Source organism: Cynocephalus volans, chromosome 14 (assembly GCF_027409185.1).
Source record: "Cynocephalus volans isolate mCynVol1 chromosome 14, mCynVol1.pri, whole genome shotgun sequence".
NCBI classification, from domain to species: Eukaryota; Metazoa; Chordata; class Mammalia; order Dermoptera; family Cynocephalidae; genus Cynocephalus; species Cynocephalus volans.
In genome coordinates this window covers 88,302,656-88,360,109 of record NC_084473.1, presented here as the reverse complement: position 1 = coordinate 88,360,109, position 57,454 = coordinate 88,302,656, and the positions used below count along the sequence as shown (strand labels likewise).

The 57,454-nt window shown below is 39.2% G+C and overlaps 1 protein-coding gene and 1 pseudogene across 1 annotated transcript; one reads left to right on the top strand and one right to left on the bottom strand.

The window, feature by feature from the left end:
- Positions 1-1,741: 1,741 nt before the first annotated feature.
- NPHP1 (nephrocystin 1) lies at positions 1,742-52,083 on the bottom strand. Its single transcript, XM_063078171.1, has 20 exons — positions 52,003-52,083; positions 48,549-48,622; positions 44,565-44,625; positions 43,057-43,181; positions 40,697-40,910; positions 39,367-39,468; positions 35,975-36,072; positions 35,612-35,654; positions 34,124-34,211; positions 32,185-32,279; positions 30,048-30,176; positions 23,720-23,794; positions 21,813-21,923; positions 20,630-20,712; positions 18,714-18,790; positions 17,712-17,811; positions 9,564-9,676; positions 7,451-7,524; positions 3,702-3,746; positions 1,742-2,085 (listed from the first exon to the last, which is right to left on the bottom strand). The coding sequence occupies exons 1-20, from the start codon at positions 52,069-52,071 to the stop codon at positions 1,813-1,815; spliced, it is 2,049 nt and encodes a 682-aa protein (XP_062934241.1). The 5' UTR covers positions 52,072-52,083; the 3' UTR covers positions 1,742-1,812.
- Positions 52,084-55,080: 2,997 nt separating this feature from the next.
- Positions 55,081-56,646, top strand: LOC134363297 (spermine oxidase-like; annotated as a pseudogene).
- Positions 56,647-57,454: the final 808 nt, after the last annotated feature.

Below are 57,454 nucleotides of genomic sequence, written 5' to 3'. Positions count from 1 at the left end.
AAGTCCCTGCACACACCCTCACCACCTCCACTTGAAAAGGTGGAAGCCCCTCCCCGAGAGCAGGAGCTGGGGGGCCGGTCCTGGAGAAGGGGAGGCTCCACCTCAGAAGTGCGCCCAGGCAGCTGCATCTCCAAGGGCGAGAGAAAGGTGTCAGCCACACGCAGCCTGGCCCGTGCCACCGAGGGCAGAAGGGAGCACACAGGAACAGGGTCTCCCAAAACCAGCTCTCTGAGACAGAGTGAAATCTCTTTTCCAAGGCCAAGTTCTCTCTTGTCACATTAGTGGCTGGGAACCCTATCATATCATACGTTGTTAATTTTTTGAGACTGAGGCTCATGTTAAGTTTAGGTGAAGGGGTTAGGGTATGTTAACTAAGATAACCCAGAAGTTTCATGACCGATCTCGAAAAATAAATGCCTTTCTTAATGCAGCAAGCCATTTTTTTAAAAAAAGAAAACGTACCTCTAATGTGACTCTGATTATTTAGGTTCAACTCTTTCTAATTCAGTCATATTTTTCTTCAAACAGCCTTCTCACATTTTGTTTTCACATGTAATTCTTAAACATTTGCATTGATGAGGCAGAACATACTAGGCTGTAGAAAATGTACAAAAGTAGGTTGTAGAAACTCAGTATATTAGCTGTGCTACATATTATCTTTGATCTTAGGCAAATTACTTACCCTGACTGGCCTGTTTCTTCAGCAGTAATATAGAAAAAATCAGTACCCACCTCCTATAGTGGTTGTGTCCATTAACTGAGTTAACTAAGAACACTGCCAGACGCATAGCAGGCACTCACCAAATGCCAGGTGCCACTACGTTGGTAGTACTTTCTGGCGGTTGGCGGTTCTAGGCTAACCGGCCAGCCCGTAGTTATTATTGACAGCAAAGGCTCTGAAACACTGTACCAGCAGACACAAAGTTAGTTAAAAATGCAACGAAACCCGATTAGCTCATCTTTGTTCTCTGAAAGGGTGAGTCAAGTCCACTCTTCAATACCTGAAAATGCCTTTTTGTTTTTTGTTTTTGACAGGGCACTTATTGATTTGAAAAGGCAAAAGTGGTTCTGCTTTTGTACCTAATTAGGGGTAAATCACATTCAAATATCAGACTGAATTAAGTGATTAGCAATACAGCTTCCTCAAGTGGATCACTCTGACTCCTCCTTCGTTTCACAAGATACATTTATTAGCAACACTCATAAGTTTATATATTCTGGATACTATATCTTTATCGGCTATATGATTTGTAAATATCTTCTCCCATTCTGTGGGTTGTCTTTTCACTTTCTTGAATATTCATACATTTAGCTTTTGATAAAAATCTTGCTTTTATAGAAATCTATACCATCAACTTAAAACTTCAGTTGGTTTTTGAAAAAATTTTTCTTTAAACCTAAATATAACAGTTTTCCTTATAAAATTTATTTTATTGTTTTAAAACATTTTAAAATTATTGTGTAAATAATTCTTTAAAATTATGGTCCAGGGCCGGCCCGTGGCTCACTCGGGAGAGTACGGTGCTGATAACACCAAGGCCCCGGGTTCGGATCCCATATACGGATGGCCGGTTTGCTCACTGGCTGAGCGTGGTGCTCACAACACCAAGTCAAGGGTTAAGATCCCCTTACCGGTCATCTTTTAAAAAATAAAAATTAAAATTAAAAATAAATAAAATTATGGTCTGTACAAAAAAAGAATAAAACAAAGAGAGCGATATGACAGTTACTTCTGGTTCTGTCATTTTATTCAAGTCATCATGGAGGGTCTACCAGGTTCAGCGGGAAGCTGAGGACCAAGGACTGCCACTGTCAGGCCACATTCTTTCTGATTTCACCCAAGAAGTCATAGGTCTGCTCTGAAAGGTCGAAAGGTTCATGAACTCCGTCTGGCGACAGCAGGGCCTGCAGGGCGCCCTCGCTGTCTTGGCTCTGCTTAAGGAAGTCGGTGATAATTCTCCATCGCGCAGCCTCTGTCTCCTCTTCTGCCCACCTGAACGGGGGCAGGAGCGTGGAGTGGAGAAGAGGGAACACGCAGTCATGGTAGACCAGGAGAAACGCGGCCTTCAGGAGCTCTCTGTCTCTCTGGGAAAACACCACCACCGCAAATAACTGTCAGTGGACATGCATCATGATCTTTAAGGAATTAAATGTTATGAACTCTGCTAACTAAGAGCCACCTAAGGAGTGGGATAGAAGGTGCCATCGGTGCCTGGCAGGCAAGGAGCTCTGACCAGGCTGCTCGGTCAGGACACGGCACCCTCTGAAGGGGAAGCTGCAAGGTCAACCGGAGGAGAGCTCAGCGGCGCTCCCTGAGAGAGCCTCTAAGTGGCTCCTTTGGACCAGGGTATGACCTGAGCTCACAGAGGGTCCCACGCTCTGTTGGGGACAGCAGGGTGCTGCACTCCACGGCAGTCACAAGGGTGCGCTTCTGGTAACTATGACTGAAACACAGTGCGAAGTCACTGTATCTACCCGATGCCATCCCAGCACAGCGGGAGAATTATCCTGTGACCCTGAGAAGAGTAGCAAGTGTTCCATGTGGGATCCAGAGAAATGAGACCCAAGGACGAACAAACTGTAGGCTCTTCTCCAGCAATGTCTGCCTCAGGGGTGGGGGGTCCTTTGGTCCTGAAGCTGTCAGACCCTCCTCAGATAAGCAGAGTGGTGCAATCTCAAAAGAATCCACCCAGCCCTGATGCCAACAGGCTGAAGTGTGGACCTCAGGGCATGCAGCAGGCTGAGGGCAGACACACCTACCCACAGCAGAGGCTGCACATAGATAGGGCTCCTCCAGCCACACCATGTGCATAGGGGCAATGTCTACAGGCCTGAGGCCCACCACCTTGCCCACTGTTGCACCGGGATAGCACTAAACCTGCCAATTTTGGCAAAGGTCACATATAGATGGTACTGGTTAAAAGAAAGCTCAAATAAAGATATAATACAATGGTTTTTAGGGTTTTTAGTTTGTTCTTCTCCCATGTTCTTTGTTGATAATCAAAAGTTCAGGTCAGGAATTGGCAAACTAGAAACCGTGGGCTAAATGTAGCCTGCCACCCCTTTCTGTAAACAAAGTTTTATAGAAACACAGGCACACTGGTGGTTCACGTACTATCTGTGCCTGCTTTTGCCTCACAACGGCAGAGGTAAGTGGTTGTGACAGAGACCAGAAGGCCTGCAAAGCCAAAAAATATTTACTATCTGGCTCTTTACAATTTTGCCAAAGAACAGTCAAACCACTACTCACTAATTAATGCAAGTTCTGTCTGGTAATCACCATGCTTCTATGGCAATCTAAGCAGGAGCCACACCTTTTCTCAATATATTACACAGCTCCGGCCAATTTTCTTTTTCCTTCTCCTTAATGGACATGAACTTTGAGAGCAAAAGAAATTTTTTAAAAGCAAGGGAAATCTGATAGCCAACTGAGAGACTTTGGTTTAGAAACTTCCCCTTCATTTAAACAAAACTTAGTGACCTGAAATGACTGTCTTGATCAAGTTCTCCTGTTCACATTAGGAAACAATCATGCATACCCTTCGTGGAAAATGCCTTTGCAACTGTGATGACACAATCTACCTGGTTAAGAGGGATTACAACTAGGGCTGTTTTAGCTAAAAAAAAGAAGCAATATTAGAATTTGCAAGTGAAAACTGGGCTCTGCAAATGTTAAGTTCAGCATAGAAAAATCGCTTTACCTTCTCTGATCTTTTTAATGTGCTTTCTTTTTCAGCCCATGAACTCTAAAAAGCAAACAGAAATATTATATTAGTCTAAGTATTCACAAGTCCTTGCAACACTTCTGCAACTCTCCACAGTAATTAAACTTATGCAGAGGGTTTAAAATGCTGTACAGAATTTACACATGCCAGAAATCAATCTGTAATTAGGTACATATTGCTAATGACCCAAACCAGACTGGTGAAAGATACCTTAGAAGCTCATGATAATAAATCAAAACTAATCTGAGAGCAGAATCAATGAAACACTATCACATCCATGAAAACTATACAAACATAGTACCCAAATAATAAAATAGTATTAAGCTTTTAAGGTAAGACAGTTAATAGAAATAGAAAACACTGCCAAATAGCATACTTCTCTATAATACTTCTGCCATGATGATAACCATGGTCAGAAGGAGTTAGACTGAAGCACAGTTCTGCAAGTAAATATTTCCAATCTGTCCACAAGGCTTCACAAAACCTTCTTTAAAGAAATAAAAAAACCAGAGCTCAACTAATCCCACAGAAGTCTGAATTGAAGACCTTCACAGTGCCAGTTCCCAGAAAACTGTAAGCCTGGGTGGGATATGAACAGTCTCAGGGCTGCCTGTTCCAGGGCCTGGGTTTGGTGTACGTTTGTAGGTATCCTCCTGCCTGATTTCACGTGTAACCTGAAAGCATTAGTCCTTCCCAGGAGGAAAGCCCTGGAGTGAATATGACATGGAGCCAAGGAAGAGATTCTCCATGAAATAAAGGATGCACTGAAGGAGTTTCACCAGGACATCACAGACTGTGCCGCTCACAGGGACGTTTTGGAGTGTTCACAGTTCTTACTACCTCAGGGGACTGTGGTCCTCCTCCTTACTAACTACTATGCCTGTGGGTCCTCAGAGCTTGAAGAGACTCTTAGAGAGTCAGTGTTTTACTAAACAGGCCAGATGCAATTAATTATTATTAAAACAACAACCACAAACCAAACTTTGCTAAGTAAACAGTAGGAGACTCACACACTCCATACCGTACATTTTAAAAAGATATATGGTTTGATGTGAATATCACTTAGCAGCTTTAGGCTTATTGCCTGGTAAAATTTGCCTATTGTCTGTTAGTTAAGTGTCAAGGTCCCACCTTATTTTTCAGGGAGTCCTCAGCAAGCAGTAGGGTGTTTCACTTAGAGTAACTCAGCAGGGAATAGCAAATCTGTGGATGTGTATGGGGAGAGGTCACTGCTACTGCACCAAGATCCACTTCTTTCCTTCTGGAGCAAACAAAAGACTATACCTCGAAGCTCCCTTTAAGTTATGTGGACCAGGTGACTGGTTCTGACCAATGAAATGTGGGCCGAAGTGGCCCCGACCCCTTCAGGCCAAAGGCAGTGGAAGCCCAAGGACAATTCTCTTTCTTCCTGCGGGGGCAAATGGCAACAGAAACCACTTGTTCCAGATGATGCTATAAAACAGAGGAGGCTCCAGCAGCCTGCACCCTTGGGTGACTATGGAGCAAGGTCTTCTTCCACTGAGCTGCACTGGAGAGGGACCACGAGTGAGAGATAAACCCACATTCGTTACCCAGCACAGCCCAGCTTATCCTAGGTAATGCAGCATGCCACGAAGAGAAGGCTCAGGAATGTAGGACAGCACTCTTTTTTATCTGTATTATACAAATAATTCACTGTGGAAAAATTAAGAAAATACAGATAAAATAACTCATGATCCAGAGGTAATCACTGATACCTTTGTAGAGTATATTCTTCCAGATCTTTTCACAGGCAGATATATAAATATAAATGAATATATTTAAGTATACTTACTATGCTTCAAATGGGGTTTTTTGACCCTATGTGCTGTTTCTAAGGCTGTGGCATATCTGAGCACACCCAGAGCTGACCTGCAGTGACAGCCCTGGCTTTGTCACTGCTGAGCTCCACAGCCGGCCAGGTCACTGCACGTCTCTGAGACCGTCTGCTCATCAGGGAAATGCAGATTTTAGACTAGATTAGCCTTAAGGTTCCTCCTAAGACCAACATTCAAATTCTGTGACTGTTACACACTTAGAGAAATACTCCTGTGGCCAGCACAGAACCTTATCCATTGTGGGCTCTTGTGAAATCCCTGTTGAATGAATCAGTACACGTGTATTCTATGCAACGAATACATATGATGATACTGATGAATTTATAAGGGAAGAATGAGAAATTCTACATTATCTGGCTACGGTGTCAAAAGAACTTATCTAAAATTACAGGTGATCATATACCATGAACATTTTCTTAACCCTCTTTGCTGAAAATGTTATTGTTGACACCCCCGACCCAGCCAAGCCAGCATATGAATCAGTTTGAAAGTCTAATAAAAGTCTTTGCAGGGCCAACCCCATGGCTCACTCGGGAGAGTGCAGTGCTGGGAGTGCAGTGGCGCTCCCGTCGCAGGTTCGGATCCTATACAGGGATGGCCTGTGCGCTCACTGGCTGAGCGCGGTGCAGGCGACACCAAGCCAAGGGTTGCGATCCCCTTACCGGTCACAAAAAAAAAGTCTTTGCAGATGATGAGTCCATCTCTGCTGTCAGGCCTGTGACCTCCCACTTACCAACAGAAGTCACCCTCACATGCTCCCCTCCCTCCTGCACGAGTGTGGTTCTACCTCTCTGCACTGTCAGAGGACTCTGCCTAAAGCAAACACCTTCCCAGGTTACCTAACACCTACCACGTTCCTCACCCTCCCCACTGAGCCTCAGCCTGACCCTGCCCATCCAACAAACACAACCTGACTCGCCTCCAACATGCCAAACTGGAATGTTTGCTCTTCTCAAGAACATTCTGCTCCTTCCTGCCTCAAAAATGTTTGCTCATGCTGGTTCTTCCACCTGGAATGTCTTTACCCCATCTCAGCATGCCAATACCCTATGTGGTCCCAGACTTTTATGAAGCCCCTCTCACCTGGGACCTCTTTATGAAATGGGGTCCTGATCCTCATCTGCTGCCTTCTTTAAATCCTCAAGCTCCTGGGTTATACTTCCCTGATGGCTCCTGGCATGTTACCTGTGCACCTGCCTTACAGGCACACAGGTCTTCTAAGATTTGTTGTTGACTCTGATGTATTAGGTTGAAACATACAAAATTGCTATTTTTTTTTTTTTTTTTGCTCTAGGTTTACGTAGGTAGAAAAAGAAAAGAAGCTACTATTTTTGAAGGTCAAAATGGCTAAAAATTGGAAATTTCACATGGTTCAACCTAATATCCAGCTGCTATTTCACAGAGCACACAATATATGTGGGCACTTCAAAAAGTTCATGAAAAAACAGAATTAAAAGATAATATGAATTTTTTCACAAACTTTTTGAAAACTCCTTGTAATGTCTAGTTAAATTAAAAATGATATGCATACACTGACTCCCCCTTGATTTACTGAACAGACCAGTTTGGATTTTTGCTCTTAGGACACAATCAGAGGCCATGTTAAGTCAAGAAGCAAGCAGGCGAGAGACTGCAATAGTGTACACAGCAGGCAATCCATCTGCTTGTTGGGTCAGCAGAGGCAGCCCTTGGGAAGTGACATTCATGCTGAGATTGGGAGGATGAGTTAGCTAGACAATGGACAGAGACTGGGAGACATCATCCTACTAGGGAAAAAACGGCCTAGAGTAGGGGACAGAACTCATGGACGCAGTGTGTGTAACCGCTTTCAGAACCCAGCAGGTTTCCATCGTGCAGCGTGCTACCCACCCTGAGAGCATCCACCACGTCAGGCTGCTCCAAGAGCTTGGGGAAGGTGGCCAGCATCGGATGACTAATTAAATCTGAAATACGAAAGAACAGGAAGTATTTTATGCAAACTTCTCTCAATGTATCAGGCTGCAATAGATATAAGTACATTCATTCAAATTAAAATTACTGTGCCAATTGATTTGCTGATAACACATTCTACACACTTTAACTTCTAGGAGAGCTCGAAGCTGTCTCTTGAACCTCCATCTGTCCCTACACCCATATCCCAGGAGTTCTGAAATGAGTCTTGTACTGAATAACTGGAGCTTTTAGCTTGAGGGGTGAAGTGGCGCCGAACAGCGTAAGAATAGAAAATTATGTTCTTTCTCTGGTTTTTCCCAACCTCTCCTTCCTCCTTATGATTGTGCTGTGGTTAAAGGAATCTTCCGATTAGGAGGCACTTGGAAGGCTGAGCAGGGACCAGGAAGCACCAGGGGAAAGGAGGGAGAGAGAGGTCAGACTGCTCAGGCCTGACTCCAGCCCACAGTGCACAGAGACGAAGCCCAGACTTGTGTCTGGGGCCAGCGAACAGTGGTGGATAAATCAGAAGGAATCAGGAACTGGGGATACTGGCCACATGACTAAATACTGAGAGGAGCATATTGATATTCCACAATAAATAATGGCACGTGAAAGACTTGTGCAAAGAAGCACAACAGGAAAGACGTGTCTTAGTCCATTTGTGCTGCTATACAGAATACCTGAGACTGGATAAATTATAAACAGTAGACATTTATTTCTCACAGTTCTGGAACCTGGGAAGTCCAAGGTCAGGTGAGGGCCTTCTTACTGTGTCCTCTGGAGGAGAAGAATGCTGTGTCCTCACATTATAGAAGAAGGAAGGGGAAGCGAAACTAATTCCTTCCCTCAAGCTGTTCTATAAAATCACCTAATGCCACTCACCGAGAGGAGTCCTCATGGCTTAATCACCTCTCAAAGGCCCCACCTCTAATACCATCACATTGGTAACACTTGAATTTTGAAAGGGACACATTCAAACCAAAGCAGACAGATGCTTTTGAAATGGCAAGGGCAATACAGTCTATAATATTGTGTCCACAGCAGAGAAAAATACCTCTTCTTGATGTCTTTAGGTTTATTCTAATGATCAAATTGAAATGGAGTCAACAATTCTGAGTAACCGTCTCCTTACATAAAAACTAGTAAGCCTTTTCCTCTTTAGAAGTCATGTTGTTCTTGAAGTTTCCTAGACTTATTAAAATAAACTCAAAGGCAAGTGGTAATTAAAAGGCTAAACTGTCCTGCCCCTCGAATTATAACTCCTTGATTTAAACAGTTCTGTGCTTCTCTGCCTTTGAGCTCCATCTCTACCCACCTATGCAGGTGGTAAGCCCCTGAGAGTACTCCTGTCTAACCATGAACGCTGCCTGTCCACAAGTGCTGAGCCACTGTAGGGCTCTCCCTCTCACTCTGCTCCATCCACACTCGCCTGACTTCAATTTCAACCCCTTCAAGACATGTGCATCTTCTTGCCTTAGGTCCTCAGACATGCTGGTTCCTCTATCCAGAGAGAGCCCTCCTACCACACTGCCTCCACATACTCACTTCCTCTCTTAGGTCTCGTCTGAAATACTATTTGCTCAGAGAAGCTTTTCATCCCTCTACATATTACTTCCACCTAGGTCTGTCTAGTGCATGCTCTCATTGTGTATTTTCCTTCAGAGCACTTATTTTAAACGGCTGCAAAGGATTTCTCATGGAATGTTGTGTCTGAGGTCTGTTGCTCCATGAGGACGGGAATAACCATACCTGTCTCATTCACCACTGAGCCTAGCACAATGTCTGACACGTAGCAGGCACCCAGGACACATCTGCTTACTGATTTAACTGAATTCAAAGATGATCCAATAAAATTAAACTGGTTTTCTTTTTGGAGGCAATTCTTACAGCATCTGAAGGTGTCTCATAAGTAATGTATTGACATTGATGCTATTCTAAATATTTTATTCCAAATATCATGTTCAGAGCAGAAGATACAGGTTGGTCTAGGTTACGTTTACAGAAAGCATGAAGTGTTACTGCACATAAGGAAATGGCGAAGACTCCTTACCAGCACTTTGCAAGCTCATCCTGTCTTTCAGGAGCACATCTCCAAGAACTTGTCGATAAAATATCAACAAGTGAATGGTGCACATACTTCCAATTAATGTTTCTGGCAGTAGACTATTAAAGAAGAAAAACTGTATTCATTAAACAGCCCCCTAAAATACAACCTGCAGTGTTTTTTTAATGTATATTACTTTAATAAACAGTTCCAAATTTTGATTCATTATTAGAAAAACTTTAAACAATTCAAAGGAAAATTTCCACCACAAGCTGGCCACAGTAACCTTCAGATAATTTATATTTTTATGTGTGCACTTTCAGGTCTCAACTCTCTTGCCATTCCTGTGTTTCCATTTGAGCACATACACCCACGTTAAATGTCAAATAAAAAACCAGTCATCAATTATGCGTTTTGGACAGAAAGGAACTAGTCAGCTACATGCTTCAACAAAGGCATGTGGTAGCCACGCCTGATTTGGTGAATACAGAGGAAATGCGAGTTCAGACTGTTCAGTGCTGGGTGGAACATGGGAGGGCGTGATAGACCTGGACTGACTCCTGACTTTGCTACATCTTAGCTATGTGACTTCGGATTGATTACTCTCCTTGTACTTTGGTTTCCTCATTTGTAGAATGCAAAAAGTAATACCTGCACTTCTGAAGGTTACTAAAATGATTAAAATGAGGTACATATGGAGTGTTTAATGCAGTGCCTGGTATATAGTAAGAGATCAAAAATAGGAAAATAAAATTCAATCTTGAAGTTCAATTGGTAGCAGTTTAAAATAGTTTGTTATAACTTTAGTATGTTATATGTAATCCCCATGGTAACCACAAAGAAAATGTCTATAGAATATACACAAAGGAAAATGAAAAGGGAATTGAAACATGTCAGTATAAAAAATCAATTAAACACAAGGAAAAGCAGTAATGGAAGAAATAAAGGACAAAGAAGCTATAAGAAATATAGAAAACAAGTTATAAAATGATAAAAAAAATAAGTCCTTCCCTACCAGCAATTACTTTAAATGTAACTGGATTAAACTCTCTAATTGAAAGATATAGATTGGCAGAATGGATTAAAAACAAACAAGATCCAACTAGATGCTGTCTACAAGTGACTCACATTAGACTTAGGACACTCATAGATTGAAAGTGAAAGGATAGAAAAAGATATCACCTGCAATAGTAACCAAAAGAGAACAGAGTTAGCTACACTAATATCAGACATAATAGGCTTTAAGCCAAAAAACTGTTACAAGAGACAAAGAGGGAGATTATATAATAATAAAAGAGTCACTTCACCCAGAAGATATAGCAATTATAAACATATATACACCAAACATCAGAGCTCCTAATTATATGAAGCAAACATTGATAGAAGTGAAGGGAGAAACAGATAGATCTACAATAATAGTAGGAGACTTCAATACCTGACCTTCAGTAAGGGATAGAACAACCACACGAAAGATTGATAAGGAAAGCGAGGACTGTAACAACACTATAGACTGGCTGGACATAACAGACATGTACAGAACACTCTACCCAACAATATCAGAATACACATTTTTCTCAAGGATGCATGGAACATTCTCCAGGATAGGCCATAGGTTAGGCCACACAAAAAAGTCTTAATAAATTAAAAAAGACAAATCATACAAAGTATCTTTTCCAAACATAATGGAATAAAACTAGAACTTGAAAGCAGAAAGAACATTGGAAATTAAACAACACACTCAAATAAACAATGACTCAAAGAAGAAATCTTAAGGGAAATTAGAAAATATCTCAAGACAAATGAAAATGAAAACACAATGTACCAAAACATATAGGATACAGTTAAAGCAGTACTAAGAGGGAAACTGATAGCTTATAAGGGCTTACATTAAAAAAGGAGAAAGATCTCAAATCAACAACCCAACTTTACACCTTAAGTAACTAGAAAAGAACATACAAACTCAAAGCTAGCAGAAAGAAGGAATTAATAAATATTAGAACAGAGAGACAAAACGGAGAATAGAAAAAAACAGAAAAGCAATGAAAGCAATTGGTTTCACTGGCTTTTGAAAAGATGAACAAATATGACAAACCTTTAGCTAGACTGACTAAGTAAAAAAGAGAGAAGACTCAGATCTAACTAAAATCAGAAATGAAATAGGTGACAATACTACTGATTTTACCAGAAATAAAAACATTTATAAGAGAGTACTATAAATAATTGTATGCCAACAAATCCAGTAACCTAGAGGAAATGAACAAATTCCTAGAAAAACAAAACCCACCATGACTGAATCACGAAGAAACAGAAAATCTGAACAGAGTAATAAGTAAGGAGATTTAATTGTTAATCAAAAACCTCCCCCCCCTCCAAAGACCAGCACCATATGCCTTCACTGGAGAATTCTACCAAACACTGAGTGAAGAATTAATACCAATCTTCTTCAAACTCTTCCAAAAAATTAAAGAAAAGGGAATGCTTCCACACTTATTCTATGAGGTCAGTATTACTCTCATACCAAAGCCAGACAAAGACACTACAAGAAAAGAAAACTACAGGCCAATATCCCTGATGAATATTGATGCAAAAATACTAATAAACTGAATTCAAAAGCATATTAAAAGGCTTATACATCATGAACAAGTGGGAATTATTAATAGAACACAGGGATGATTCAACATACAAAAATCAATGTGACAATTGATTCAATAAAAAAAAAAAATGTAATATACTACATCAACAGAATGAAGGAAAAAACCCAAATGATTTTCTCAGTCGATGCTAAAAAAGCACAAAATTCAACACTCTTTCATGATAAAAAACACTCAACAAACTAGGAATAGAAAGAAAGTACTGCAGCATAATAAAGAATATACAAGCGTACTTCAAAAAGTTCAAGGAAAGATTGTATGACCTTTCAATTCTATTTTTCCACGAACTTTGTAAAGTATTCTCGTATGTGAGAAGCCCACAGCTATCACACTCAATGGCGAAAGACTGAAAGCTTTTTCTCTAAGATAACAAATAAGACAAGGATTCTGCTCTTGCCACTTTATTCAACACAGCACTGGAAGTGTTGCAAAGGAAGAAGTAAAATGATCTCTGTAGACAATCTGATCTTGCATGTAGAAAACCCTAAAGATTCCATAAAAACAAACAAAACTATTAGAACTAAAAAATGGCTTCGGCTAAGTGACAGAGTACAAAATCAACCTGTGAAAATCAGTTGTCTCTCTATGCACTAACAACAAACAATTTGAAAAGAAAATTAAGAAAACAATTCCATTTACAATAGCATCAAAAAGAATAAAATACTTAGGAATAAAAAAATAGAAAAAAATTTAACATGAAAAATGAGTGCATTAAAACTCTGACACATGATGCATACTAAATACTTACTAGGAATATAGGGAGCACAAGAGTTAACCTTAGAAAATACTCAAGAAAATGTATTGGATCATTCTAAATATACATTTCTAAATGCTGTTTTTAGAAATACATGAACTCTATCACTAAACATGAAGAAAGACCATAAAAGAAATCTCAAAAACCTTGCAAACAATGTCCTCTATCAAAGAGGAAGATACCTTTGAGCTAAGAAAAATTACAAACATTAAAAAAGAGATCTTAATTTTTATAAATTAATCTTTTGTCTTATTCTGGAATGAGAATTTTAGAAGGAAAAATTACCACAGAGGTATAGAGTTCCGGCTTCCAGACTGTTAGAAGAAATCAGAACGAATGTGACCCCTACAGTAGTGCAAGAGCGATGGATTCCATGGGTAATAGTTTCACGGAATTTAGGTAAGTACCCTTGGCCACTCCCTAAACTCTGCATTCCTGGAAACATCCAAATATGAAAGACAGGTTCTCTAACCACATTTACATTCATATAAGGTATTTGATACACAAAGCCAGAAATTGTCTTTTTCCAGCCCCGCTATAATTCTGATCTTGTATATATCTGACTTAGATTTCAAAGACTGGCCGCAGGGGGCCATTTAAGCTGCCTCAATGACCCTGCATATCTTCTCAGGGTTTGTGCTGTCATTCCCAAGGGTTGTTATACATCCTGCCCTCTGTTTCACAGCCCACATGGGCAGTGTTTCAGCTGCTCGACTGGCTCATGCTGAAAAACAGCCACTGATTTTGCTGGGGGAAGGGGTGGAACCTTCCTTCCTTTTCCTTTTGCGAGGCTCTCTTTTTCTTGCCGGCCTGCCCACTCCATCTGTCTGGCAGGCCTCGGTCCTCCCACAGTGTGGGCACTCCTTTCCTCCTGGCACCCTCCCATGTGAGGCCATTCTGCTTGCCTGTTATTAAATTTTCTTCAGGGAAATCCTCTGGTTTTCCCAAACTCAAGATGGCCAGAAAGTTCTGGGCTACGAAAGTTTAGCTGAGCTGAAGAAGTAAAAATACACTTCTTTCTGACCCCCTGCATAGACCACCAAACTCTGGAGGCAGAAGTGCTGCAAAAGTATTGAATGGGCCTTGGGCAAGTAACACTATTGCCTTATCTACCTTTAGCAACGAGACAATGGAAGAAGAAAAGAAAAAAGATGGAATGTATCGAAAAGGCAAAAGGAAATAAATTTTCAGCAAATTTATATACACAAACACACATACGCACACACAGCCTACTTCTACAGACTGTTTCTTGGCATTTAAAACTCATGCTCTGGGAGTTTGGGAGTCTAAATCCCTCCTCAGGGGCTTATAAACATGACTTTGGCCAAATAACAGCAAGCTAAACCCCTTCGGAAAACAGCTACAAAATTAGAAAGGCAAGTCTTGGTGAAACTGAAGCATCTATTTGCTCCCTCTTTCTTTTCATGCTGACAGGGTCACCATGACCATGACCGACTCCATAAAACGAGAGCCCCATGCGCAGGACTCTAATGCTGTTTCCTGGTGGAGGAGATGGCTCTGCATTGATTCATTCACATTTTCACGAGTCTCCTGACATCTAAAATTATATACATGGGTAAGACTGTTGGCTGGTTGAGAGGGCAGCATAAAGCCCAAGGATACCAGGTAAAAATGGGACTAATGTAAACTCTAACTGTGCTTCCTGCCCTTGGCCGTGTCTCCACTGTGGTGTGTCCCTTGGCAAAATGGAAAGAGGCCCTGTCCTTTCCCCTTAGAGCAGAGAAGTTTGGCTAAACAAAGGTGGAGTTTGTAAGCAAGGGAAGGTGGGGACAGAGGTGGGTGTACCTCTGAAGGAAGAAGAGGACTGTTGGTGTCGTTCTGTGTCTTCTCCCATCCACTGGAAGTGGCAGGTCAGGGGGAGAGAGGATGCTGAGATGGATCAGTCCTGCCTCAGTCTCCACCTCCAGGATGCACAGGCTCAGAGCAGTGATGCCCTAAAGCTCACATGCTTGTGCTCAGCCTTTCACCTTGAACCCCCAGCACAGCCCTCACAACCACAGCCCATGGCCCTGCCACAAGGCCGAGCCTCTGGTTTCACTGTGCCCATGGCTTGGTTTCTGTGAGAGTCAGCCTATGTTTGGGATCGCACCAGCAGAGTGCCCCAACCCACACTTTACATTACCAGGAGTGGACATTTCAGGACTATACGAAGTGGAATGGCAATTTCAAGCTAGCACTCACGTCTCTCTGTGGGCTCTGGGAAGAAAGAAGAGCACACGCCATGACAAGGCAGGGGAGGCCAGAGACAGCAGGAGGCCCAGAAGAGCTCCCGAGAAGGACACTTTTACACTAGCGGGAAGACTTCTACTTTAAAATTATTCCACAAACGTTTTTCAGATGCCTACCATGTGCTGTAATCAAACAAATGCCTCAGTTCCTGAGGTCTGGAAGACAAGGACTCAGGACCCTTCTTTAAAAATCCAGCCTAAGGGCCGGCCCGTGACTCACTTGGGAGTGTGGTGCTGATAACACCAAGGCCATGGGTTCGGATCCCATATAGGGATGGCCGGTTCGCTCACTTGGGAGAGCGTGGTGCTGACAACACCAAGTCAAGGGTTAACATCCCCTTACTGGTCATCTTTAAAAAAAAAAAATACAGCCTATAGAAGAGCATTCACTGCATTAGAAGAACGGGCTGCCTTCCTGAACTCTGAACTATGCAGTCAAATTTGATCTTGAGATTGTAAAAGTATCTGAAGACCAGTTTTGGGAGCCAAAGAAACACTATTAGGAGTTAGATCTGAAAGACACGCTTGGGGGTGCTTTGGGGTCTCTTGGAGGCTTATCAACGAGATGAGTAGTGGGCAGCTGACGAGGTAGGAAGAATGAAGCCAAACAGGATTGGCCTTTTCTTTTACAAAGACTGCTACTGTGCTGCTTTTTTCTAATCTTGAGAAACCACAATTTTCCAAGGAAAGATTGGCCAAAAAGCAGAATTATAGGCTCTATGAACATTCAGGAAAAAAATAAAGCCAAGGTTAAATAATACCCATCAACGCATTATTAATGGTTATTGAAAGATTTAACTGTTCCCACTATTGAAATACATTTCAGTATTACAGACAAGAACAAAGGATGTTTAAACTAAGACCATGAGCTGAAATGAGAAAAGCAACCAGTCAGAGGTCGGTACACCAAGTCTTCATTTATTTCCCTACTTGTCAATGATCTTGATAATCATGGTGGGACAGTTCAACTGCATCAGTCTCCATCCCATGCTATACTCTTCCTTCCCCCGACTTGTCCCCTGTGTGCCCTTTGCAGGAAGTTCCTTTCCTCTACATCTTCTCATAGCCACATCCTTCCAATCTCTTAAAGTCTATTTTGAATCCTCCTGATCTTACCAGCTAAAGAGCACAGCTCCATTTGAACAAATTCTATGACAAAGCTCCATTAATGCTGGCATTATATTTACATTTATCTACGATAAGATAATTTTAATACTAAATAAATATAGCTAACCCTATTTTGTTTTACTGTGTGCCACACACTATAAGTACTGGCTAAGTTTTTACATGCTTTTTTTCCCACTAAACCTGACTAGAGCTTTATGGGATTGATATTATTATCATGCCCATTTTAAAGATGTACACACAGAGACCCTGAGAGAGATGGTTAAATGATTTGTCTAAGAGGGCACTGAGTGAGAAATTGATAGATCTGGGATTCTAACAGTGTAGAAGCTCCTTGAGAAAAATGCAAATTAAACCACCATGAAAAACTACTACTCACTTCTTAAAATGACCAAAACAGGAAAAACTGATAATACCAAGAGCTGTGAAGAATATGGAGTAATTGAAACTCTCGTACATTGCTAGTGGGCATGTATAATTGTACAGTCATTTTGGAAAACAGTACGACAATCTCTTACAAGTCAAACAAACAACAGATGAGCCAGAAATCCCACTGCTAGGCACTTACACCCATGAGAAATGGAGACATATGTCCACATACAAAAACTTGTATGCAAATATTTAGAGCAGTTTTATTCATAATTGCCCAAACCAAGAAACAGCCCAAATGTCCATCAACTGATGAACAGATAAACAAATTGTGGTATATCCTTCAAATGAAATACTATTTATAAAAAAAAAAAGGAACAGACCTCTAACACATGCAATGGGCATGGGTGAATCTCAAATGCATTATATTAGGTTAAAAAAGCCAGACTCAAAAGGCTGCATACTGTATCATTCCATTTATATGATATTCTGGAAAAGGTAAAACTGTTGGGAAAGAAAATAGATGAGGCTGGGGCTGGGGAGGTGACAACAAAGGGACATGAGATAGCTTTATTTAGAGTGATAGCTTTCTTTATATTCTCTGTCTTGATTGTGGTGGTAGTCACATGACCAAATACATTTGTCAAAACTCAAAGAACTCTAATCTAAAAAGGGTAAATTTTACTGCATTTAAATTATACCTCTATAAACTTGACATTAAAAATTTCCCTGAGGGTAGGGTCATGCACTGGTAAGCCCCATTTAGTCAAAAGTGTCTAATGATTTCTGACTAAATCCATCGTTTGAGTTAACTAGTAAGTAGAAGAGTAAGCTAACCTAAGCTTTACTACTATGCCATTTCCCTACTGATGTCTGACAGAAGAATTAAAGAGGAAGAAAATAACTGGCAAAAGATGACGAAGCCAGAGGAAAAGCCAAAGGCAGAGATGGTCTACAAATGCTGAATGTTCCCAAGTTCACGGGACAGGTAAAAGCGGGAACCAACCTCAGTACGTTTCTTGATCTTCTGCTCAAAGATCTCAGTTTTACTAAAAGTTGAGGCTGCCTTCTCATAGTCATCATCTGATGGAAAACACTGCCATGCGCTTTCAGAAAAAAAAAAAAAATCTCACTTTATTTAGTGCTTGGAATAATGACTATAATAAAACAAACATTTGATAAAAATATACCAACCAGCGGTGCTAAATTGTATGAAAGGCAGGAGTCACCCACACACCCTAAATGAGCTAATATAAAGTGTGATGTCATGCCTGTGGACTTCCTTAAGGGTATCCAACTGGCCACTATGTCACATGCTTCCCAGCATTTTTGCTGCCAGATTACAAAGGAAAAAAGGGGGGTTTAAAAAGCATGTCTAGCTCAGGTAGAACCAACTGCATCCCAGACCCCAGACTCCTTCCTGTTCCAAGAAGCCGGGACTAGCACTGCGGGGACAGCAGCAGCGGTGTGTGTTTTAAGTCTCTGAACTAGAAGAGGGATAACCAAGGAGCAAAAGGGGAGCTCCAGGTTTATTAGGCTCTGAACTCTATCAGGCAGTGACGTTATCCGTCTCGCTCTCCATTTCCCCATTCATCTAGCGTAGTGCTTGGTCAATGAACACACTAAAAAATGCTCAATATTTTTGGAGGGCAACTAGGCATGCGTATCACAATTTTGAATGTCTACACCATTAGCCCTAAGCAATTTGCAATCTCTGAAGTAGCCTATTCCATTATTTCTGTATCAGTCGCAAGTATCAGCCCATGTTCCATGGAAAGGAACTAATGCAGGGCGCTCATTCTTCATGATTTCCTACATTACAGTCTCATATGTGCTACCAAGAAAATAAGTATTTAGATAAAGATGATTAAGGTTAATATTAATGACATTTAGAAAATGTGAATCCAAGGGAAAAATGTTATGCTTATCAGAACACGAATACCTTCTCTGACACACCTTCTGTTTGTTTAATCTTTAATGAAAGCAAGGTGACACATAAGAGCTGTACCTCTTCTGGATACTGACGGGTCCACTTCAATACCTTTTTCATAAGGAGTACCGCCATTCAAGAACAGTTCATAAGTTCTATAAAAGAATAGCACACCATGATGGATACACGGGCATTTTGTAAACACTAGAGTCAGTAGGGACATATTTTTTAGCACAAATATATTCACAGATGTTTTATTGATTTCTCATTGGTAAATAAGAATAATAGTTGTTGATCCTCCATGAGATACCATTTTAGCAAATAAAGTCTCTCTCACCTATGAACTACAGAAAATATATTTTCCACATGAAATGAGAAAGATTAATTGATGTTATTATTAAAGTGTTTTGACTTTAATGACTTGTGTTAATGACAAGTAATAACTGTTTTTAATGTATTTTTTCAAATGTGTTGAATCATTATTTGAAATAAAGCCATTGTGAATTTATATTATTTTTGAAACACAAAAGTAAACGTAGATTGTTGTAATAGTTTGAATGTCATGGAAATTATAAGAAAAAAGTGAAAAATCCCTACTATCTTTTCCTCCCGTAGCTTAAGTCTCCTGCCCTATCTTTTTCTATGTAAATGCAAACGAATATATAAACAGTGAATTTCAAAACTAACACATGCTTTTCATTTGAAGTTACATACTATCTAAGTGTAGAAAGTACAAGGTAAAAGGCCCCTTGATCCTACTGTACCACCTCCCCAATTCTGTTGCTCAGAGGCAACCTCTGGCAACAGTTTATGTAGACCACCCACACAAGCTAACAAACAGTTTCTAATGAACAAAACTGGAGTCACAGTATTCATACTATTCTGCAACTTACATTTTTCATACAATAGTACACACTGAAAATATTAATATAATGCATGGATTTCATTAAAAAAACAATAGCTGTGACTTCACTTGAAAGATGAAGTAGATGTACTTTTCTTATATCTTCCACTAAGTACAACTAAAAACCCTAAGCATATTAAAACAAAACAAAAAGCAAAGAAAAAACAATCACAAGAAACCTGGGTTTCTACATCCACCCCACTTCCTCCCACTGGGGTGACGTTAGAGGACTAGCGGAGTCAGGACGTTTACCTCTGCCCAACAGGAAAGAGGCCACGTGGGGAGCATTATCTCAATTAATCTTCACAACAAGCCTTTGGGGTAGGAATTATTACAATTCTCCAGATTAAAGATAGCGGAAATTCAGACTTGGAGGTGTTAAGGAACCCACCTACAGTTACACAGGCAGAACTGGGACCAGAGCCTTGAATTTTATAATTTCAAACTTGTGATCTTAATCGTCATCCTACTGCCTGCCCATCTGTATCTCTTTTGTGAATTTCTTGTTTATATGCTAGACTTAGATCTTTTTTCCCCCATTTGAAAATTTGCATTATCTTTTTCTTATTAATTTTTAGAGCTCTTTTTATATTAAGAAGAATAATCTTCTGTCTCTTCTGTATATATTGCAAGTATTTGCTTCCAGTCTGCCTTTTGATCATAAGGGTTAAATTTGTTTACAGCGGTTGCCACCATGATTGCAACGTCCCACCTACTGAAGAAATGCAGAGTCACGGAGGGCCTTGGGAAGTTGGACTTAGCTGCCCCACTCTTTGAAGAGAATTAGGCTCTGTTTTCAACATGGTGAAATGTGCTAATACCATAGGAAATCATTAAAGGAATGTTCTCAGCAGACAGCCAGTGCAAACACCTTTTAAAATACCTATTCTGTGTGTGTCATTTCTTCCTCCCTAGGATGAGGCAATGCGTGCTATTTTTATATACTACCTTAAACAACACTAAAATCAACATTAAAAGCCTCTGCCCCAAAGTTACTGAAATGCTAATAAAACAGACCTGAGATATCTAGATTCTAAAATATGAATTTCTACAAAATGATTTATTTGTAAGGAACATACAGCCAACTTACTTTGCTGGAATGGGAACTCCACTGGCATCAAAAAGTTTAAGAAACACCCAGCCACAACTTAATTCTCCTCTTTCACCAGTTGGCTAGGAAATAAAACAAGTAGTTTTATTTATTCCTAAATAAAACAAGTCTGAACTAGTCAAATTTGTAAGCACATACCAAGTCCTTTTAAAGGAACAAAATTAGTATTCACCTTTAGAATTAAAAAGTTCTTCACAAGGAAACAAAATGAAACACAGCAGAGTACCATGTTATTTGCAGGTCAGATGTTAAAGGTAGTATGTCAAGTGAAAATTATATTTTGTCAAAATTGGTCTTGAAAATCCCTTAAACCTGACAATATGGCAACTATTGCTATTGTCTCTTGAGTGATATAAACATTTTGTGAACTGATCTCAAATCACATCAATACTACATGGGATTACGAAGCTTTGTTTCATTGAGAGATGGAATGCAGGAATTAATCATTCAAGTGCCCATGTGCTTGGAATCTTACTCCACTGTTAATTACCAGAGGCCTCCAGGGCTTGCTTGGGGGATCTGCTCCTGTTCTACCCACCCACGACACACATGGATGAATTTGCCTTGAAGAAATAAAAGGGTGATGTAATACCATTAATATAACCTCTCTGTAATGGCTCTCTGGGTCACCACAATGCCAAGTGTATACAATACACCTCTCAAGCTATTATTAGAATATGGAGACATTTAATTACTAGCACCGACCCATACCCATTGTTTCAATAGTTTATATGACATAAGTTAACACAAGCTTCTGGTGTCCCTTTTATAAACATTAGCACTCTGCCAGGTCCCTTAATTAAAACCCTCAGTTACAAGGCTGAGAGCACTGTGCCCCTTCAAGGACAGAGGTGGACCACTGTGCAGGAATGCCACTGAGTACCTTTTATCACTTTCTGCCAAGTCCCATCCTTTCCAAATTTTGATTCTTTAAAAGCACTGAGGTTCACTCAAGCTATAAAAGTAATTATATTTTTATTTTAAATGCTACTAAAAAAGCAGCACTATACATAAAATTATAATCACTGCTGTTCTCATTCCTCAAGGGATTAAAATTCTGTTACACATAAAAACCTCAATTATTTTACTTGTAAATGCAGACATTTTAAAAATGTCCCTTTTAACTGATACATTATAAAGCTTTATCTTTCAAGTGACATACATTGCGAATATAAGAAATTCCAAGTTCAAATAATATTCCAAGATCTGGAGAGGAAGAATTGGACCTGATAAAACAATCACCATCGAGCAAGCATGGCAAGATGCCAGTAACCTGAAATGATAAAGAAACTAAAGTTACTAATAAAAATTGAAAGTGGGAAGGGGTTTTTAGCCCTCTTTATCTGTAAATGGTTATGCCTTTGCATTATGGCATATGTCTTTTAAGCAAAACAAAAAGATAGATTTGATTGATCTGATATCAACGATTAGAAATTAAAAATGTAACTTCTCTGTTAATGGTAAATACCTTCACTTTCGTTTCTTTGCTTAGAGTAGAGGCTAATACGAAACAAGTATTGTACCTAGGTCCCCAGAAGAGGTACACAAATGGTTTGCACACATTATTAGATATTTATATCAACCGTTGTTTTCTGTAAACAGAACTAAAATTAAAGACTGAATGCACGCATTTGCTCCACTTCCCTTACTGCACCTTGTGAATTTCCTTTCTCTTCCCCTTCACTCATTCCGTTTCCTCTCCCCAGACAACCGCATCTGACTTTCTTGCCTGTAAAATCCTACCCATTCTTCAAGGTCTATTTCTCCTCTACAAAACCTTCCCTGAACATAAAGAATAGAACTAATTTCCTCCTCCTCTGTGTATCCAAAGCACTTGGAGCCTCATAACCGTTCCCAACTACCAGAGTGATAGTTACCAACCGTAGCCACCCCACAGGACTACTCTCAGGATTAAATAAGATAACGCACATAAGGGCCCAGCACATGGGTCATAAATGGAGGATATTGTTATTCTTCACATATGTGTTTCTTCCCTACAAACGTGTAGGTCCCCACACACCTAGGAAGAATGTCTTATGCTTAATTTCATTTAATAAAGTAACACATAGTTATTATTTATCCCTCCTGACAATTTATATTCTGGGAAAACATTAGAAAATTTTACCCTGTACACTTCACATACACAGAGATGCAATATCAGAATTGTGAAGTGTTGTGCCAAAAGACAAGCGAGCAGTGTTTCCCATGGGAGGCAGGGAGCTCGGAAGGTCAAGCTGGACCTTCAGGAGTTGTGCTGTGGGCAAGTGTGGACACAGGCAGCACACAAGCAAAGCAGCGGGGCTCATCTACACCTGTGCCCTCTCACTGAAGCTCCATCTCGCTTTAAGATCTTTTGAGGAAGGGTAATTAAGGATTTCTTAGGGTGTAGTAACACAAGGGAGTTAATTGTGGGAGGGAAGTAAATACTAAACTAATAAAACCTAGGAGGTAGAAAAAAATCAAGTAAAATAAACTACAGACAGTTAATATTACAAAAAGAACATGGTATCGTTTGTCTTCACCAGCTTCTATGCAATACCGACTCAGTGGTTTGAAACCACCTCACTTTATTCCAGTCCACAGTACCTGGGTGTAATGCACAGTCCCTAGGCGTCACCCTTGATTTTATCTGAAGAAAGCACAGCTCTCATTAGCAGTTGGAAGATTTCATTTTTGAAAAACAACTGCTTCCTAAATTTTATCTTTTTGTTTTCATTTTTCATCAAAGGGACATTTTCTAGAATTGAACCCTGAAATCCATCAAATTCATACGAATTATAAATTTGGTGAGTCAGAAATATGAGTAATTTTTGTCAAAGTCCTCAAAGACTAAAAAATAAACTAAAGATTTAAATCTGGCTCCATATACGAGGGTACTTTAAAAAGTTCATGTAGAGAATTGTTACCTTTTAATTTTATATTTCTACAAACTTTTTGAGGTACCCTTGTATTCCATGCTAAATATAAATATGTTACATATTTACAGCCTCACCTTAGAAATCAATTGCTTAACACTTAATGGCTACAGGAAGTTCATTTTTAATTCCACTCTCGCAGCAGATTACTTACCTGGGGAGAAAAGGTCCATGTTTTGGGCTTTTTAGGCTGCCATGTGGCTCTAACTGTATGAATGTTGCTCAGAACCTGAAATGAGATTTTCCCATTTGAGACTGTGTTGTAGAAAGTGCTTTGAAACATCACCACTTCCACGTCCCAGAGAGTTAACAGTGGCTGTACTGGGTGGAGCAGATGGGGAGGGGGGACCTTCACTTTTTACTTCATGCAATTGCGTAATGTTTATTTTTCTTTTTAAATCAAGTAAAATAATTACTGAAAAACAAGTTCCAGTACTTTATTCATAAAACAATGAAGGAACTGATAAAATGAATTCAGACTTGGAGACTGTGCTAGTAATATACTAAGTGAAATACTTAATATCTGGGACAAGTTTACCAGAAAAGTAAGTGAAATTTTAGGTAAAAATGGCCTTTTAAGACATGTGACCTATATAAGCATTTCATATAGAAATGTCTTTCACTAAGACAGACAATGCTAACAGCTCGGATACACGGTGACATTTTTCTTCAAGATCTCTAGGCCCATAAATTATATTCTTCCTGCAATTTAATCTCTTATAAAATGCTGTATTGAAGAAGTTAATACTATAATTACATAAAACAATGAAACACAAAAGGAACAAAAGAGTTCAAATTCTGTAGAGTTATGGCCAAAATTGACATCTTCCAAAGGAACAGATAATACGTAATTTTTATTTTAAATAAAAATATTTTAGTATAACACTTCCAAAACTGAGCTTTAAATATAATTAAAAATAATCCCAGGATTGGCCAGTTAGCTCAGTAGGTCAGAGCGTGGTGCTGAACACTAAGGTCCAGGGTTTGATCCCCGTACTGTCCAGCTGCAAACAAACAAACAAACCCCAAATGTGTCATATTAGATCAAATTCAATTTACTGCCGCCCATGTCCCTCTTAGTAGGCTCCTAGGAGTATTATATGGGCAGCTGAGTTGTTTTCCATATAAACAAAATCTGCATTTCCTTCAATAACTAATATATTAATTTATTTAAACTTTTCCTGAAATAATATATATTCTCAATCTGTACTCTTGGAGTACAAACTCCTTCTGATTATTACCTGTTTATTAATGTAAGACTGCATTTATTTATTCTAAGGTCCCTCTTGGTTTTTCAAATGTTTCCTACTTCTAACATTCATGAAGTCCTCTGCTGTCATCAAAACTGAAATCCCATGGTATCTCTGCTTTTATCTTTTCAACTTGGTGAATCCTGATATTGAAGTTTAGACTTAGGAGTAACTTCTTTTGCTTGATAATTTTACATCTTTCTTGATTTATAGACTCTGAGAGCTAAAAAGGACTTGGTCCAACCATCTCACTATACGTTTGAGAAAACTGCAGCCCCAGATGATGAATAAATGCTCAGAATCATACTGTTTTCCGCACAAAACCAGATACAAAGGATGAAGTAATCAAGAATTTTTAAAAAAATTTCGATACTTAATTCAGCATTAAGAACTGCATTAAGAATGCAGAAGGACTTCTGCTCAACTGAGTTTATGCTTCAATGTACCCACCCCCTAATGTGACAAAAGACATAAACACACAGATTTAAGAAGCTGAGCAAGCCCCAAACAGGATAAACCCAAGTGCTGAAAGAAAAGAACTGTAAACTGAGAATTCTATACCAAGTGAAAACATCCTTTGGGAATGAAGGAGAAATGGTGACATTCTCAGGTAAGTATAAGAGAATTTGTTACCAGCAGACATACCCTAAAAGAATGGTTAAAGGAAATTTTCTAAACAGAAAAGACATGGTAAAAGAAGGAATCTTAGAACATTAAGGAGGAAAAAAGAACAATGAAAACAGTAAAAATATGAGTAAACATTACAGATTTTCTCTAGAGTTTTCTAAATTATCTTTGATGATTGACATGAAAATTACAATACTGTGTGATGTGGCTCTCACTGTATGTAGAGGAAACATTTAAGACAATATTATACATGAGGGAGGGTAAAGAGAATTAAAAGGAGGTACGGTTTGTATTCATCACTCCAACTGGAATGTTGACACTAGTAGACTGCAGTAAATTAGGTATGTGTAAAATAATACCTAGCGCAACTGCTAGGCAAGCTATCCAAAGAGATCCAGTCATCAGGACTACAGATGATTCAGAATGGGGTTCTAAAAAATGTTCAAGTAACACAAAAGAAGGCAGGAAAAAGAAAACAGAGGAAGAAGAACGAGAGTGAACAAAGAGAAAACGAATAATAAAGCAGCAGACTAAATGCCCGAGGTTCCCTCTCATGCCTGCCCACTCTGCAGGCTCTGCCGTGCCTTCAGGTGGTTGCTTCTGTACGGTTGCTATTGCTGGGCGGGTTGGTCCGAAAGGAGCTTACTTAGCCATTAGGGAGGTGGTACCACATTGATTAGTTTTAATAATAATGCTTTTTATTTGTAACTACGCTTAGATTTATTAAAGAAGCACTCTTAAATAAGTAAATAGCATAAGTATTTGTGTAACTATTAAATACATTCTGTAACTTCGCAAATTGAAAATCGGACATAACTTTGTTTCATAAATTAACTATTATTTTGATATAATATAAGTTCTATTATTTTGATATGTTATTCAAAAATAAAATTCCGGTCTTTGTTGTATGTTCTCATATGTGAGAATAGAGAGGTACAGGAAAAAGTATCAAACCAGATCTAAGAGAAAGAAGGCCGTTCATCTCTTCTGGGTTGCTGACGACACCTACTGGCTCATTCACAGCAGTGGTTTTGTGCAGAGTATAGAAATGAGGGAGGATCACTGTAATAACACGAGTTCATTTATTTATTCCAAGTTCAGATGGAGGAAAGAAAGGCACTTTCATCATGCTGGCAGTCAGAAGTATACTCAGCATGAGTAAAACCCAGCCCACATCAACTCCCCCCAAGCCGATCCTCTTCTGGGATTCCCTATCTCACTCATCCAGATGCAGAAGTTGGGGACCTACTGCCATGCTTGACACACCCCACCCTCCCTCCCCCTCTATATCCAACCCATCACCAAATTTTGTTGATTCTTACCTCCCAAATCTCTCTCTATCCACAAATCTCCTATCCTCCTCTACGTCTCTAGCCCATCACTATCATCTCTCATCTAGTCACGTTTACAAAGCATTTACTATGTTCTGTGTACTGCTCTAAATGTCTTGTTTGTATTGACTCACTTACTCTTCACATAGACCCTAAGAGATGTGTGCCAGATGAGGAAAGAGAAAAAGCAAGGTCAAGTAATTTGGTCAGGGTCTCACATCCAGCAAAGGGTGGAGCCAGGGTTAATCTTAAGCAAACTGGCTCCAGAATGTGTTCTCTTGAAGATGACAATTTGTCTTTTGACCATCACGCTGTGCCATAGCCCCCTAAATGGTCTACTAATGTTCCCTCTGGCTCCCCTCCAATCCATTCTTCAGTGAGGAGACAGAGATCTTCCCAAAACATCAGTATAATCATGTCACCTACTTCAATGACTTTTACTGTTTTTAGGATTAAAACAAAACTTGGAATCATGGCTTACAGTGTCATCCACAGTATCCCTTCCTGCCATCTCCCACTCCATCTCATTCTGCACTTCCTCTTGCTCTCTCCACTCAGCCTCACTGGCCTCCCACTTCCCAAATCCTTTCCCAACAGAACCTTTGCCTGTGCTGTGCCTTTGGCCAGGTACGCACTTCTCTTTTCCCTTCCTTATTAAGGCCTGTTCACCCCTCAGATCTCAGCTCAAGCACTGCCTCCTCAGGATTGAGCTTCAGCTATTGATGTGACAACTATTTCTAGTGTAAGTATCTAGTGCTATAAATTTCCCTCTAAGCAATGCTTTAGCTAACATCCCAACGAATTACGTTATGTTGCATTTCCATTTTTTATTCAGTTTGAGATATTTTCTAATTTCCCTTGAAATTTTCTTTTAACTCACTGATTATTGAGAAGTCTGTTGTTTAATTTCCAAGTATTTAAAAATTTTTCCACTTATCTTTCTGATTTCTAATTTAATTCCATTTGGTCAAGAAACATACATTGTATGATTACAATTCTTTTAAATTTGTCTAGGTTTTTCTGACACAGGACCATTTGAGTTGGTGAATATTCCATATGTACTTAAAGGAACGTGTATTTTACTATTTTGAGGTGAAATATCAATTAGATCTAATTTTTTAATATGCTATTCACTTCTCTTATATCCTTACTGATTTTCTGTCCACATGTTTACATATTACTGAGAGAAGTGTTAAAGTCTCCAACTATAAGTGTGGCTTTGCCTGTTTCTCTTTTCAGTTCTATCAATTTTTACTTCATGTATTTTGAAGCTCTGATGTTAGGTGTGTACACATTTAGCATTGTTATGTCTTCTTGGTGAATTATCTTTTATCTTTATGTAATATCTAAAGTCTTCTTTGTCTGCTATTAATATCTTTTGAACGGTTTATCTTTTTCCATCCTTCTACTTTTAAACTACATATACTGTTATACTTAAAGATGAGCTTCTTGTACATAACATATAGTTGTTTCTCTCAGTGTGGTTTTAATTTGCATTTCCCTGATGACTTATTATATGTTGAGTATATTTTTATATGCCTATTGATTTTTCATATATTTTCTTTTTTGAAGTGCCTATTCAAGTCTTTTGCCCATTTAAAAAATTGAATTATCTTTTTATTTCTTGGAAATCCTTGACTTGTTTCTGATCTTAGGGAAAAAGTGTTCAATATTTCACTATTAAAAGTATGATGATGCTAGTTTTAATGTTTTCTTGTCACACTTTACCAATTTGAGGAAATTCCCTTCTACTCCTAGTTTGTACAGAATTTTTTTTTAAATGAATGACCACATGATTTTTCCTCTTTGTTCTGTTTATATGGCAAATTGCAATGATTGACTTTCAAATATTAAATGTTGGTTACAAAGGAGTGTACATTTGAATTCCTGAAATAAACTCCAGTTGGTCATGATATATTGTCTTTTTTATATACTCCTAGATTCAATTTAATAATATTTTAGTTTCTATATTCATGAGAGATACTGTAGTTTTTCTTTCTTGTAATGTCTTGTCATATTTTGGTATCATGTTTTTCCTGGCCTTATGAAATGAGTTAGGAAGCATTTCCTCTTTACTGATTCTTTGGAAGTGTTTGTATAAGTTTAGTATTATTTCTTCCTTAAACATGTGGAAGAAGCCATTTGGGCCTGGTGTTTTCTTTGTGGAAACATATTTCTCTGCATTTATAATTTCTTTAACAGAGATTATTCAAATTTTCTTTTTCTTCTTGTGTCAGGTTAGTAAATTATGGCTTTCCAGGAATCTACCCATTGCATCAATGTTGTGAAATTTACTGGCATAAAGTTGTTTATAATATTCCTTTATCATCCTCTTAATGTCTGCAGGATTTGTGATAATGTCTCTATTTCCATGTCAGATATTGATAATTTGTTTGCTCCTTTTAAAATTTTTTGATCAGTCTTACTAAGCATCTTTCAATTTTATTAGACTCCTAAGAATCAACTTTTATCTTTATTTTCTCTTTTGTTCATCTGTTTTCTATTTCATTAATTTGTACTCTTATCTTTATTATTCCCTCCTTCCTACTTTCTTCAGGTTTAACTCACTCTTCTTTTTTCTAGACTCTTGAATTGGTAGCTTAGATCACTGATTTTTAATTTTTCCTCTTTTCTAATATGTGCAATTAAAACTATAAATTTCCATCTAAGTACTATTTAAGCTGTATCTCATAAAAAATTAATTAATTTTTTAAGAATCATTCAAACTTTTGTTTGGTACTGGGTAAAAAATACTCTTAGAAATCAGGGAGGAGTTGAATGGAAAAGGGCACAATGAAACTTTGTATAGTGATAGCAATGATCCATACCATTGGGGCACTGGTTATGCAGGTGTGTACATTTGTCAAAAACACAACAGTCTACACTTAAGATCTCAACTGTATACAACACTAGACGACAGGTATCAGTAACTTTTTACAGGTGAAAAAATCTAAGGCTCAGAGGAGCTAATCATGATGTACTAACATCGCACATTCAGCAACTGAAAGAGCCAGGGGTTAAACCTACATTTAACCCATCAGAACCTGTTTACGTCATCAGAACCAGTGTGATTTTGCATTCTACCACATATTATTTCATATATATATACATATATATTTTATACATGTATACATGTATATACATATAGAGAGAGAAAGAGAGCAATTGAGAGAAAGAAAGTACGTGTTTAATGCAGTACATGTGTAATATGTGGCTTTAAAAATTGTTTTTCCATCATCCTGGTGTGAATTGACCCGTTCCTCAATAAGCTCACCTTACTACCATCAAATAGACAGAGGCGTACATGTCTGCTCAGAACCTGAATGCTCATTCCTGGAAAAGGAATCATTTTGCAGCTCCATAGGGTCAGAATCAATGAAACACGACTTGGACTTGACCTAATCTGAAAGAAAAATGGGTTATAAAGAAGTTTACTTTTACCATTTATAACACAGATCCACTTTCCAAAGCATCCTTTATAAATACAGTTTAACAAAATGTATATAAAGAAAAGAAAAACTTTTGCGCAAACACACATACACGAGAAAAGTTTCAAAACTTTGTTCATGTAAAATCAAAACCATTCATTTTAGGTGAATTTTTCATAAAGTTATATTTGAAATATTTACATTTTTTCTTAAATACATAAAAATTGTGATAAAAAGAACAGTCAGTACCATCAGTAAAATATATGACCTGACTACAGAATCAATGTGTTCCAGTCCCCAGGTTCATTCTACAGAATGTACAGAAAGCTACCACAACATAATACCCATTAATACCATCCACCTAACACCTCCTTGCTTTGATTCCAAGCAATTATTTACAGTGTTCCTTGGCTTCTTATATCGATGTTTTGACAAAGAAAATGCAGTATTTGATGTGATTATTCAAATCCACTTCACAGGTATAGTTCAGATTGTGAGTAAACAAATTGGTATTCTATTTTTTATTGAAATGTATTGATTACGGGCCGAGCCCGTGGTGCACTCGGGAGAGTGCAGCGCTGGGAGCGCAGCGACGCTCCCGCCGTGGGTTCGGATCCTATATAGGAATGGCCGGTGCACTCACTGGCTGAGTGCCAGTCACGAAAAAGACAAAAAAAAAAAAAAAAAAGAAATGTATTGATTACACATATTTGTGGGGCACAGAGTTGAATATCAGTACATGTAAATAATGTGTGATATCAAATCAGGGTAATTAGCATATTCATCATTATAAAACTTAATCATTTATTTTTTATTTCTTAAAAACAGCTTTAATTAATGTTTACATTCTCCTTTATAGTCACAAGCCTTTTCATTTAAATAACTTATACTGTTGCAGAAAATAACTCAATATCTAATGGTTTGTCAACTTTTCAATTTAAGAAATGAGAGATAAATATTTAGTTCTCTGGGCACAATTTCCTAAAATCATTATTCTTATTATTACCACTTTTTTTTTTTTTGGCAGCTGGCCGGTGTGGGGATCTGAACCCTTAACCTTAGTGTTATAACACTGCGCTCTAACCTACTGAGCTACGTGGCTAGCCCCAAGTTCCTAAAATTAAATGCCATTTATGCAAGTACTAGCACACTAAACGGACCAAATATAACATCTTTGTTGACTTGCAATAAAAGATACATAATACCAAGAATGTTCCAGGTGATATTCCAGTTGAGAGAAAAAAGGGCACTAAAATTCTGCACTATCCCTCCCCACAAACCTGACCACACTGTCCTCTACTCTAAACTTGAGGCCTGGGGAAGGTGGGGAGAAAAAGTAGAAGGTAAACAGGAAGGGGAGTGGTGTGCTCTAATGAGGTTTATATCTGCTAAAGAGGAGGGGAGCAGAATTAAATATCAAGAATATTTCCAACTTCAAATACCGGGATACCAGGAATCCTTTGCTCTTAGCACTACCCAAAAAAGTATAATCATAAAGTCCTGCCAACTTCTTCATTCCTGCCTAATTAGAATAATGTGCTGCTTACTACTAGCACTAACAATAATGTTGATACCGGCTAACATTTACTGAGTTCTTATCAAGTGCCAGTCACTGTTCTAAGCCTCTCGTACATATAATGTAATTTTCACAACAATCCTATGTTGGAAGTATTATTATTATTATTATTATTCCCTTTTTGCAGATGAAGAAATTGAGACAAAGAAAGATTAATATAGAAACCTAGTATTATTTCCTTTGTAACAATGAAAGAACAGAGCAATGGAGAAGAGAAACAAGACAAAGTCAAGGTGACAAGTCCAAGTTTTGCCTTAGCTATAAAAATATTACTGTTTCAGAATTACAGTACAGAAACAATTTTTTGTTTTCTATAATGCATTAATCAATTTACAAGCTATCTGTATACTTGCAACCATGACAAAATCTGGCAAAGTTACAAATTTACCGACAGAGACTGTACTTACAGTGCCTGCTTTAGCATCCCACATTAGATCTCTGAAGGCCAGTTGTGAAGGTGTGAGCTCTGGCTGTAAGAAGTAACTTGCATGAAATTGATTCCCTGCAAAAATAACTTTCCTTTATTTTCTTACCAAAAAAAAAAAAGGACTAAAATTCAAAACCCCAAATCCATGATGTTATACTACAAACTTAAGAATCACACACTTCCAAAATGCTAAGCTGCTTACTAGGAGCTTGCTTTCCAAGACAGATGTGCCAATATAGATTTACACATAAAAACAACAGTAGGAAACTTAAAGATATGCTATGGGGCAAATGTGTCCCCTAAAAGTTCATGTATTGGAAACTTGATCTCCATTGTAAGTGTTAAGAGGGTGGGAAACCCAATTATGGTATTTAAAAAGTGGGGCCTTTAAGAGGTGATTCGATTGTGAGGACTGTGCCCTTGTGAATGGATTGATCCATTCATGGAGCAATGGGCATGGTTCTGATGGCTTCATAAGGAGAGAGAGAAATTTAGCTCTTCCTTGCTCAGCCCATTCTTGCAATGTGACACCTTGTGTCACTGTATAAGGTGGCCCTCACCAGATATGCTCCCTGGACTATGGGATTCCCAGCCTCCAAAACTGTAAGAAATAAATTCTATTTCTTTATAAATTACAAAGTTTTTGGTATTCTGCTCTAAGCGACAGAAATGGATTGAAACAAGATAAGAGCTCATCTTAAAGCACCTTTAAAAAAGATTTTAAAGACTTTTAGGACAATGACATGCCCCATGATATAGATGATCCACTTAAATATTTTGTAAAATGCAGAAATCTGTAAACACTTTTTGGAGATTTTAGAAAAAATACATAATCATTCATAGTTTCACCTTTCATACAAAAGCATTTTTACATTCTTCTTCCACATGTTAGTGGAATGAAGAATACTTATTACAATATCATTTATTCATTCAAAATAATTTTTGAATCCCTGCCCTGTGCCAGGTACTGTGCTGAACTAGAAATACGATGGTACTTCAGAAAATTCATGGAAACATAGAATTAAAAGATAATAAAAATCTTTCCCTGAACTTTTTGAAGTACCCTGTACAAAGGTGAATCAGAAAGCTATGTCCCCTGCCCTCATTAGCTTACAGTTGAGTGAGAAAAACAATTTTTTTTAAAAAAGTAAGTAAATAAGCAAATAAGTAAAATAATTAGAAGCTAACAGCTATACAGGATGCCAAGTGGATGTGAGTAGGGATTGTCTACATTACGTAAGGAAGGCATCTCTGGAAAGGTGGCCTTTTCCCTGAGGAAGATGAGGAGCTGGACACTGAGGGAGGGCTGAGAAGAGCATTCCCAGCAGGGGCGACCTCAAAGCAGCCCTTGCGGGGATAACTCAGCTACTCCGGGTTTACGGGAGACCCTCACCCCTCAACATGACTCTTCTTTAAAATGAGCTTATAGACAACATTTGCCAAGTACAGGGAAATCCAAGAATGAATATTGAAACAGAAACACCAAAAGGAGCCACCTCTGTGGAAAGGTCTTGCTGTGGAGAGGAGCAGAGAAAAGGAGGCTTCGGCTAGAATGGAACAGGGCTGGAGGGGCTGGTTCTTACAGATGAGAGGCATCAGGGGTGCTGGTGCTACAGACGGGGGAATCAACCAGGGGTAAGAGGCGCAGGCTAAAGATACAGGAAAGGGCTGACAACTAAAGGAGTCACGTTTCTGAAAAAAAGCAAGGGGCCAGAACCCAGAGCACATGTAAACAGACTGGCCCGATAGGACCGGGGATCCTTCTTCACTGTCACAGGAAGGACAAGGAGAAGATGGGCTCCGAAGAGATATGAGATGTAACGTTTTCCTGTAACTTGCTTTGGCTATGCACAGAAAAATTAAATGTAAACCTTGACTGCCTAACTAAAAGAGTGTGATAGCTGACAGACACGTGTTACCTTCCTCCAGAAGCTGGAAGAGTGTGGCGGGCCGGAACCCAGAGGGAATAGCTCCCATCGTGGTTAACACATCAACAGTGTTTATTTGCTGAAGAAAGTAAAAACAAAATTGATTTGCTTGTTTTCACTCATGTTTCCTCACCTCTATAATACTTTCTTTCTATCACTATAGCAATTTTACAGACTTTAGTGCAAGAACTGTGCAATTTAACTCAAATTCCTGAGAGGACACCATCACTGAATCTTGGCCTCTCTGTGCTCCAGACCAGCTGCTTCAATTACACCCCTTATCAAATGTACCTGTTCCACAGGGTACTGCCATTTAACATAGGAGTTAAATGATACGCACTGAAGAATTAATGAATTTTTTGTGTATGTGTTCACACGCACAAGCATGTCCTTATAAGCAGCAAGTAGAGTAAAAGGTCAGGAAAGATACTGATAAAGTTTGGATGTGTTGTTCCTCCCAAACTCATGTGGAAATTTGATCTCCAATGTAGCGGTGTTGGAAACTAATTGAGTCATGGGGGCGGATCCCTCATGAATGGGTTAATGCTCTCCCTGGGGGGTGGGGGCCTGAGCCACTTCTCCTTCTATTAGTTCCCAGAGAGCTGATTGTTTAAAAGGATCCTGGCACCTCCCCCCTCTCTCTCTTGCTTCCTGTCGCCATGTGGTCTACTTGTACCCGCCCCGCTGCCTGCCACTTTCCACCATGAGTAGAAGCAGCCTGAGGTCCACGTCAGATGCAACTATCCCAGAATCATAAGCCAAATAAACAGACTAAAACAGATACTTACTAACCTCCTGGTGATTACTTATGGGAGTCGGGGAAGGATTTTCATTTTGCTCTGTAATTTTTTTTAAATAATAGGATTATGGATAATCTCTTACTTTTTGAGCTTTTCAGAAATTTTCAAATAGTATAAATTCTCACACACACACACACACACACACACACACACACACACACACAAACGGGGGGGGGGGAAGAAGATATAACAACCACAATTATTTGAAGTTGATAAGACAAGCAAACAGAAAGGACATTGTTGTGGGGGAGGGGGGAGGGAGAAGGGAGGGAGGTTTTGGTGATGGGGAGCAATAATCAGCTACAATGTATATCGACAAAATAAAATTAAAAAAAAAAAAAAAAAGAAATTTTCAAATAGTAACAGAAATTTAACATCAGTCTTCACCCAAATGATGGAAAATTCAGGTAAGGTAAATGAGAATATTTCCAAGCCTTCAAATCACACCACGAATGAGATGATCTACTTTTTGTACAAAAGACCTAATGAGAGATGCTACTTGGAGCACAGGCCTACTTAACTGGAAATATAAATCTTACGCTCTGTACATTCCATGCCCTGTACCCAGTGTAAGATCCACCACTATCTTCCATAGTCTCCATCCTGTTTCGAATCTGAACTCAGTCAGAACTGTTAGGTAACAAAATGAGACATCATTAACAAGACAGGAGATACCAACCTCTGAGACAGCTTTTCGAACAGCACTCCAGTGGGAATCAGTTCTGGAGAGACAAAACAGCAAGGTAAGTGCAGGGAGAGTTTAGGCCTACTCACGCAACTAAAAGACTTCATTAATCAAAGAACAAAGCACATACTGGCAGTAAGTTCTGAAAACCTAAGTCTTCAGATACAACTAAGATAGAACTAAGTGCACTAAAAATGATTACAAAATTATAGTAACGATCTTTAAGCAAATAATAACATGAAAAGCTCTCAAGGTACAAGCTGTCTCCACTTCAAGAAATTCTTGAATTATTTATAATAGTAAAAATAAACACAAAGTTTCCTAAAGCTACTTTGACATGCTCTCACCCCTGTGTACCTTTGCTTAACTTCTGTGCCATCTGCTGTTTCATCCACCACCTCTACGTCTTCTTCACTGCCCTCTTCACTTGATTCTTGGCCTTCTTTATTATAAGGCTGAAAAATCATTGAAATATGAAGTGCTTTTTTAACTAATGCAAAAATCAACCAAGAAAAATGCCAGTGGGAATTTAGTATATAATGGGCATTTCAAAAATCAGTGGGAAAAGGGCTGGCCCGTGGCTCACTTGGGAGAGTGTGGTGCTGATAAAACCAAGGCCACGGGTTCGGATCCCTATATAGGGATGGTCGGTTAGCTCAGTTGGGAGAGCGTGGTGCTGACAACACCAAGTCAAGGGTTAGGATCCCTATGTAGGGATAGCCGGTTAGCTCACTTGGGAGAGCGTGGTGCTGACAACACCAAGACAAGGGTTAAGATCCCTTCACCAGTCATCTTTAAAAAAAATAAAAATCAGTGAGAAAAAGATTTTCAACACATGATTGACAACTTCACTGTTTTGAAAAATGGTAAGGACTGATGTGCAAGTTTAATCAAAATAAATTCCAGATGAAATTTATTCAAATGAAAAAAAAAGAACTAAAGATACAAATATATAAAAGCATTAGAAGAAAATAATCTTGAGATGGGAGAACTCTTTTCAATTATGATACCAAAACCAAAAATTATATATAAAAACACTGACAGATTTAGCTACATAAAAAAATAAACACGGTTGCAAGCCAACAAAGAAAATATCTAACACAAATTTCTAACAATTTCTAAGCGTTAGTATACTTATTATTAAAATATTACAAAAACTCTTACAAATCAACATGAAAAAGATTTTTTAAAGTCCCTTAGAAAAATGGCCAAAAAACCCCTGAAAATGCAATTCACAAAGAAGAGATACAAATGATCATAAAGCATATGTAATGATGCTCAAACTCATTAGGAGTACGATAAATGCAAATAAAAACAAGAATGAGTTTTTTTGCTGGTCATACTGGCAAAAACAAAAAAAGACTGACAGCAGCCCTAACTGGCAAATGTAGGGGAAATGAGCTCTCCAGATGCTGGCTGTGGGAGTACAAATTGGCATAACTTCTTCTCTGAAAGGCAAATTTGCAAAATGTAAGCCCTTTGTTCAAAACCAGTGCCTAACAGCCAGGGATTCGTCAAAGGAGAACAACCGGGCAAGTCCACACAGACGTACGTGCAGGTTCATCACAGCAGAGGTTGCTGGTTGGCTACCACCTCTCCACTTCTTTTCTAACAGAATCCTGACTGTAGCAATGAGCCAGCTAAAAGACTACATTTTCCAAGCCTTCCTTGCAGCTAGGTGTTGCCAGCAAACTAAATGCTGGTCAGGGTACCAAATGCTGATATAACTGAAAGGTTTTTGTGTAACTTTCAGGAAACTTTCTTAAAAAGGTAGCAGCTCGTGCCTTTTGACTCCTTCTTCCCCGAATTTCTCCTTTTTCTGCTTGGAATCATTAAAAGATCCAGCAGCTGACTTAAAACTGAAGAGGTAACTCTAGGAAGAGCTACCTCACATCTAACTACGGAGTAAAATATTAGATAGGGCCTTAACCAATCCTTGATTGCCTGCCTCCAACTTCTTCCACACTTGTGTAAAATCTGTTACTACCTTATGTAAGCTACTTTTGGGGGATCTTCTGTAACTCACAGGGGAAGCTAATCCTAGTTTCTCTGCATCATAATTGGTAGTGATTATAGGTTGGAAACAATCTAAATTTCCATCTAAATGAGAATGGAATATTTGCTGCCATTGAAAAAGAGGATCTAGCCCTGCCCTGCACAATACAGCAGCCCCTTGACACATGTGGCTGAGTTCCTGAAATTAGTCCAATTGAGATGTGCTGTAAATGTAACGTACGCACTGGATTTTGAACTTAATACAAAAAAAAGAAAATAAAATTACTCAATATTTTTAAATACTGATTACATGTTGAAATATTTTTGATATATTGAATAATATAAAAAATTATTAAAAATAATTCCACTTGTTTTCTTTTACTTTTTTTTTAATGTGTGTAATGAAAAAACGTATATTTGATCTTTTTCCAGGTTCCTGGCACAGAGTTTCTAAAACTCTTGGAATTTCCTGAATGAAAGGAGTGTGTTTTCTTATTCATAATGAGTCTCTTTCACCCATTCCTGAATTTATGCTAACAAGGTGACTCTAGGTGGCCCCTAGACAGCTTCAGGAGGGGGGCTGGTTGCCAGAGAAACCAACCAAGGGATTAGAGATTGGAAATTTCAGCCCCACCCTCCAACCCTGGGGAGGGAAAAGGAGACGAACTGGTGGTTGAGTTAATTACCAAAGACCAAAGATTTAGTTAACGCCATTAATGAAACCTCCATTAAACCCCCCAAATGATGGGTTCAGGGAGGATCCAGCCTGGTGAACACATCGAGGTGCTGGTAGGATGGCACGCACAGAGAGGGCCTGCAAGCCGCCCCCCACCAACACCTTGCCCTATGCATCTCTTCTATTTGGCTGTTGCTGAGTTGGATCCTTTATAATAAACTGGTTAATGCAAGCAAAGTGTTTTCCTGACTTCCATGAGTCACTCTAGTGAATGATCAAACCCTTTAGGAGGAGGTAAGAGAACTCCTAAATTTACAGCCAGTCAGTCAGAAGTATGGGTGGTTCCTGGGACTTGTGACCAGCGTCTGAAGTGGGGGGCGGTCTTATGGGACTATGTCCTTAGGCTGTGAGGTCTATGTTCACTCCAGGAGTTAGTGTCAGAATTGAATTGAACTGCAGGACACCTAGTTGGTGTCAGAGAACTGAATGTGGAAAATGCACATATTTGGTGCCAGAGAAAAACCACCACTTAATGTTAATGTCACAAGTGGTATCAGAAAAAGACACCTCAATGTGGTTACTGGAAAATTTAAAATTACATATGTCATTTGTGTTCTATTTCTATTGGACAGTACTGATCCAGACAGATACTTACATTTCTTGCCATGGAAAATGACCATGCTGTATTATAAAATAAGAAAAAAATAGGCTACACACGTGTGTATACTATGTTCACATTTTGGTAAGAGCATCGTATATTTGTGGACGTTAACACAAAGTTATCTGTGGCTATGTTTCACAATGAACAATAAACTCCTATGAATTGTTATGACCCACATTAACCCACAAAGCTTCACTGTGAGATAAAGTTCCAGGGCTCACATGCATAACAGCACTTTACCAGGCCCCAGGACCATTAATACACCATGATTTCCCAAACCCTGTCCCTCTGTAAGTAAAGCAAATTTTATATCTCAAGTCATTCACTAGTCAGTTGATCAAAGAATACAGCTTAATGTTTTATTAAAAAATGAAAAGTTTTGAAGGAGAAAAGAAAGCATAAAGAACAAAGACTAACCTCCAGGTAGGTTCTGGGAATGAGACCTTCATTTCCTTGGGCATTCCTTGCTATCCACCAACCATCAGGGTTTTTTTCAATTATAAGGAGAATTTCACCTTTCTTAAAGCAAAAGAAAGTGAACATTTAAAAATAAAACTCATAATTATGAATGTATTTCATTACTAATGCTTCAAAATATATGCTGAAAAATGCAGTCTTTTCTTAATCCATTATTTATCCTAATTTTTATCAAAAAGTTCCCTACCACCCTACCCCTAAACCTATGTGACTATAAATGTGACTATGAATGACTTATTCCTTTTGGTTGCTTAACATCCCATATATTCAAAAGGTAACCATTTTTCACAATCGTTTTCAGGGCCCCATACTTATTTCAGTAATTCAGCTATTGTGTAAAATATTTTTGAATTTTTTATCTTTCTTTGGAAAAATGTCTTTCAGAAGCAGCATAAAAATCTCCAAAGAAAATCAATTCTATTAAAGTTAAACCATATTTTGAAGCAAAAATAGTATTTACCTAATATAAATACCCACCTAATTCACTAGATATTTTTTGAGTAACACTTGTCCATTCATAAAAATATAATCCATCTTTGAAGAACAAAGGATTTTCACTAATGAGGACATTCAAAAGCAAAGACTTTCTTAAAATATACATTACTGTCGAATATTGATGGCATTTTCTGGGAAAATTTGAAAAAAAAAAAAACCTTATGAATTAAACCATGTAATTAGTTGTACAATATACCTGTGTGTTTTATTAATCAGTTATTAAATTTAATGTTTAATAAATATAAGAACTAAGGTTCATATATTCATTAAAATTTCCTTCGTTCATTTCTCTAGCAGAAAGCATAGTCTCAAATCCCTTTAAAAACCATAACTATTCTTTCATCCCACCTGCCACCTACTTATGCAGACACCAAGCAAGCATGGCTGCAGGCCTTTCACATCTGAGTCAACAGGAAGAGCTGCTACTTAACAGCATACGAAGTGTTCTCTCCTGTCTTGAGATATGTACACTACCCTAACTTACCTGAAAAAATTTATACAGATGACAATCAAACATAAGTTAGAAAATTTTACCCCTAAATTAATTATCAACATCAAAGCTATTTTCATAAATCTCTAGAAGAAGTAACTTTAATAATAGAATCTCATGTTACTACTGCTTGTAAATCATAATTATTACTTATTTTATTTAAAAGACTGAGTCTTTAAAAACCTAGTATCAGGAATATGTAAAACAGGGGTACAGGGAAGCTTTCATATTCCGTTAGGCATGCACAGTTATCCTTAGGTTAGCATCCAGTCTGATTCTACCTGCCTTGAATGTCAGATCCCCGACTTGCTGGGCAGTGAAATCTCCAACTGCAATGTATTCTTTACTTGGTGCATGTCTGGGAGATTCACTTTCCTGTTTCTCTTCCTCTCCCTCTTCTGACTCTTCTTCCTCACCACAGCTTTCTCCACTTTCTTCTTCTTCATCATCTTCTTCAGAAGAATCGTCATCATCTGTTCTTTCAGTAGGCGCCCCATGTCTGCGGAAAATATTTCTATGACTAGGATCACTTGAAATAACATATAAGAACAGACCAAGTATGAGTATGACTTCTATATGTAGAAGAACTGTCCCATATTTGGAGCTGGCAAATGAAAGAAATAAGGGAAAGTGCAACTAATGGTTTCTCCCATCTAGCTAGGCATACGTGAGTTGAGGGACTGAGAGTGCAGAAGCAGCTAGCGTATCAGAGTCATATACATCAGATGCTAGAGCATGCTCTAGACTTGAGGCCAGGAGATTTGCAGTCAAGTCCTGGATTCTTCCATTCAGCAAACGCTGCTTCAGCATCACTACACAGTGCTTAAAGCATCCAATCTGTCCGTTTTTTTCCTATAAATTCTTTAATATATTGAAAATTATTGTTTTATAGCTCTTATTTGCTAATTTTCACATTTGGGTCATCTAAACTCCTACTAATTACTTTTTCTCTAGATTATAAGACATTTTTCCAGCTTTTTGAATCTATAGATTGGATCAGATTTGGGAAGTGCTCAGCCATTATTTCATCAAATATATTTCTCAGTTGCAAAACGTTCATGTGATTCTTTTTTTACATTTGAGTTCTCTTAAAATACTATACTTTCCCATTTTATCCATCTTTTCTTCTATTTTCTTTAACATATTAATCATTTTATTTGGAAGTTCCTGTCAGCTAACTCCACTATCTGGAACAGATTTAGGTCTGCTTTTACTGACTGCCTTATTACTTATCAATCATTTATTTCCCCCTTTTTTGCATCTCTAGCAATTTTTTTAATTACTGGATATTGTGAGGAACACAGTACTGGACATATTTAGAGACTTTGGATTATGTCATCTTCCTCTAAAGAGTGTTGAATTTTTTTATGTTACACTGCTAAATTACCTTGTTCCTGTTAAGGTCTGCTTTTAGGCATTGTTGGAGAAGATCTACTTCAGTTTTGTCTTTATTTCTAGATCATGGTTGTTACTCTTATGGAGTTTTCTTTACTCCTAGTGAATGGGCCTTCTGTGATCTCCACTAAATGCCTGAAGCATTCACCAAGGTCTCTACTCTAGCTAGTACAAACTCCAGTGTTTTTCCAGGACTGTGCAACCTACAGAATCTGTTAAACTCTCAGTCTTCTAGCAAATGCTTTTTGCCAGGCCTTCTGGAATCATACCCTATGTAGACCAGGAGTCCATTCAAATTTCTGGAGTTGTCTCTGCAACTCCCTTCTCTCTATGGCACCTCGCTCCACAAGTCCCAGAGGACTTAACAACTCTAAAATGTGATCTCTGTCTCCTCAGTACAATGAGACTGCTGTTTCCTACTTGGGACCCACCTTTCTGCACCATAGTCCATAAATTATCCCCAGGAAGAAGGTCTGGGTGAATGCAGGGCTCACCTCATGTGTCTCTGTGTATCAGGGATATCAGCCCAGCTTGGTTAATGGACAATGTCTTCTTCAAACAGCTGTTTTGTATATTTTGTCCAGATTTTATAGTTATTTATTGTGGGAAGGTGAGTCCAATACGAGCTTCTCTGTCATTCTCAGTACTAGAAATCCGTGGAAATTCTAGATTCCTTGTATCTACATCCTTTAGCATTTTTCCTAGGGTATAATGTAAAAGCTAGGCATTTGAAAGGTCTGAATTTTTTTTTTCTTTTGCTTCCCACAAATTGGGTTTGTTTATACCTTCAGGTCTTCTTGGCAATTTGCAAAAGGTATTATTAACATTCACTCCAGCAGAAAAATAATGCATGTTTCTGTTTCAAATTTTTAAAATATATTTATGAAAAGGGGAACTATCAAGTAAACAACCTCAATCATTTTCCTTCTACACATCAACACTGACATTTAAGGCATCATCCTTATTCTCTAACATTTCTCATTTAGCTTTTCGGGTCTGTTTTGTTTCCTATACTACATTATAAATTATCTGAGGGCAGAGACTATGACTTATACTTCTTTACATCTCTCATGGGGTTTAACACATTCTACTATACACAATAAATAGGTGTTGATTGATTATGCTGTTGGTGTCATTTGTTTATATCTATATTGTTATATGTCTTTATTTTGAGTCAAACAATAAAACTATTTGTGATATAATATCTGAAACAAGAACAACAAAAAAAGAAAGTAAGAGAAGAAGCATACTCAGTTATATTTTCTCTGCTTATGGCCACAGCAAGTTCCTGCAGTTGGTGGGTAAGCTTATCCAAAAGATTCTGTTCCTCTTCTTTCCTCTGATTATAGTTCCCAACAGGTGCAGGTTCATCGGCCTATGAAGGAATATAGGTTTATTTCATTGAAAAACTAACTTCAGTTTCCTATTATATTTATTTAAAAGAATAACAATGAAAAACTCCAATAAGTCCTATAGGACAAAATAAATATCAATGTGAGATTACACCTACCTAAGGGAAATAAATAAGATTTAAAAGAAATACAGATTAGGCCTGCCCGTGGCTCACTCGGTAGAATGTGGTGCTGATAACACCAAGGCCACGGGTTTGGATCCTATATAGGGATGGCCGGTTTGCTCACTGGCTGAGTGTGGTGCTGACAACACCAAGCCAAGGGTTGAGATCCCCTTACCGGTCATCTTTAAAAAAAAAAAAAAAAAAAAAAAAAAGAAATGCAGATTGAGTTGGAATGCCAACCAAATGAAAAAGTAAAATTATACCACTTGTCTGTTTCTGTTTTGTTTTCTTACTAAGTATTGCAGATCCTCCATAGTCAGTAAGGTATAGGTTCTGGCAGAAGATTGGCTTTAGGGACAAAAAGACAGGTGTCAATCCCAAGTTCTGCCATTTATAGACAGAGAAACATGGTTGCTTTACCTTTGAGAGCCTCAGTTTTCTCATCCATGAAACATAAATAAGTAGGTTTTCAAACTTAGGGTTACTCTGCCTCCCCTGCTGAAAAGTTCTGCGCCTTACTGAAGAAATGCAGAAGAGATGTTCAGTAACCACTTATCGCAGATGCTGTAAAGAGGATTCACAAATGGGCTGGGAGATGACTTTCAGACGCTTTGTATTTTAAATGCTCTGTGGGTCTCTGGTCCTAGACACCTAGTTAAAGCTCACTTTCATGTGAAAAAAAGTCCTGAAGGGATCATCAAAGGTAAATTGTCCTTCTACTCTAAACGCTGTGTGTGTGGCCCTGGGCAACTAACTGAAGCTCAGGCTCATATAAAAAAAAAATTCCTGAAGGGATTGCAAAGGGTAAATGCTCGTTCCTCCTATTTCTGCAGAGTCATTGATATCGGAGCTGCCATGTGATACAAGAGATTTCTTTACTACTTACTCTCAGGGCCAGAATATGTACTCTCTTCCCACAATGGAATTAAAATAAAAACAATTCTAAACTGTAAAACATAAAACTTATACAATGCAAAAATAAGAATAGCTTCTTCTGGATTTTCTGAGTCCTCAGTACTGGGTTAACTCATCAAAGCCGAACTTTTTTTGGTATTCAGAGCCCTGGCTTTTCTGCTCTGAAGTACATACTTTGTAAGCCTGTTGGGCAAGTCAGCTCTGACTGCCCTTAAACGTTACCATAACGCAAACCTGGGAACTTACTGGATGGAATTAATTTCCACTTAATGAAAAATATTTGTATAAGAAGAGATTTTTGGTAATATGATTAACAGTAATACTTACTTTGCTTAATTTTTGAAGAGTATTTTTATTTTCATCTATTGCCTGTTTTAACTGGATACATCTAAATTTTAAAAAGGAAAGAAAATACATTGATTTCTAGTGTCAGAACCAGAAAGCTATTTTATAAAATCGTTCACAGTCTTTGAGTAGGTAAGGCAATTAGCCATTGCATGAAGATGCTTTTCCACCCATTGGCTAAGACGATCCTCATAGCCAAACTCTAAGGTATACAGACATGATACTCAAGGCTCAGAAACCTTCAATGACTCTGGGCAGCTGTCTCCCATCTCTAAAATAAGGAAGAACACTGGACTTTAAAATGCTTTTCCACCTCTAAAATTCCATAAATTTAGGAACTAGTCACAGAGACACAACTAATGATAATAACAACTAAAATGTATTGTGTGCCAAGCATACTGTTAAGCAGTTTACAAGCATCACCTCGCTTAAGTCTCATAACAATTCTCACCCCAGTTGAAGAAAGTAAGGTACTAGAAAGTGTCCAAGTTCACAGAGCTAGCCACTGGCAGCATAACAACGCAAAGGCAGTTTAGGATTCTATAGCCAGCCCCTTCCCACCACAGCAGAATCCCCTTTTGAAGTTGGCCTGTCCAGACACGTACAGTGTTCAGTTAGTCCACAGACAGCTCATATAATGTAGCATAAGTCTTAGACACCCAAATAAGTAGTACAAAAACAACCAAAAAAAATGGGCTATAGCTAATGATAGATTTTTTAAAAATCCAATCCTTTTTCAGATTTGGAACTGTGGATTTTTTTTAAGTCATTTTTTAAAAATGCTGTTTGAGTAGTTTCTTTTTTTTCCCTTACAGATGTGAGTGAAATGAAATAAAGCAGTGAAAGGGGGGTCAAAAATCCTTCATGAAAAGTGCAGAAAAGAGAAGTGGAAACATCAAACTGTGGCTGACCCTGCTGGTTGCCTCCCAAAGCACTCGCCCCTCCCTTCCTCTTTGCTGGCGGTCTGCTTCCCACTGCCACCTACGCTGTCAGCCTCACCGCAGGTAGGCTGGCCATGGGACCCAGGGCTGGCCAACCAAACATAAAAGAAGTATGTTGGGGACTGCCTCCCACACTCTCCTCCCTAACCATGCCTGAGAAGAATCCCTCCCGCTTTCTGCTCTTAGATACTGATGCCTAAGGCCTTTGTGACTATGAAGAGCAACATGGCCAACAATCAGAGGATGGCAGAGCAGAACGACAACAAAGGCTGGTCTTTGAGGACATCATGAGCCACCGATCTGCCCTGGGAGGATGCAGCCACAGACTTTTTGTCAAATGAGACTAACATGACAGTAAATCCACTTACTTTGACAGGTATCCTGTTACTTGACCAAAAAAATCTTTACTGAAACTTAGAATCAGAAATTTCACTTAAGAGCCAGAACGGAAAACTGTTTTTATATAATACACAAATAAAACAAATTCTTTATTATAATTATCTCCTTCATATCTGTAAAATTACTAAAATCCTCAAACAGCTCAGACTGTTTAAGACTGCTGGTTCAGGATAAAAACCAAGTACACACTCATCTTCACTGCCTCCTGGAACCCCACAAAAAAATTATGAAAACCTTTTAAAAGGTAATAAACCCTGAGCACTGAAAAGAATGAAAGAGGAACCACTGGCCAACAAGAGATTTCAACACATTTATGGAAGCATGTTCTTCCACAAGGAGAGGAAGAAGCCATATTAGCACAAAGGGCCATGATCTGCCAGGGAGAACATGCCAGGATCTGAGTCAGCAGATATGAAGAACGCAGAGTTAATTAAAGTCTGCCTGGGGCAGGAAGCATATGAAATTCTACAAATGAAAAGACATGCATAATGGCTGGGGTTTGCTTTATATATTAGTTATATATTACATATTATATTGTATTATGTTATATAAATTAAATCATATCCATAACATCTAAGCTTTGAAGAGGGAATTTCAAAACACCAAGGCTGAAAAGTGCAAAAACAGGTCACTTGTAAAGAAATGATAATCAGACTTACCAGCATCACTGCATGCAAAGAAAACTGAACAATGTCCTCAAAGGTTTTAGTAGAAATTATTTTTAATTCTATATTCAGGTAACTATTAACTAAACATAGGGCAAACAACATTTTTCAGACATGCAAACGTCAGTGTGAGTTTTTAAATAACTGTGAAGGGATCTTTTCGTACACAGCAAAGACTATTGTTACTTGGGTTTCAAAGCAATTATTAGTTTATTAGAATAAAATTTTAAAACCTAGTTCTCCCTAGAATTTCAAAATTCAGCCTATAAATCTTACTCTATTTTCAAATCTAGTAAAGCAACTATAATCATCTTCACTTTTTCTTTCATTGTTGATTAATTCAATTTGAACTAAATTCCTTAATCAATCCTACCAATAACTATAAATTAAATTCCATCTGATGTCTTAAAATTAGTTATATTTTATTTTGCTTTTAAGTACTTTGAATACCTGACTTAAATAAAAGTCTTCCAAACAATTCTAGTGAGTCAATTAAATTAATAGAATGAATCTCATGTTCTTTTAAATGTTATAAATTCTTTATATGCCCCAAACATGCAGATTATCTTAATGATGCCCTAAACTTAACACAAAAACAGAGAGAAAGAAAGAAAGGACGACCACAATAAAATGTTGAACTTTCAGGACAGAACAGACCTATAGTTACTAGAGGTGAGAAGTGGGGAGGGAGAGGGAAGTTAGGGAGTAATTGGGTAAGGGACACAAAGAGTAATTATAATTCGTAATGATGAACATACTAAAAATACTGATTTGATCATCACATACTGTACACAAATAATAATAGACAACTTTGTACCCCATAAATATGTATAATCAAAAATAAATAATTTCTTTAGAAAAAAATAAACTTAATATAAACATATTAATAGTCTAATCAGATTTGGTTCATCGTGTCGATTTAATTTTAAACTCTCCCAGGGATCTAAAAAAAAAAAATAAGTAAAAATAAAAACAAAGCCAAAAGCACTCACCCACCTAGAGAACAGTTTTGTCATCTCAAAGGAGTTAGTCACTATCTCAAGCAAGGACCAATTGCTTACAGACAGAGATTTCTGAACAGTTGACAGGATACGGGCTACAAAGGCCAAGGGTAATTCTGCCTAAGCCACTGAATGTTTGCACTGAGCAGCTTTTTTTTTTTTGACCGGTAATGTAACCCCTGGCTCGGTGTCGTCCGCACCACACTCAGCCAGTGAGCGCACCGGCCATCCCTATATAGGATCTGAACCCGAGGCCTCAGTGCTACTAGCGCCGCACTCTACTGAGTGAGCCACGGGGCCGGCCCCTGAGCAGCTTTTATAGTTGCTGTCACAACAGCAACAAGTCCACAACCATCAGGTTTAGGCTGGTTTCTTCTGGATCCAAGTTATGCCACTATATGATTCTTCCATTTGATTCCAATGGACCAAAACCTGTGCCTCCACTGAGACTACAGTTAAGTGCCTTTGCCTTGCTTGGTTAAATTCTGCTTTTCTCAGCTGTCTTAAAACATTTTTATAACGTTCCTACTTTAATGTCTTACAGTAAAGTAATGTTAGACTTATTAGCCACTGTGAATCATAATTTTCTCATCTGTATTAATAAGTATCTCACAGTTTTAATGTGAAAATTAATTAAGAAAAAGTTTGTAGAATATGGAGTACAATGCTTGGCACATACAGAGTACAAAATAAATGTGAGTTGCCTTCCTTCTTTTTAACATTTACAATTCTTTATTTAATCTTACTCCAATATTTAGAACTGGTAGATATGGATAACTGTATGAAATATTTTTAAATAGATGTTTGAAAATTTCATTCACTGGATATTGCACTGATAAAAAGAAAAAGAGAGAGAGAGAGAAAAGACAGCCAGCCTCAAACAATTTCTATGCCTTAAATACTAGTCATTGAAATACACGTGCAATTCCTGTAAAGCTTATATAATTTAGCATACTTTACCTTTGGAAAATATCTCGCCTTTTATTGGGTTCTAGAGCTCCTTGCAATCGGCTTTCAGAAAGCAAACTATCAACCTATGACAAAAGGAGACAGTTTAAAATATTACATTGTTAAATACCATATCACCTTAGGATATAAAATTTTACTTTTCTTTCATTCCGATATTTTATAATGAACACTTTTAAACATATAATAAAATTGAAAGAATTTTACAGTGTATACCCATATACCCACCCCCTAGATTATACCATTAACATTTTACTATACTTATTGGATCTAACTATCCATCAATCCATCTTCTCTTTTTTTTTAAAAAAAAAAAAAGATGACCAGTAAAGGGATCTTTAATCTTTGACTTGGTGTTGTTAGCACCATGCTCTGCCAAGTGAGTAACCGGCCATCCCTATATAGGGATCTGAACCTGTGGCCTTGGTGTTATCAGCATCACACTCTCCCAAGTGAGCCACGGGCCAGCCCCATCTTCTCTTTTATGCATTTCAAAGTTAACTGCAGTCATCAATGCATTTCCCCCTAAATAATGTACCACGAGAATTTTACAAACACTACATGTAACTTTGTCAATGTACCCATAACAAAGGCAGGGAGTTCTTTGTTCTCTTTTCTATAGATTATGTGGAGAAGATAACATGGATGGAAAAAAGAGAAATAAAATTTCACTAGCTTCTCAGCTTTTGCTATTTGGCTTCCATCTGAGTGTTATTACAATATTCATACATTCAGTGACAGAGCCAGTCATCAAAGGCACGACCCAGATGAAACACTGATTACTTGTCACATGGACACCAAGCTGGAAATCTGTTCCATGTTTTGCTTCAGGTGTCCTCTGTGGAGAATTGGAAGAATTAGCTAATACTATCCAAAAGCTCTTTCTGGATATTTAGGGTATCAAAAGGCCATTTTTTCCCCAGGTTGAATAATCCTTGCAACAGTTTGTTTTATTTTTGTTTTAATAAACATTTTTACAGTTTACTTCTGAAACTTTTCCTAGTTCTACTAATGTCTCACTAAATTTAAAATTAGATACAGAACCATATGAAAAAGTTAACAAAGCTCAGCAGAAGTCAATGCCCTACCAAGTTTTATTTGTATTTCTACCAGAAGACTACTTTGCTTTTGTTTTACCACTATGATTCCAATACCCAGTCATTTAAATATTTATCCACCAAATCTTTTGTACTTTTTAAACAAGAGTCCAAAACTGAATATATGAACATCACTAAATCTCTTCTCTGCCAAAGATTATAAAATAAATTTAGTAGAAACATATTTGGTAATAGATCACATTTAAAAAAAATAAAATTAGTGAAATAGGAATTTCAGAAAATAAACAAACCCATTAATTGCTATTTACTTTTTTCTTATTTTTAAAAAGTAATATACATTTGGAGTATTGAAGGGTGAAGAATATAATCATCTACTACACAGAGATACCATTTTAGCATGTTTCCTTCTACATTTTTTCTATGCGCCTTATATGTAGAAAAAATGTTATTATGTGGTTTCTAGAGGTTGGGAAGGGGAGGGATAGGCAGAGGTTGATTAATGGATATAACATTACAGCTAGATACGAAAAATAAGTTCTAGTGGTCTATAGGAGTGCCAGGTGTCTGTACTTAATAATCTATTGTATGTTTTCAAATGGCTAGAAGAGAGGAGCTTAAATCCTCTCATCACAAAGAAATGATAATTTTTTTGTGATGGCAGATATACTAATTACCCTGATTTGATCATCACATATTGTATACATGTATTGAAATATAACTCTGTACTCTACAAATATGTACAAGTTTTATGTGTCAATTTATAAAAATAGTAATGTAAAAGAAACTGCATTAAACCCGTATAAAAATAAAATAAAATAGAGTTAGCCCAAATAAAAAACTCAAAGTATGTTTTCAAGAATAATCAGAAATTTTAAGTTGGCATTTTGTTTTTTTGTCTGTTTTGGGCAGTTGGCCGGTACAAGGATTGAACCCTGGACCTTGGTGTTATCAGCACCACGCTCTAACCAACTGAGCTAACCAGCCAGCCCTAAGTTAGCATTTTGAGGCAGAGAAAGATATTAATATTCAACAAGAGAAGGAAATCAAACTGGCCGCTTAGCTCACTTGGGAGAACATGGTGCTGATAACACCGAGGTCAAGGGTTCGGATTCCCATACTGGCCAGCTGTCCCCACCCCCCACCCCTCACAAAAAGAGAAGGAAATCTATCTATACAGAGATTATGTCCAAAACTTAGTTTATGCAGTTATAAATAAATAAATGCATGTGTATAAAATTTGCCAGTAACTTAACTTAAATAAAAATTAGAACATTAAAAAAAAGTTACTGAAATACCGTATGTTCCATTTTATATTCTTTTCCTAACTTGACATTTTATCACAAATATTTTCCCTAACACATTAAAATCTCCTTAACAAAACTGTAATCACAGTATTATATCTCAACATAAGTTATTTATCTGTTCCCCTATTACTGATCATTTAGGTTGTATCTGGTTTTTTTCTATTATAAATAACAATGTGATGAATACTTACACAAATCAATCTCTGTCCCAATTTTTAATTAATACTCATGATGGATTCCTGGAAATGTAATTACCCAGCCTTGGCGCATAAATATTGGCTACATCTCGTCCAGCTGTTTCCCAGAAATGCTGGACCTAACACACTGGAGCAGTGAGTGTAAGTGCCTGTTTCATCACACCCACCCCAGTACCGAAATCTTTGTGATATCTTATCTCCTTTGCAATTCCTTGATTATCTTTTGGGGGGCTGGGAGGAGACGGCAGGCGCGGCTGGCCGGTCAGGGATCCGAACCCTTGACATTGGTGTTATCAGCGCACTCTAACCAGGTGAACTAACCCGCCAGCCCCCTTGATTATTTTTGAAGTTAACTCTTTTCTGAGATACTTGTATTTCCTCTTTAGTTCATGTCCTTTGCTCACTTGTCGGATCTTAATATTCTTCTTACATATTAAGGCGATTTCGCTTGAGTTCTTGGAAGCAGGCTCAAAGGAAAGGGGGCATGGAGAGTGGAGGGGAGGTGTTGGGGTGGTGGGCGCAGAGGTAGGCTGGAAATGTTAAAAATTTAGATTGGGAGGTGAGGTGGCTTAAGGGAGTTGGGGTTAGAGGTTGAGGTGTTGGGGCAAGGGGGCGCTTAGTTGACGGTCACGATTTTCGGGAGGTTTGCCGGTGGCTGGGGGTTGGGCTGGGAGCGGGAGAGGTTAGGTCGGGGTTTGGTGCTGGCATGCTGGGGGGTGGGCAGCGTGACAACTCGGGAAGGCAGTGGCGGGAGGCAGGCTCGAGGATTGGGCTGGGGTCACGGCGAGGACAGCGCCGCGCGCGCCGCTGCGCCCCACCTCCCGGCCGCTGCAGATAGCCCAGGCCGCCCCGCGGTGCCCGGGCCCCTGGCTGCACGGACGGACCGTACCTGTTGCTTCAGCTCCTGGCTGCGGCGCCGCAGGGCCTGCAGGGGATCGCGCGGCCGCCTGCCCAGCATCTCGCTCGCCGCCGCGCCCGCTCGCGCCGGTCGCCAGGGAAACCAAGGAGGCGGCGGCGCCGGAAAATGACGTCACGCCGCGCGCCGCGGCCCCGACTTGCCCCGGGGGCTGGTGGCGGGAAGGTGTGGGGACGATTTTACCCGGCGATAGTCATCCCTCGCCACCCCGCTGGTCCTGAGCTCTCAACTCAGGCTCACTGCCCAGGGAGTCATCTTTCCTCGCCAATTCCAAAGGATTGGGGAGCGGCCACGGCATCCGAAACAGCACATGCCACGATTCATCAGTATTGCCACGCGGGTCTTGTTTGGGTACCGTTTTATGGCATTTGTTTCCTGATACGGTTTTGCTAAACAAATCTTAATATACAACTAGACCATCTTAAACTCTTTCCTTAATCGTAAGGCCAGTCTTCCCGCGTGGCCTTCGTGGGCCGCGTGGTTCCTTCCGCTGCGTACTCACTTCAAAGGCAGTTTTTAATTCTTCGCCATTTGAGGCATTGCTGAAGCTGCATTTCATTCTACTTTAACACGTTGTACATTCCGAATTTTGTAGGATGGTGATTCTGTCTGTATTCTGTGAGAAGAGAACGAGTTTTCATATGATCCCCACTTTACATGACTCTCAGGGAGGTTGTAGTAATATTTTCCCAAGTGGGACTACATCCTATAAATCCAATTCCCAAACTCCACTGTACCAAAATCGGACTTGAATAATGATGATGAGCTGAGCTCACCTTCAAAATGATGGGCCGCATTAATATAAATGAGTGTTCTTCAGTACAACACATAAACTGATGCCACAGGCCAGGCTGAACTGTCATTTATGTATGTACTTTTTCTTCAAGTATCATACACATAGAGAAAAGTGCACAGACCAAAGTGTACAGCTCACTGAATTATCACACACAGCACACAACAGCACCCAGATTAAGAACATTATCTGCACCCTGAAAGTCTCCTCCTTCTAGTTCCTATCCCTCCACCCCCACTCCCAAAAGGTAAAGACTGTCTGTCCTTTCCTAACAGCATGAACATTTTGCCTCTTTTCGGACTATACAATGGAATCATGCAGTGTATACTGGCTTCTTGACGTTGCATCTGGGAAGTTTCCAGTTTAGGGCTAGTATAGTGCTGCTAAGGACATTCTGATAGGTGTCTTTTGGCAAACGTACACAGTGCTGGATCACAGGGCATGTTTTATGTTCAGCTTTAATAGATACCTCCTGGTTTCCCAAAGTGGTTGTACTAATTCATATTCTATCAGCAGTGTATGAGTTTTTGTTCTTCACATCCTTGACAATACTTGGTACTGTTTTGTTGTAGCTCATATTTTTATTTCTCCATTATGGCTCATGATACTTAAAAAATTCACTTAAATACATAGTATTTTCATTAAAAATGTTTGTAACAACAAATGAGAAAATAATGAATGCTATAAAATATTTTTAAATGGATTAATAAATCAGTAATTAGAGGGGATCTTATAGGAGGTAAGCAAAAACGAAAAAATAGATTGCACTAAAAACAAGCAATCTATGAAATCCTCATTTATTTTAAACTAAATGTACATCTATAAATAAGTTGGGGAAAAAACATTTTGTATATTGATTTATAGGGATTCCCATACTTTAAGCAGAAAAGTTATAGGGTCATTGATATAGTATAATTTTATGTTGGTAAAAATAAGCTAATAAACTCCTGAAATATGTGTATATGTATGAACAATGAGGAAGGGTGCAAAAAAGTTTATTACTCTTGTTCACCTCAGATGAGAAGATGACTTTGACTTTATGCATTTTTGAACCATACTTTTTTAGTTACAAGCATTTATTACTCATGATTCCTGAATCAGCATCGTCACTACCTGGGAGCTTGTAAGAAATGCATATTCTCGGGTCCCACGACAGACCTAGAAAATCAGTGTTTCATGTGCACATTCAAGTTTGAGGAGTAACATTCAGGTATTCACTGTGCTATAAGGGATGTGATTACCTGGCTAATTGCCTCCTTTTTCACTAATTTGCATTTCTTTTCGCTTCTGGTCGGTGCTTCTTGTAGTCATCCCTTGATGCCATTATGAAAATCAAAGTCACCTAAAACAAGAACGATTTGCAGTGAGGTAGCAAAAGAAAGGAAAGCAAACCACAGCCAAGTTTTCTCCTGAAAACAAGCTATTTCATAAAACACATCGTGATTTACTTCCATCAGTGTTAAAATGAGTATCAATTTTGTATTGCTTCCTCACAGGAGACACTGAAAAAGAATTTAAGGGCTTCTGAGAAAGACATAATGTAGAAAGAACTAGTGGAACAAGGTAATTCAGAACCAAATAAAAGGAGATTATAGCAAAGAGAACAGAATTGCCATTTCAGGGTCTTAGGATAAAGAAAACAATCCGCCTCAGATAAAAATGAGAAATATTTATGTGCACCTTGGTGCAAGGCGCTGCTTGGACCTGTGGTACAAGATGTTAGGGTGACAGACTAGAAACATGAGATTGTACCAGTTACTATCACAGAAGTGTTACCTGGTGGACAGAATTTCCTGCCAAATGAACTGTTTACAATTAGATACACTGAAGTTTGAGTTCTAGAGTAAGGTCATCCACTGACTATGTCCACTAGACAGCTGAAAGTGTGAGGCTGGAACTGAAGAAAAGAATCAAGTGGGACAGAAAGATTTTGAAGGTGGTCTGCTTGGGTGTGCTAGTTAAGCCAAGAGAATGGCTGGTGTAGTCACAGAAGAGGACAGAGTAGAGGACCAAGGGATGAAGTTTGAGGAACTCAAGAAAGGCAGCAGTGGGAAGGCCAGGTGGAACAGGGCCCCACAGAGGCCACAGCAGCTGGCTTGGGCCCCTATGTCCTGGTCCGGCTGGAGAAGGAAACCAGGAGGCTGGCGAGGAGCGGAGGCAGAGGCTGCCAAGGCCAGAGCGCAGCTCACTGCTCCCTGAAGAGACTAACTTCCCCCAGCTCAGTACGCAAAGGTTCCTAGGAGGCAAGTGTGGATGGTATGCAGAGTTGTGAATCCATTGGTGACAGTGCAGATGATCCTCTCAGTTGTGGCCTGTGGAGAAGGGGACAGCCTACTGTGATGGTGACAGGCACTAGCCTGGCTGGCCTGTGGCCAAAGCACTTCTGAGCAGGCATTTACAGATGTCACTGGGCTTCAAGGCCTCCAGCCACATCAGAAGCCAAGTACAGAGCATGTAATTCGGGCATGCCACCTTTGAACTGGGAGCTACCTGGATCCATGGCTCCCATGGGAATCCCATCTATCATCGAGCAGAAGCCAACAGCTTCCTGGAAGAGACAATTGATGGGGAGCGTAGTGTGGGCCCCATCAGCCAGCCTCTACTCCAAGAACGGCATGGCCTGCTACTTTACCAACCATGACCACAAGATCTTCAAGGATGTGGTTGAGGAATTCAGCGATTTATACAAATGAGGTCTATAACTTGATCCAGTTCTTCCTGCATAGTAACCCAGTCAATGCTGACAGTCAAAACAGCATGCGGGTGTTCACCCAGGAGGAGGTGGAAACCACATCGGGGATGACCCTGACAATGTGGAGGCCACCAAGTCCTGAAGTTCACCATGATCCAGCAGTATCTGAAGGTGGAAAACTGTTAAGAGTAGCTCACACAGGTGTCCCTGAGCACCTTTGGAGAGTAGACTGATATCCCTGGCACCCAACACATCATCCCCTTGGGCTTCATGAGGGTTGTGGAGGCAAGGGCATCCCCTCCCACATCATCCAGCTGGGGAAGCCTGTCCCTTGCATTCACTGGGTCCAGGATTTGGCCCACCTCAGGGCCCTGACATTGAAACCTGGGGCGAAGGCAACCACAACCATGACACCAGGGTGGACGGCCAGGGTGGTGGAGTGCAAGGACTGCAAGGTGATCCCAGTGGACCACGTGATCATGACCATGTCACTGGGCATGCTCAAGAGGCAGGCACCAGCTTCTTCAGGCCAGGCCTGCCCATGGAGGTGGGTGCCATTCACTGCTTGGGCATTGGCACCACTAACAAGATCTTTCTTCAGTTTGAGGAGCCTGTCTGGGGCCTAGTGCAACAGCCTACAGTTTGTGTGGGAGGGCAAGGCAGAAAGCCCCACCCCCTAAGCTCTGGTACTACAAGATCTGCAGCTTCAATGTCCTCTACCTGCCTGAGAACCATGGCTCTGTGCTGAGTGGCTAGATCTGCAGGGAGGAGGCCCTCATCATGGTGAAGTGCGACAGTGAGGCAGTGGCCAAGATCTACACAAAGATACTGTTCAGTTCACTGGGACCCCAACATTCCAAAACCCTGGCGAATCCTGTGCTCGGCCTAGGGCAGCAACCCCTACTTCCAAAGCTTTCGTACATGCAGTTGGACTTGAGCATGGCAAATGTGGAGAAGCTAGCCAAGCCCCTGCCCTACAAGAACTCTAAGACAGTGCCCATGCAGGTCCTGTTCTTGGGTGAGGCCAGCCACCACCAAGTACTACTCTATCACCCATGGTGCTCTGCTCTCTGGCAAGCACCAAGCTGCCATTATTGAGATATACCAAGACCTCTTCCACCAGGGAACTTGAGGGCTGTCTTCACTGCTGAGCATGTTCCATAATGAACCACTGACTCATGACTGCCTAACTTTTGTAGGGCTAGACACCCTGACTGGCTTCAGACCCAGCCCTATAGCTTTTCCTTTTTTCCATGCCAGTGATGACCAGGGTGGGGCCTGTTGATTTACCTGTGCCTGGACCGCTGACCTCCCTGTGCCTCCCCTCCTCTCCGCCTTGTTATTGTGGTGCCTTCAGTACTTTTCATTTTGGGATAATAAAAGAAGCTACACTTCTGTGAGGCAGCAGTAGTAAAAGCTTGGAAACTTGGGAAACTTGTATTACTCAAGAAGCTATGGAAGGAGAATTTCAAGGGAAAAATTAGCACCATCAAATACCCTAGAGGTGACATGTGAGGATTCAGAGAAAGCAGTAGATATCAATGGCTCTGGAGGGTGCAGAGTGCAGATGACAGCAGGTTAATGGGCAAAATATTTAAAAAGTGATGGTGGACCACTTCTCATTGGCAGATGATGGGGTCAACTAAAAGCAGTTAAGTCAAGATCTGTGCATTTGTAAATTGAGGGAAAGTGGCAGAGGCTGCAGATGCTAGAAATAGAAGCTGTTCTAGAAAACAAGGAAGGTCCTGGCGGGAGATGTGGAATTCAACCGAGGCCAGAGGAGTCAGCCTTGGAAGGACCTGTGTGTCCTCTCTCCTGATAAAGGAAAGCTAATGAGACAGAGTCTCAAAAACAGTGGTCTTCTACCTCAGCTGAGTATCACAATCACTTGGGGAGCTTTAAAAATCCTAGTGCCCAGGCCATATCCTAAACTACATGAA

What these genes read in the sequence shown, in the direction of transcription:
- NPHP1 (XM_063078171.1), bottom strand. Translation starts at nt 52,071, where the DNA reads ATGCTGGGCAGGCGGCCGCGCGATCCCCTGCAGGCCCTGCGGCGCCGC. An exon ending in AGGCGAGATATTTTCCAAAG is followed by an intron (nt 44,626 to 48,548) that starts GTAAAGTATGCT and finishes TTTAAAATTTAG; the next exon opens with ATGTATCCAGTTAAAACAGG. An exon ending in TTCCCAGAACCTACCTGGAG is followed by an intron (nt 36,073 to 39,366) that starts GTTAGTCTTTGT and finishes ATGATTTTTCAG; the next exon opens with CCTTATAATAAAGAAGGCCA.